The sequence below is a fragment of the Cryptomeria japonica genome, chromosome 9 (assembly GCF_030272615.1).
Source record: "Cryptomeria japonica chromosome 9, Sugi_1.0, whole genome shotgun sequence".
Classification (NCBI taxonomy): Eukaryota; Viridiplantae; Streptophyta; class Pinopsida; order Cupressales; family Cupressaceae; genus Cryptomeria; species Cryptomeria japonica.
In genome coordinates this window covers 415,986,463-416,058,551 of record NC_081413.1, presented here as the reverse complement: position 1 = coordinate 416,058,551, position 72,089 = coordinate 415,986,463, and positions in this window count along the sequence as shown.

Below are 72,089 nucleotides of genomic sequence, written 5' to 3'. Positions count from 1 at the left end.
CATGTCTCATCTTCCAGAAGATAGTTGCCATCTTGTGGGGTTAAGGTGAGGTTTTAAGAGGTTACTTGACTCTGTAAGTGCCCTCTTTGTCCTAGGCTGCAATGGACCTTCTAGGACAGTGTAATGTCTTGTTGTGACCTTTTTCACACATCGCCCCATTGCAAATGGGGACCCTCTCCTTTCTTGCTTTCTAGGGTTTTTGTTAGTGCCCGTGACCTTCCGCAAGTTCTGCTCGGTTCTGTCAAGTTATGAACGGTTTGAGTCCTAAGGATTGAAAGTCAGTTTTTGCAAGCCAGGTGATAATAGAGTTCGGATATCGTCAAAGTGCCTAGAAAGGCCAAAGGACGAAGAACGCAATTGATTTGAACAAATTTGAACAACTTTTTATTTTTAGAAAGTTTGCTTTCTTGCTTTTTCTTATTTTTTAGGAAGTTTCGTTTTTGGCATTTTTAGCCCAATCCTCGATATGGCTATTTTTAGAAAGTTTTCCATATTTTTTAGGGATGCCTGCTTTTTGCTTTTTCAGAGTGGCGACCTAGGGTTTGCACTGATACCACTAACCTGCTTCGATCGTGATCAAGAATTTCCAAGTTTTGACCTAAAAAGCTAAGTTCCTACATTTTAGGGGTCATGACACTTCAGATGGTTTGCATGAGTATGGATTTCAAATTTCAAGTTAATCTGGTTAAAATTGAGGAAATTGTGGAATTTTGAAGTTTTTTTTCCAAATATTTTCTAAGTCTGGCTAATGATTGATGGTGAGTGTTATGGCAGGTGATAAAGTCCGCCCTCATGGAGGTGTCTTCAAAAGTCTGCCCCACCCAAGCATGATTATAGAGGTATCTTCAAAGTCCGCCCTGTGGAGAGAGCATGAGAAACTCCGCCCTATGCAGAGAGTTAAAGTCCGCCTTGGAGGTAGATCAAAAGTCCGCCTTGGAGGTAGATCAAAAGTCCGCCCTCTTGGTAGTCTCTCAAAACTCCGCCTTAGAGGTAGTCTAAAAGTCCGCCCTTGGTGAAGTCATCAAAGTCTGCCTTGGATGTAGATCACTCAATTGTCCGCCCCCTTGGAGGTAGTTTTAAAGTCCGCCTTGAAACATGTGTTTGAAACTCTGCCATGGTGGTAATCTCTTCAAAGTCCGCCATGAAGTAGGAAGCACAAAAGTCCGCCCTCCAAGCAAGTTGCCAAGCCTACAAAAGTCCGCCCTATGGATGAAGTGAAAAGGTGTTCAAGGCTAAAAAGTCCGCCTTAGGGTGGGGAGATAAATAGTGGAGCCTAAGACTCAAAAGTCCGCCCAAGTGATGGTCTTCCAAAGTCCGCCCTGCTTGGTGAAGTCAGAAAAGTTCGCCCTCATGGAGATGTCTTCAAAGTCCGCCCTCTTGGTAGTCTTTCAAAACTCCGCCTTGGATGTAGATCAAAAGTCCGCCCTCTTGAAGTCTTCCAAAAGTCTGCCTTGGTGAAGTCATAAAGGTCCTACCCATGCATGATGATGAAGATGCCAAAAGTCCGCCCTCTTGGTGATCACCCAAAAGTCCGCCCTCCTTGGTGAAGTCTTCAAAGTCCGCCTTGGAGGTAGACTAAAAGTCCGCCCTACTTGAGGATGCCTACAAAGTCCGCCTTGATAGTCATAGAAAAGTCTGCCCTCATAGAGATGCTTCAAAAGTCTGCCCAAGCAACAAGAAGGATGTAGATCACTCAAAAGTCCGCCTAAGTCAAAGGTGAAGCCAATACTTGCTAAGTATTGAGAATAGGGAATATTCCTTGGTGATGTCATCCAATTCTTCATGGAATTTGAACTGAATCCCAAAATTAGAAAGTTTCTAGGAGGATATTTGAAAGATCAAGTTCGGATGTATAGACTAAAATCAATTTAGAAACTTGCATGTTGTAAGCCAAGAAGAAAATTTTCGAACTTAAAGAGATAACAAGCCAACTGAAGTATAAAATGGAAACTTTCTTTGTGGATACAATGGACTGAGGATGAATTAGAAACATGAATTGGAAAAGATCTGCATGTTTCTAATTGCAGATTCAAACTTCATTACAAATACATTCTTCACTTCTTCATTCTCACACAAAAGTTCGAACTTTCTGAGCAAGTTGAGAGGAATATTGAGAGTTATTTTGCAGATTGGGGGTTATTTCGAAGAAGATTTTGTAGATTGGAGGTGTTGCAAGGTGATCTCTTGCAGGTTGAGTGAACTTTTTGAGGAATTTTAATTTGTCAACCTCATTCTTATCAAGTATCTGCAGATTTTTGGAGTTGAACCAGCTGGTAGAAGGCAGATTCATCAAAACTTCTGAGTTTTCTTGAAATTTCTTCTATCTTCTTGTCTTATTCTCATTCATTCGAAGGTGAAGTTGGTTTTAAATGCAGATTTATTACATTTTATGAGTTTTCCAGATTAATTGGAGGTGATTTTTGTGTAAGAAAGATCATGTTGGACTTAATGGGATGAGGGTTTTCAAAGTTATAAAACCTGGTTTTTGGATTACAATCATAAATATCCCTAGAGTGTGGAGTTTACATGTGAAAATTCCATTTTCATGACTAAGTATGAAAACGAAGTAAACGCCCCAAACACTTAGTCATTCGCAACCTCGAATTTTTTAATCTAAGTTCTGATTTTTAACTTAAGCTTCATGTTAATTTGCAGATTTCAGGCACGATGAAGTTCCAAGTAGACAAGGATGCTCCTCCAGAATCGAGAATGAACTCAAAATGGAAGAATATCAGCAATACCAACCTCGGGAATATCAATCTGAGGGAGTTCAAGAAGTGGATGTTCGGCTTAGATAACCTTGTGCCTACCATGATCGCGTGAAAAATGATGAAGAGTGGTATCGTGCATGCTGCTGGCTTTCTCCCTACTATGCAGTGCACAGAGTTGGTAGCTAAGTGCGCTAGGCACTAGAACCTTGTCAGTAGGGATATTTTCGCACCAAATGGAAGAGTGTTGGCCAGCGATGAGGCCATAAGGGAAGCTTTCAAAATTCCAGAATATCATAATGGTATATATGTGACCAAGGATGAGGCTGATCAAATGTATTAAGATCATTTGGAGGAGTACAACACCATCGTCAATCATTCCTGGCTGGACAAGCCAAGAAAGCCCTCCAAACTACAGAGGAAGAGCTTGGTAAGGGCATATTTCAAAGAGGATATTGGAGATATGATTGTCATGTTGAACAGGATAATGGGTAATCCCCAAGGTGCTCCATTTGAGCCTTGGATGTATTATTTCATAAACGAAATAATGAGCGGAGTCAAGATGATAGACTGGGCTCGGATGATAAGCGATAACTTGGACATCCAGTTGAGGAATCTGGAGGCGGATAAGACCTTTTACATGAGCTCATACTTGTTCTATTCCCTGGCTTGAACCTACATATACATAGGCCTCACTTGTAGAGGGGAAGTGGAGAATAAAGAGAATCAATTTCCTGTCTATGATTGTTATCCCCAGTTACACATGAAGAAAGTTTCATTTCAAGAGGGTAAATGATACATTTTTGATGCACATCACACAAACACTGCAAGGTGGATTACATCAGAGACTCTCTCAAGAGTCTATGGACTTCACAAGCAAATTCGGGTATTGGTACATTCAATACCCGAAGTTCACCTATATCAGAATTCAGGGATTTTCCAGATCTCCCTATAAGATCCCAGCCTACCCTACCAACCGAGTTGTGCTACTGAAAGTTGTGAGGCAACTAGAGGGCTATATGACAGTTCAAAGAGATAAGTAGAAGAAGGAAGGAACATCCTCTCTCATGATTGGAAATGGACTAAAGACGTGCTCATCATCACAAGCCGCTGCCAATGCAGAGAAAGAGTTGGCTTGGTACCCTTTCTACTAGTACAAAGCAAGAAAGAACTTTGATCCATTCCATAAGATGAAAAGGGTAGAAGGGATGACATTCGAGCACAAAGCTGATTTGGAAGATTATTGGGCTAATGCAGTTGATAGTTTTGAAATCAGGAGGAGATTTTGGTCAAGGATTCCCTTGAGCATGGTGAGAACAACGAAAGTATTCAGAGTTGCTGATCAAATAGAAGACAGTCTTGAGCTTCAGTAGTCGGGCTTTGAGAAGATGAGGAATGAGCCACTGGCCTTGGTTGATTGGTCAGAAGGAGAGAAGTTAGATTTGGCAGACCTCATAAGATCAGTGGTCGAATACTCCAAGTGGTGGACATCTGAGAAGACGAAACAACTGAAGTCCAAAGGTGTTGCCCTGACTTATGATTTAATGGGAATAGATGACTCTCTGTCCTCCAACCCTTGTATCTTTGTAGGCAATGCTCGAAATCCAGAAAGTGTTGGGTCCCGGAAAAGAAAAGAACTGGTTGGAAGCTCTGGAAAGGCCAGGGGAAAGAAAGTTGTTGGGGAGAGACGTGAGTCCAACGAAGGTCATTCCATTTTGAGTGCCGCATCTGCTGTGCCTGACTAGAATGCAGTTGAAGAGCAAGAGATGGACACAAATATGGGGAATAATGAAGTGAGAGTGCCTTCTCCTTCGATCAAAGAAATAATGAGAGAAGTTGTCCAAAGCTCGGACAAGGAACAAGTTTTTAATGCATCCACAAAAGTTGAAAAGCCTGAGCCCCTAGTAGTTTTCCTTGATGGTATAGTTACTGGACCAGGAGGGACAAATGATGGATTTGATCAAAATACTGTGGAGCAATCAACCATTCTTGATTGGTTGAGAGAAAGGATAAGGGCTAAGGTTCCTAATGAAACCCATTCTGAAGAGAATACAACAACATTTCTGGCAAAGGTGAACGAACCTGTTGTAGTTAAGCCACCTAAGCCAACTCGAAAATTCTCTTTGGTTCAGAGGGATAGTGCAGGATTTAGGACAATTCAGATAGCTGTGCCAAAAGAAGGAAAAACTCGGGACAATATTGCCTCGAAGGATTATAAGATTACTACTGTAGAGTTGGGTAAGCCTACTCAGGACCAAGAAGTCCAGTATTTTGACGGCTTTTGCAACGCCCTCAAGGCAAGGCTAGCCAAGGAGAAGGAGAAAAGAAAGAAGGTTGAGGAAGAGAATCAACAGTGGAGGAAATATATTCTCCATCTAACCAGGCCACTCAACCATGAGATACCAGTCACCCCTCCGCAGCCTCTTCAGCAAGAGTCAATGAAAGATTACGAGGACATGAAGGGCACATTCACGCAGGCTAAGGAATGGATCTCAGATGCTTCGACACGTGCTGACATACTTGTAGAAAATGTGGTATCAGCACATGAGTTAGCTTCTTCATTGGTCAACCGAATTTAGGACTTAGCTGCAAATTGGGAAGATGTTGAAGAAATCCAAGATGAAATACTTCCACAATTAAGGGTTATCCAAGGTTTGTCAAAACGAAGCTTGGTAGATGCAGGTGTCAAACAGGCTGGGGATAGGTATGACTTTAACAGTTGGTATTATGCTTTGGCCACCAGGATTGAAGTCCTGAAGAAATCCGAAACTAAGTGTTTTGAGACGGAAGAGTGTCAGAGAAATTTTGAGTAAGGTGTTTCGTGTAGCATCAGAGATATGGAAGAAAAGGGTATACGAGAAAAACACCTGTAGACAGAGAACTTGAGAGCCAAAATTCAGTCGAGCTTTTTCAAAGACTCGGGATGATTGATAAGGGTGATCTCTCAAGGATTGCAAGTTTTCGCCTCATTTACGAGAACTTTCGTGTCCAGGCAATTGAGTGGGAAGGCATCCTCGCCACGTGTACTAATGATGTGGACATCGTCGACTTCCAGATTAGTAACCTGCCAAGTGTCACTATGGAAGAGGTTAGGCTCATCGTGTCCAGATACATTGAATCTGCAAAAGGGGAAACTGGACACTCACCTTAGTGACAATAGCAGTTGTGCCACTTGCCATGTTCTCATTCTTTCAAATTGATAAAGTCTTGGGAAACCCTAATTAGGGTTTATAACTTTCAATCTGAGCCCTTGATCACTGTTTGATCTCGGTCGTTCATTTATTTTCTGAAAACTATATAAGGCTACCTCCTCTCATTTGGAGAGTGTGAGGTTTTTGATATATTGTTGTGTGAAGGTCATATTTTCAAATAATATATTGCATGTGTGCTTTCTCTCAAGGCTTTGTAATCTCTAATCTCTGTTGTTTGAGTGATTAGCATGGTTTCAATTTCCTCAACACATTAGTTAAAGTTAATTTAGATTTGCTTTCATGTTGTTAAAATTGAATGAAAGATTTGATAAGTGTTAATTGATGGTGTATCTCTCCTCATACTTTTGGTGAATGGATGATTTCCATTTCATTGTGCAAAGTTAGTCTGAGCCTATCTTCTGTGCATGCCGACATTTCGATCATAAGCACAACCCGTTGAGGATTGCATCTGCTTTGTGTAGTTGTCCTCAGTGTGGCGAAGCAAAGTGTGGTTCCCCGAGAGCACCTAGTTAATACCGTCTCCAGAATTCATAAGATTAGATCAGCTTTCTTAACCCTATCCCTTTTTCCCTTTTTGAAAGTCTAAATCTCGAAAATCCAAAAAAAGAAAGAGGCCAAAATTGATAAATCTATCTAAGTCCAGAAGCTCGAAAAGACATTCATAAATGTAAGTCCCCCTTGAGATTTTCAGCAAACACTACCCGAGTAGCTATCCCGCTAAAGTCGCTTGTTTGCACATTTAGACCTTGGAATTAGCAGTGATTTTTAAGGAGAGGATATAATACCTTTGGGTATCTTATTCTAATGTTTGGTAGATGATAAAACAAACACCAACACGTTCCTACTTTGAAATAGAATTTAATAATAAATAATAGTAAAATTAAAATATTAAAATAAAATTATAATATAAAGAATATAATTAATTAAAATTTAATTAGGTTAATGAATGATTAAAAAGCATGGAAGGAAAAGTTGTGACTCCCTCAACAATGAGATATAAAAGGGAGAAGAGAACCTCATTTGAGAGAGGGATAATTTGGAAATTAGAAGTGCAGATCTGATTATGAAAGGTTGTGTCCCTTTCAAAGGGCAGAAATAATGAAGAGTTGCACTCTTTCAAAGGGTGCTGATGGTGAAAGGGTGTGTCTCTTGCCAAAGGGCATACATGATGAAGAGGTGTGACCTCTCCCTCACATTGAGATATTTAAAGGAAAGGAATCAAAAGCATCCAGTAACATCACCATGTATCAGATCAGATCAAAATTGTTATTAAGTTACAGACAGTAACATCTTTGTTCTTGGTGGTATGCATGGGAATGTGTTTAATAAGTATGCTTAATATATGAAGCCCAATGATGTTCTTATGCAGAATTAATAGTAATATTAATATGGACTGCAATATGTATGACAATCATACTTAATTTCATATATATTCATAATACATAAGAAATTAGTATACCTACAGTCTTAATCATGTTATTACTGTCAGTATTTAAGAAGATGGGAATGAGATGTTCCAAAGAGGGGCAGTCTAAATCCAAGCAATAGGTAAGTCCCAAGATAGGGTGGGGATCAGCGACCCATAAACCTTGAGGGTATAGACTCAAGATAGGTACGGGCTTGGATCTGTAAACTTTGAGGAAACCTATTGTATTTGGTCTTTAAGCGCTTTGGTAACATACACAGACCCTTCTCCCTTGAAACTGAAGTAGTAGAAGGGTCTGATATCTATATTAAGAACTATGAATAATGAAATTAATCATCTGATGAGGAAAATAAATCAGCAGAATATCAATGACTGGCTTCATGATTAGTCTCTCAATCAATTTTAGTAAATTAAAATAGATTTATTTTTTAGTCAGGTAGGGGACATTACAGACAGCCTACTTATGAGCCCGCTTGCCACCCTTCTCTTACATGTCAGGCCCTTCCTCTCGCAATGTGGATTTCAGACTGTACGTGTAACTATTTACTACAATAGAGCCATACAGTTAAGCAATAATCTTACTAAGCATCATCAGCATACAAACATATATATATGGATTGACAAATATATGTGAGTATTATTTATACCTTCATATCTTATTGAGGAGACATATCTCTTTGGAAAGAGATATACATTCAAACGGGTCATGTCTCCTTATTGCTGTCTTATGATTCAAATCAGAATTGCACTTCTGATTTATCCATTACAATGCTTATTTTCTATTCCCCATGTTGATCTCCCATGGATGTATTCCTCAAATGAAATCTTCTCCCCTTTATATCTTCCCATATGAGGGAGGGTAACACCTCTTCATCATATCTGCCCTTTGCAAGTGTCACAACCTTTAATGATTATCACCCTTTGAAAGAGTTGCAACCCTTCATCATTTCTGCCCATTCCTTTCTACTTTCATTAATCCCTCTTTGTTTCACATGCTCCCTTCTTTCTTCTTCCTCTCCCATCATCTTTTCAAATGAGGTTCTCTTCTCCCTTCTACATCTTATGTTTGAGGGAGTCGCAACTTTTCATTTCATAAATTTTAATTAAATATTAATTGAATTTTTTTTTTATTCGTTTATATTTTAATTTTAATCTTATTTTATTCTTTTATATTTTTAATTATTATTATTATTTATAATTAAATTCTATTCAATGAGGGGGACATTACACCTATCAACAACCAAATGTAATATAGTCACTTTTTTCAAGCGTCATAAGTTACCTGGAACCAAAATCAATATCATTACATATAAGAAAGAGCATTAAGCTTTTGGTTGGAGATAAACGTTCAGCTTTGTTTCTTTGCCACTTGATTTTACTGTGTGAATATGCTCCCTGCTCTTATAAAGAAGACTCACATTGAAGCGTTCTTATATCAACACTCAATATTTATTAGTAATCATTCTTTGGTCTTGGTCATATTTAATAAAAATGCCACTTGATGCTAATTTGGTCTATAATAGCGAATGCTCTAAATGTACATTTACTGGATGTGAAAATATAATTCTTTATTGATTTAGCATCCATCTATAAATGCTTTCTAAAATTTTGGAACAATAGATTTTCCTTCCCCTTCTCTTTGCCAATGCCATTTTTTATTTTTGATTGTGCATTACTTTGAATTTTATTACTTGTGGACATTGTTCAACTGTTTCCCTATCCTCCAGTTGCATTGAACCAAGTTAAATATGTTGTAGGTCACTACAAGTTTTATTGATGTATCAATTTCTACGAAATTTTGCAGGTTATTGATGGTATTCCACATTTAGTGCCAACTTCTGGGCAATTACTTAGTACACAAGATTCATCAGAAAATAGATCTTCATCTGAAGTAAATAACATTGAGAAAGGCGTAAGCAGTACGGAAGTTGCATGGCATAAAAAAGACTAAACAACTTGCATCATTTTAAGGGCTTTATATTTAAGTAGCATAATAAAGCTTATAGTTACTCTAGTTTTACAAGAAAGTTTGGAAGTGGCAGTGAAGGCACAATTTAGTATCTGTGGCGAAGGCAAGGTCTCGATGTTCAGTAGAACTTGTATGGAAATTAAATGGTTATGTCTCTCACATTTTTCTCAGTTCTAATCTAGGGTAAATAAATATTGCGTGTTCTCCAATTAACAATTCTGAAGCAAAAAGTAAGTTGGATGTCCCCAAATGACATGCTTAATGACATTTAACAATTATTTTAGCGATTTCTTGTAAATTGATTAAGATAATTATCGAGGATCGTTTGCAAACAAGTATATTGATGTTCTTGATTAACGAATAGTATTGTCTTTTAGTGTTTCAATGTTAGTTCATCAATATAATTATAATGATTTGTTTTCAAACAATCGCCACTGAATATCCTTAATTCTATATTTGAATACTCCAATTAAAGATATCGTCCATGGATTTGTCCAATGTAAGTTAACAACTTTTACCCAAACAGTTTGATAGCTCCAAGTTAACCTTCTGCACGTTGGATTCGTTTTGTGGAATAGAGTGTGAGATGAAGTGATAGTAAATTTTTTGTGATGTGTTATTCAATATGCAATACTTGACTATTAGTCGAAGTGTGAAAACAAATGATAATGTGAAGCAACGTAAGATCGCTATGTAAAGGAAAATAAACTTTCCCTAAACTTAATCTGGGCTAATCCAGTGAGATACATACACATAAGCCTAAATTAACCTAGATTAATAAATGACAGTTGTGGGAATAGACAATTCGGAATTAAATACTAAAGCTGAGAAATTAGATGCGATGCACAGATGTACTTAGCTCAGACTTGAAGAAGGATGAAATTCATGTGTCATCGGATTCTAATATATTGGGGATTGGAAATGGATCCTCTATGTCTCTCTGTTGCCTTGGATTTTGTGCAAGATCTATGTCCTTTTGGAGGAAAGGGTCTTGGGTTTGTGTCAATTTTCATAGACACGGATCTGATTTGTGGGGCACAAATCTCCAACTTGTGTGTCTACTTCTAGGTTAGTTTAATTCTCTGATGTCTATTCTATTATGAGGATTGACACTATTTAAAAAATCTTTTAGAGGGCTACTAGGTCGCTGGAGTACACATCCTCCAAAGCAAAGCGCCCAAAAAACTAGCTTTACGATTATGCAAAGGATGCGAGGTAGCAGGCAATGGCGTAGATGTCCTAGATGATGATATTTAAGCAGATGTTGTAGTTTTTAGTGCACAAATCAAAATGTTCTTTTTGCTCCTCAAGGCTCAAATGATCAAGGATGGGAGAATATTCTTGGGTGTGAAATGGATAAATTGAATGCCTTTAAATACAAGGACATAGTAATAAATTGCACAAATATTATTTGTCAGCTCACAATGACTAGCAAAATGGGCAAGCATAAGCCAAATTTGAATTAGAATTTTGAAAATTTAAGTATTAAATCCATGGATGTGGGATTAGTCCCACACTGACAACCACATGAATGACCAAGACAATGGATTGGCAAGATCTAGATAGGGAATGCATGTTAGATCATGGAGGGTGTAATAAGTGTATAGAAATGGATAAGGTGCTAAATGCATGGTAGCGTGTGTAAATGGTGATAGGTGAAGGTTGGGGCAATGAGTGTGACTTCTCATTAGGTTCTGCCATTTGTTGATATGTAATTGCATTAAGATGTTCTCTCAAAATTGACACAAAGTGGGAATTTGGGGTGGGTATGCAAATTTCACTGTTATAGTTCATCCCTCCTCTAAGTTGCATGTGAACCCTATATTAATCATATCTCTCAAAGTATTGGAAGTAAGCACTCACAAACATGTAGGTATAAAGCAATGAACCTTGTTGAATGTTATCACGTGTGTTTGTCCTTTTGGCATGCATGCTCCATGGAAATCTACAAACCATAGAAGTGTTTAGCTTTTTCTCACAAGGGAAAACTAGGCAAATTGAAAATCATGGAAATGAGTAGGGTTAGGAAATTTTGCTTGTTGAAAATGATATGATGTGTTGCCATGTGGCATATAAAAATGTCACACCATGTGATAAATCTCCATTTGAATATGGTGATGAGTTCGTGTAGAATCTATCATACCTAAAACCTTGACATAGGAATGTTAGTGACGATATATACCCTACCTATAATTGGTTGCCACTATAAGATGCAAGGAATTCGAGGAAAAGGAAAAAACAATATATGGAATGTAAATGTACATGTAAGCATACAACTCATTATATAGTAATTGTATCAACTACATAATGTGATGAGCATGTAGAATGTCTAGAGTGATAAGATGTAGAAACTATATGGGGTGGAGATAAGTCTTATGGTATAAGGTTCTCTCCAACATGGCAAATAGAAAATGGTATTGTAGCACTTATGGCCAAAAACACAATCGTAGGTAACATAAAACACTAGGATGGGGATATGTCCCCATTGTGTTGTGCTAGAGCATCGACATATAATGTTCGAGGTGAACCAATTGTTCCTTTGTAGTAATATGGGTCTAAGATGCTAATGAAAAACCTAGTACTTATACCTCTCATAGAGTATCTAATGCGAATGAAAAAAGAGCTAATACTCTTATCAATGATTTGTCTAATGGAGAGCAAGCATTGAAGAGCAACATGGGACCATCTTCTTCTCATACACACCCTAGTGCAAGGGGGACAAGATCAATTTAGATCCCCCTCATTCTCATAGATCCTATCTTAGTCAGCAAAACATTTGTAGAGAAGATGATGTTATGCATTTCATTCATGATCTATCTCCCCACATAACATTAAGTAAAGATGAGGCCTTAGATGATAAGGATATTCTCAAGGTCATGGTGGTGGACGCATGATTCTTCCCACTATTAAATGCATAAGCAATAATGTCATAGAGCGAGATGTTCCCACTCAAAAGAGGTAGCTCTACAAGTGAACTATAATTGTGTGGGTACAAATGATATTGGGGAATCCATGATGTTCCCAATGTAATAATATAACAATAGGAGCTCAAACTAGAAATGGCATGATGTGTTCAATGTAAAGATATGGCAACGAAAGCGCAAATGTAGAATGGGGAAGACACAATGCCTCTAATATGAAGATATGGCAAGAGAAGCTCATGTGTGGAATAGGGAAAGCATGATGCACTAGATATAAAGGTAACTTTAAGGGCGTGATATAGCAATGTAGGCCCAATATGTGATCTCTACAAGCATAATTTGGAAATATAGAATTATAAAAAGTAATCAATGATCATAAGATAAAGGACATGCGATCTAGGTAGGGTAAACCTCATGAGCATAGGCATGGTAAAATATGTGGATAAACATGAGGATCACAAGCAAAGCATCATAGTATGCATAAGCATAAATAACAAACATAGGTAGTAGCAAGGCAACAAAACAAATCAAAGTGGTGAGGTAAGAACATAAAAACATAAGAGTTAATAAGCATAAAGGTCAAATAAGCGTAGAAATGGATATGATGAAGAAGGAAAACAACTAAATATTCAAGTTGCATATAAAATATAAAGAAAAGACAAGAAAAAAATTAACAATGTAATAATAAACATGATGGCAACAAGATATAAGCAAGCAAACTAACTTTGACCAAAATAACATCAACTTCAAATACTGCCGCGATGCCGTTTGCCGCCCTAAGGCCGTCTGTGTCTGCCGCTGCCGCCGCCGCTGCCCTAAGGACGTCCGCTGCTGCGAAGCCGTCTACCCTTAGTTCGGTTGGTGATGCCGTCCAGTCCCCTGTTTCCCTTGGTGCGGCTGGTGAGACTTTGCCTGGTGCTATGAATGGGAGCTTTGCGGGGGTTTCAGATGGTGATACGGTGCATCCAGCGCCCTCTGCTGCTGATCGGGGTATCCGTGGCTGTTTCTGTTTGCAAACCTTTGGCTTTCAAGGTGTCTGCTGATACTGATATGGAGATCATCCACACTTGCTCTGTGTTTGAAGCTCATGGTTTGATCTGCAGGTTTCAGGGTTTTTGGCCAAGCCTTCCTCAGTTGCACACTTGGATTTCCCAAAGCTGGGAACCGATCATAAAAGGTTCAGTTAACATTTTTCCCTCGGCCAAGGGATTTTTCATTGCTAAATTTGAATATGCAGAGGATAGATCGAAAATCTTAAGGATTAATCCTTTCAGCTGGGAGGACAAATATGTTTTGATGGTTAAACCTTGGTTCTCAGGCTTTAATCCATCTACTGATTCATTTAATGAGATTCCTATTTGGGTTAGGCTCCCCAACCTTCCCCTTCATCTATGGACGGACTCTCTGCTAGAGGAAGTGGGGGAGGCTTTAGGCGAATTCCTAATGATTGATAAGGAATCTTACCAAATTTATCATTCTACTTATGCTCATATTTTGGTTAACATTGATGTCTCTAAAGGGCTTCTTGCTGAGTTAGAGATTGAATCTTCCTTGGGATCTTGGGTCCAACCACTCGACTTTGAAGGTATCCCCTTTAGATGTCGAAAGTGCTTCCAGATTAGACATGTTGTTGCAGGGTGTGAAACAGATAAAAAGAAAAAAGATCTGCTTCTTGGTGGAAAGGTGCATCCTCTGAACACTATTTTGTTAAAAAGAAAAGCTTCTCCCAGGTGGTGGCATAGGTTCCTCAGATTGAGGGTACGCCTCGTCTCTGGTGTTGCCTTGCCTCAGGAATGTGTGGATGCCTGCGGTGGCATCCCGAGTGATCGTTTGAAAAATGTTGGATCTTCCTCTTCGATGGATGACCCTCCCGCATCTCAGATTGCTGTTGGATCTTCTGCTGTCTCTGCCTCTCTAGATGCTAGCTCTGTTCCTCCTGATGATGGGAGGTCCTCTATTTTGGACCCATCCTCTTGGCAAAAGGCTGTTGCTAGGGTTGAGGAGGGATGGATAACTATTAAAAGTAAAAAATCTAAATTGTCCCAGTCCTCTTTTGATATGACCCTTCGATCCCATAAGGGTAGGTCAAATTCTTGATCCTTCCTGGTTGGGTTAGGGCTGCTGGTTTTTTGCAGCCTGTTGGTTTTTGGTGGGGGTTAATGTTGTTCCCCTTCTTTTGATTGGTTGGGCCAATTCTCTTTTGTGTTCTGTTTCTTTTGAGTGGTCTTTCACGTTTATCTTTCGGTTCGGGTTGCAGGTCCTTCTAAAACCTGTCTTGTATAGGGTTTCTGGTCCCTTAAAAACTTGTTTTTCCTTAATAAAAAACAAGATATAAGCAAAAAAAGTGAGTAAGGAAAATGAAAAAGCAAATATACTCTAAGCACGTAAGCATAAAAAGAAATGTAGATAGTTAAGATGAGTATAAATTGTTCAAGAAACAAGGCACAATCAACATGTCAAAATATGAAAACAATAAAGAAGGCAAAAGATAGTTGAAATCTAAGCTATAGGTATCCAAATATATATGCTATTGTAAAGCGGAAAAATCGAACCCTAGTTGTTCCCCCCACTCCACTCCAAGGAGAGAGAAAGGAGGGTCACTAGGGTTGACGGTTTTCACTTAGGAGAGATTTTACATTCAAAAGAGGGGTTGAAATCCACAAGATCCAATCTCACACAATGCAAGACTGGATTCTAAATGAGTTTCAAGGGTTAAGACATCAAGGATACCCTCTTTTGTAAAGAATGTAGATAGAATGATTGAACTAGGAATGCATGTAAAGTAAGAAAGATTCACTTATAAACGGAGATAGGGACACAGGATGAAGCTACGGACCTGAAATTAGCAGTAAAATGTCGAGACGATGTTGTTTTGCAAATTTGAGCGAAAGTTGACGGGACGATGGCGCCCGGAGTGCACACGGTCCTCTGAAAAATCCGCGAAACGAAGGGGGATCTGTTCGTCTCTGCACAAGGATTCTAGATCTTCAATTACAGCCGCGTACCTGCAACCTACACACAGAAAAGAGAGGACGATTGGGGGGTTAGGGATTAGGGGTTTGCCTTTAGGTCAAACCCCGGTTTTGGAATTAACCAAGAAATGAGAATGTTGTAAATGTAAATGTTTGTAATGTAAACAAGTACTGATACCTTGTTGTAAGAATGTTTGTATTCTTACATGCGAAGGTGTAATGAATGTTGTATTTTGTATGTTGTAAGTGATCTCCTCTTCAATGGTTGAATCCTTGTCTTTGAATGCAACACTTAGCCTTGAATGGAGACTTAGAATACTCAATTGCTTGAAGGAATGATTGAATGCTTGAATGTTTGAATGTTTGAATATTGCTTTTGCCCCTTGCTCTTGCTTATTTTCTTCCTCCCTTTCTAGGAGAGGAAAAGTAGTTTATATACTTGTCAATTAGGGTTGAGAGACTGATTTTTCCGACCTTAGGCCGACCTAGAAGTATTGTTTTCCGAATTGCAAACTTAAAGACCCGATGCCGAACAAGAGACCGGGCCCAAAATAGGGCCAGGGACCAGGGCGCTGGGTGCCATGGTCCCACCTCCCGGGACAGCAGGATGCAAGGAAGGATCAGGCCAAGGTGTAGAAATATGCAGTTTTTGATGTCGCAAGCCGGTTTCGGGGTCTCCATTCAGGTTCAACGTTGCGCCGCCATCGTGAAGACCCAAATGCAGTCGAAATTGCAAGTGTCGCAATTTTAGGACGCTACAGCTATATTGGTACTTATTTATCATTGAATGAACTTTGAAGCTTAATGTTTTCCTCCAAATGATCATGATTATCCTCATCCAACAAATCTTCATTATCCTAGCAAAAGATCAAATTTATTTTTGTGGATTCATCGTGCTTCTTTTTTGCTTTCTTTTTCTATGACATCTATCTCTTAATTGTATTTTTTCGTGCTAGACATAAACACAATCTATTTGTGTTACATTAGGAAGCTCCCTTATTATCTAGATTTCTTGTTTCTATACGTGTGTTTGTGGTTGAATGATATGCATTTGACGCACAACTCTTGATTTGGTCCAAGCAATTTTTGTTACTTGAAACTTGGGTATTTGAATTAATTTTGCTTATGTCTCATTTTGGCACATGGTTTCTATTTTAGGCTCTTTTGCTTTTAGAGGATAAGCTTGTTTCATTTTCTTATGAATTTATTCTATTTCATCCAAATGTATTATATAAATTATGTATGATATTCTTCGTGTCATAAGGCACATCATTTGGATTCTTCACAAACATGTTTTAATGTAAAGTTATTTGTAATACCCTAAAAATGGTCACCTAAATCATGGGCAATGTTTTCAACTAAAGAAAATCAAACAAATTCTTATCGCTAGGGGCATCTCAGCTTCATCGCTTCATTATTTACATTAGATATTGGTTTGGAACCCTTTCAATCTTTAAGACTTTTCCTTTTGTGTACAAATTGAACACATTGATGTAAGAAAAAAGATATTTTCCACTATTCAATAAAAGGTTGCTCAATAAAAACTTTAAAATGATTGGATTATGGTATAATGTTATATAAAACTAGTAGTTCTTTAGGTCCATTCTTAACACCAAGATAATACATTCACTGTGTTGATCAACATTTTATTTGATACACTTTCAGCTTTCTAGTTCTTCTCTATGACTTAAAAAGTTGCTTAGCTTGCAAAACAGAACATGAACTAGTTGGATCTGGAATAGGAACCCCCTTTGATATCCTAGAGTAGCAAAACAAGAGTCAATATTAGCCACATTGTTTCCCACTAACTTGTGAAGGCAAGATGGTTGGTTGTAAGAAAATGAACTGCCATCAAGTATTGGTGGTGACAGTCTAGGCTCACTATGCTCACCTTGGCCTTGTATAGGCAATATACTAGCTTTTGGTGGCTTGTCTGATGCATATTCAAAACCTTCATCATTATATTGAAAGCATCAATTCCATCATGTTTTGTTGAACTTTGCAAGCTACAAATATTATTTTCTTGATTGCTAGTAAGGCCCTAAGCATAAGCTATAGATGGGAAGGCCAAAATTTCCTTACTGAGATGAAATGATGTGGTTTGGGGATGCTTCTTTCATTACTATGATAAAAATTTGGTGGGCTAACGCTCCTTTCATTCCAGGATCAAGAATGTCATACTTGGGTAACAAACTCAAATTTCAGAAAGGGAAGATCATCGAATGGAACTCTCAACATTTCAAGAACATTTTCTTTGAAAAGACAAGGATGGAGAAGCAATTGAAAATTTAGAATGAAAAGATCATAGAAGGTGTGAATTTACAAGCATTTGAAACAAAAAAATCTCTTAAAATTTCTTATGAGGAAATAATTTGTAGGGAAGAAATCTACTAGAGACAAAAGTCTAGGGAGAGATGGCTAAAAGATGGAGACAAAAACACAGTCCTTTTTTGTTTCCACAAAAACAAAAAGAAATTTTAAATGCATCTCTCATATAGACTCATAAAGGATACCACTCTCCGAAAAAGCTAAAATTGAAACATAAGCAATCTGTTTCTTTTTATCCTTACTAACAAACCAACGTAACTAAATGAAATTCTCTTCACTCTCATTTCTTGATCGTATTCCCTCTCTCATCCGTTCAGAACAAAATGAAATGCTTATGGATGCAATGTCATTACAAGAAATGAAAAAAGCAGTATTTGCAATGCCTTTGAATAAAGCACAAGGACCAGATAGTTATAGAAACGTCTTCTTTCAAAATGTTGGGATATTGTGGGAGGAGACGTTTTGTTGGCTTTGGAAGAATCCAAGAAAAACCAATGTATGCTTAAGCAAATGAACACAACCTTTATAGCTCTCATCCCCAAAACTCCTACCCCTAAATCTTTTGCACTTTTGTACCCATATCCTTATGTAGCACAATTTAAAAGATATTCACTAAGACTATTGTTTCTCGATTGGCTCTAATCATTCCATCAATTATACTTGAGACGCAAGATGACTTTGTGCCAGGGAGAGAGACTACTGACGGTGCCATGGTTGCCCACAAAATTCTCCACTCAATTCGACAAGTAAAAAATTACAACTATGGTCCTTAAATTGGATATGCTAAAAGCATAGTATAGAGTACTGTCGGAATTCCTCATGAAAGTCTTGAAGAGGCTTGGATTCTCAAAATAATGGTGCAAATGCATTTTTTCATGCCTGTTATGGGCTAAGTTTTCAATCCTCTTAAATAGTTCTCCATGTGGCTTTTTCTCTTAAACTAGGGGTCTTAGATTGGGTGACCCATTATCCCCTTCCCTCTTCATCATCACGGAAAAGGCATTAAGATAGGCTATAACTGTTGCAAGAATGAGAGGGTTCTAGAAAGGAGTTACTATTAGTCATTGTACAAACTCATTTAGCCTTTCTTTGTTTGTAGATGATACCCTCCTGTTTAGAAAAGCAACCATGGATGAATCCACAATAATGAAATCTATCATCACAACCTATTGTAATTTATTTGGGCAAGCCACTAATAAAACAAAATCTAAAATCTTCTTCTTAAACGTCCCTCTAAAAACAAGAATTAGAATCTCCTCTTTTTGGGATTTTTGGGTTGATTTTGTTACATTCAAATACCTTGAAATTCCTCTTTTTGAGGTAGCAATAGACCAAAACTCTAGGAGAAAATATCCATTTCAATCAGTATCATAATCAACTCTTCGAAAATAAAATGGTCGACTTTGTCCGGTAACATTCTTCCCATCAAATGTCGTACTCGTATACATGATTTTAGTTTTAAACATCCCTAAGGGAGTTCAATCTCAGTTGAGGAACTTTTTGTGGTTTGATAACTTACACAACAAGAAGAGGCTTCCTTTGTTAGCCTGTGATAAAGTTTGACCTACAAAGCAACAGGGTGGAGAAAGAATTAGAAATATCGAGTTGTAGAACAAGGCTCTTGCAGCCAAATTAATCTGGAAGATCTATTACAATCCAAATCGTAAATGGTGTAAAATCATGAGACAAAATTACTTGGATAGTATAGATAGAGAAAGGATATTCATCTTGAGAAATTTATAGAAGGGCTCTTAAATGTGTAATTTTATTAACTCTTGTAGGAATGTTCTTTCTCATCTCACATGATTATAAACAATGGTGAGAAAGCCCTCTTTTGGGAGGATGCCTAGAATGGCCACAAGCCATTAAGAAATTTATTAGATTGGGGACAAATGAGACATGTCTTAAAACAAGTATGTGGTTCAAAAGTTAAGGATTACTTCTGCATAAATAACTCAATTTTTCTTTAGATCATTTGGAAAAATTCGAAGGCTCTTCCCTTGCCTCAAGACCTAAAAAACATCTTAACTAATGAACTAAACAAAAGGCTTATCTTCTATTCAAACAAGGTTGATGAAATAATGTGTTGAATCAATGAGGTAAATATATGGTCAGAGATGGTTACTCTAGTTTAGCAATTACCCTTGCTAATTTTTCTTGTCCAATGAGGCTTTGGGTCTCTTTCATGTCTCCCCAAAGCTAGAATGTTCAATTTTTAAATAATTGAATAAAAAACTACATGTTATGTATGAGAAGAGTAACATCAAAACAAGAGATGAACATGAAGATGACTGTACAAAAGAACTACTTGTCCCTTTTGAAGGCCCATCTGATGAAGAAGCAATGGATGATATTTTTGACTATGATTTAGAACTTGAGGAGATTATTCCTAATGGTGATGATACAAAATTATCTCTATGTGAAGAAATATAATTGTCTGTCAGGGAACAAATTGTTGATTCATCCATACCTGAAAACCATGAGGATATTTTGACAGGAACAAAAACTTGTATCAGTAACAAAGAGGAAGAAGAATGTTTGCTCAATAGTGAGCAGATTTCAGATCTTTTGTATAGAGAGTATCATAGAAGTGCAATGAAGACGGAAGAGGTGCATCATGGACAACAAACAGAAGGTACATGTGGACTTGGAAATAGGCTCAATTTTTTTTCAGATCAATGGTGTGAAGACATGACAAAAGAAGGTTGCATTTCGGAAAAGGCTTCACATGATGAGTTCCCCTACAAAGACAACATATATGATGACGTACAGGTCAAAGGGACTTATAGATGTGAAGATAATTTTAAAATTTATACAAATTCTCTCTATGATGATACAAATAGCAATGATGAGATGATATATTGCCATAGTGTACTTGATGGAGACTTCTATATATTCCCAAATCCACTATATGAAGAAGAAGGATGTTCTGACAGTATGTACAATACCACAGAGGAAAAGGAATTTCAAGAAGAAGGTAAATCAGATAAAGGTGTTCTACGTGATCATCACATAGAAATAACCCCACCCAAGGGTAATTCCCGAAATGTTCATGGTGACAACAAAGCACATTATGGATCAGGACTGAAGGAGGAAAGCAGTTGTTTTTTGAGGCCTGATGGTGATATTGTTAAGACAATTTCACTTGAGGATAAAATAAAGGGGGAAGAACAATGCCAGCTAGATAGTATGAGACACCCCTATAAAATAGGGATAGAACATAAATGCTATAATTATTATTCAAGAAGAGCCCTTGAGTCTACAGTGAAATATGAGGCAAGCAACAGGGGAAGTCACCACATTGCACCAAATGCATGTAGAGACAATATATCACCTTATAACAAAAAATTTCAGAATAGACTTAATTTCAAAATATGGAGTGTTGATAGTGTAATGAACAAGAATCATGCACTACATACAAGTGGTGTTTTCGGAATTGATATATTGTCACATGATGAAAATCAACTGTTTGATCCAGGAGTAAATTAGTACTCACTTATGGGGGCCTTGGGGCCACCAGATGCAGTTTTAACATAATCTACAGAAGGGAGGTGATTGGCAATGGTCTACTCTACCAGAGAAAATTGGATTCTCGCTATGCCCACAGGGGGCATACATCCCCAGACAGAGCCACTGTTGGGGCTTCCAATTTCCAAATAATTTCAAGCACCCTACTATTAAAAATGGTGGTCACTTCATGGAAATGACACATAATGGATGATTAATGATTTGAACAACTAGAGTAGAGGAGGATATGAATAAATTAATTCCAATGGACCCCATGAAAGACTAGTTTTTTGATATGTAAAAAAGATGATATGAACAGAGAATTAAAATGAAGGAAAAATGAAAATATAAGAAATGCCCATTTCAAAAAATCAAGTTTCCAAGCTCCAGTAAAAATATTAGATCTATACAATGTGTTTTTAGCTGTAGACCATACAAAAGACCGTAAGAAGGCTAAAAAGCCTGTTATTTCGACCTGCATGAAAGAAGATGTTGACATGGAATGAAAATGTAAGCAAATGTCAAATCTGATGAAGACCCATTTTATAAGTGGATGTTTCCTACCACCACAAAAAAATTCAGATTCATATCTGAAGTTTAAGGCTGACGACCAAACGAAAACCCGAAGGATAGCTTAAAGCAAGGTTATTGACAGGGGCCTAGTGAGGCAAGTTGGGCTTTCCCATCCATAGCTTATGCTTCGGAAATTACTAGCAATGAAAACCATATATTTTGTAGCTTACACAATTCAACAAAACATGATGGAACCAATGCTTTCAATATAACAATGAAAGTTCCTTTTGTTTGAAACACAAGACAAGAATATGCAACATACAAGCCACTAGAAGCTAGTATATTGTTTATACAAGGCGAAGGCAAGCCTAATGAACCTAGAATATCACCACCATTACTTGATGGAATTTAATTTCCTTACAACCAACCATCTTTTCTTGACATGTTAGTGGGAAACAACATGGATAACATTGGCTCTTGTTCTACTAGTTCAGGATCATCAAAGGTGGTTCCTGTTCCAAATCCATGTAGTTCATGTTTTGTCTTTCAAGCCAAGTAGTCTTTTAAATCATAGAAAAGAACTAGAAAGATGAAAGTCTATCCTCAAGAAATGAAAAGGTTTCTAGTGTAGTGTCATTCTAACGGGCATTGGTTCAATCTTTATTACTCTTTGGTTTCTTGGATTCAGGTACACGCTAAGAGGCTTTGCCATCTATTTTAGTTATATAATGTAATATTTTCAAGTTCGATAAATATAATAAGGGGTTTAATCATCTTTATCCAAAAAGATAAACCATGTTTAATCTTCTTTATCCAAAAAGATAAACCATGTTATTAGTCATTTTCAATGAGATCCTAGAATGTGTGCACTGTTGATGTCTAATATGGACAATAAATAAAAACTCCTTAATACATGCATTATATTTACATGTAGGGTCAATGAGAAATTGATTGGTGATTTATACATTAAGCTACTTGATATTTAAAATAAACTACAATAATTGTTTTGTGGGATCTCAATAAAAAAATGCAATTAGTGAAAAACTAAGAGGAGAGGATGACTCACAAAAGCATGATCATGTTGCATGCTTTTAACATTATCATCATTTGTTATTATTCGTATTGTGTACCTCAATCATATTTGTATGACGTGGAGAGGGATTTATCTGTATGTCCAATCTACTATTCATAGGTGCCACTAAAGGACTTCCATTATCTATCATTGATAACTTCAAATTTGATCATACTATTGTCAATAAGGTAATGTATTTTTCATTTAAGGGCCATGTATGATTGAGTGCAATGATCCTTCACTCAATGAAAATTGCAAAACACTTGGTCATTATATGCCCTAGGAAGTGGTAAGTTGGGATCCAATGAACAAATGAGAGGGAGTAGAATCAAGTTGGCACTTAACAAGCTTTCAAGAATATAATACATGGATTCTTGAAGTTTGGTGAACATATTAGGTGCATTTGTTCTAAATTAAGGAAAGGTAGTAGTAGCAACTTGATACACAATTTATTCATATGAGTAACTTCCATAGAATTATTCGACTTTTGAAACTTTGAAGGGTAGGATGGTTGAGATAATTAACCATATTCTAATGTCTTAAATTTAAAAAGTTTTACCTTGAGATTCTTCAAATGTGTGTACATGTCTCCTTTTGGAAGGATACCCAGGCGTACATTATTCATTATGACTAGAAGTAATCATTAAAGAAACATAATTTGTAATTCATCGCCATTGAATTTTCCACACAAAGGATGAAATTGAATTCCACAATCATTGATAAGTTAATTGATTATTTGTGTGCATAAGGTCATTCACATTACTCTTTAATTCCATGTTTACATGAAAATATTGTATCAAGATCATCAAAGCATTTTTTGCAACCCAGTGCTCTTGAATAAGACAATTGAACATTGTACATAGTCATTTAGATTTCACAAAAACAGCTTAGCTAAGATCTTATCATTATTATAAAAGTCAATGCATGTAACTACAAAGGATTTTATCTGGATTTGACAGGTGGATATATGAGAGAATTAAGTATCTGGAAAAAATTGATAAGCAACAGGAGGAGAAGGGAAAGAATGTGGAAAGTAACCAGGAACAATGGCAAAAGGTATGGAGGAAAAAGTGGAGAAGATGGAAGCTTAGATTAGCAATTTGGAGGAAGGAAAAAATGCAATGAAAAACCTTTTGGGTATGATTCCGGATATCCTTTCCTCCGTGACTAAGGATTTAGAGGAAATTGCCAAGTTTATTGAAGGTTCCAACACTTCAAAACCTGTTGTGGATCTCGACATCGATGAGGACGCTACTGAGGCAAGAACGGTGGAAAGTGCTCCTGGTGGTGCGGCAAAAAGAACCAGGGAGAGCATGAAAAAAGTAGCTTTGGCATCTTCTAAGGATATCCCCAAGCTAAGGGATAATATTAAAGACTTGTAAGGGATTAACGAAAATTTGACTAACGCCCTTAAAAACATTAAGTAATCTGTCTTTTGCTTTCTTTATGTTTTAGCTGGATGTTGTTGGTTTTGCTAGTTTTGTTGGGCTTTTTTGTTGGTTATTGCCCAGAACTTTGCTAGTATTTTGCAGTATGTTTTTTCTTGCTTCTTAATGCTTTTATCTATTAAGTATCTTTTGTAATAGGGTTTCGGGATCCCTTCAAAACCCGTTTTTCCCGTAATAAAAAACTACAAAGGATTTTATGTAGATGATTTGGTCCTCTTTTCCATTGCATGATTTGATTATATGAGCTAAAAAGTCGATAGGCAACAAAGATGTAATAACCTCAAAAGATAAAGTTGTGCATTGTGGAGGGTTGAATGAAATGAAATTCCTTTGGCTATCCTTGATTTCCTTATTAGATTTGCCAATTCTTGTACTACCTCCTCTAGTGTGATGATGAAGACAATATTGGTATTATGAGCATGCGAAATAGTGTAGATATATTTGAGTTCTGAAGTAAGAGTTAAAGACACAACTAGTTTTGGATTGGTCACATTATGAGAAGAAATGGCCATAGGCTAAGATGGAAGAATAGTAAGGGCTATATGAGTTGGGGGTGTAATTGTAGTAGCCATGTAGGTGGAAGGATTAGATGTGGATGAAATGGTAGAAGGAATTGTCGGTAATTGATCAGGGTATTTGACTTCCACAAATGAATTAATTAAGGCTTTTCTAGCAAGTTTAGTATCTTATTTGGTCATGTGTGCATCATCATCATAGCCTTCTTAATCACCCAAATTAATCTCCACTTGACCACCATTAAATATATCATTTTTATTGAATTGTGTGACTATATTAGGGTTTAAGTGAGCACACCTTAATGAAAGACTAAGATCATGAGTAGTTTGTGGCATAAACAATAATATAACAAAGGGTCATTAATCTTACTTTGGAAACTCAAGAAATCAAAAGTGTATTAGATCTAAAAACAAGTATAACATGTAAACCCTAAATCCAACACGAAGGTGATCAAGGTGAGTAAAATACATGACAATTAAAAAAAATACACCAGTACATGTATAGTAAGAATGTATTTATAAATCAAAAAATGAAAATTTGGAATAACCATCACATTCCACAACATTTTACACACTAATTATTCTTCTAAATTAATTAGATAATTTTATTTATTAATTAAGTTAACATTATTCTTCCATTTCAAATTCGAAACTCAAATTTCTCTTCATTGCATTTTTTTTTGATAGATACATACTACTAGTATGGTGGTAGCTCCTTGTAATAAGGTGATTTGGGAATTAGGGTTTCATCTGTTAAGATAATAAAACGACTATTCTCATCAAATCAACCATACATTAAAAGGGGGAGGAAATTCAATAGATCTAGCCACAATTCGATTAAGGAATAGGGGTTGAGATATCAATTGAATTTACCTATAGGTTGTCTCTCCTTTTAGAGTTGAAATTTGATGTTAATTGTAAGGTTTAGGGTGAAATAATAGATTAATGAAGCATATCAAAAGTAACATAGATCTACAAACATCAGACAAAGCCACATGCAGGGATCTAAGCAAAAGAAGAGGATCATAACCCATTGTTAGAAATTCTTGCTAAGTGACCATGGTGGTAGGTAATCATGATCTTGTAACTCTTAGATATGCAAGTGGGAAATTTTATGGACCAGAGATATGCACAAGATCCACTATCAGAAGTTCGGGCAAAATTATTAGGACCATGGTGGTAGGTTCCCTTGGTCCTATACTTTTCGCTCCTCTAAAATATGAACCTTTTTGTGATCATCAACTCTATCAGAATATTTAATCACAACTCCCAAATCAATTTCTTGTAGAGAGAGAGAAGAGGTTGGCGATAGGGGTTTGCCATAGGTCAAAACCTGGTTTAGGAATTAACCTTGAATTGAAGTAGATGCTATAAGATATACCTCAGATTTACAATGGTAGATAGAATATTCATGATGCAATTCTCTTGAGATGTGATAACAAATGTTGAATGCAATAACATGACAAACACATGAACATGGATGACCTAATCAAACATACAGGTTTGCATGAAGATTGATATGACTTTTCTCCATGATTTTTGAAGGGTGAAATGCTGCTTTGAATGCTTGAGAATGATTGATGACAAATTATTGATGGATGTATGAATGATGGAGTATATGAGTGATCAGTTGCTTCTAGATGAAAATGAATTGATAAGATGTCCTGTTATAGGGTTCATATTGGATATTGCTACTGCTAGGATATGTTGTTGTCATTGATGTCAACATATTCCTATATTCTGGTGTTGTTGAGAGTTGTTTTGATGATCTAGTGATTGCAGTGAGTTGATCTAGTTGGTTTATCTATTTGATATGCTAAATCAATTAGAGATACTTCATTTATTGTTGGTTTCATGATTCTAAGTGGTGATTTGAGCGAGTTGTATATTTCAAAATGAAGATTGGTTTTTCAGTGTTCAGTGTTGCAGTGTTCTGGTATTTGATCTATTGTGCTCCATAATGTTTATATCTTGAGTTGCAGATTTGGAAGAATGTTTGGGATGTTCGTGTGTATCTTCAATTCAGATGGTTCATGATTTGATGCTCTGAAAGTTATCTTTCTAGTCCCAGCTGCTGCTATTGAGTGTTCTTGAGTGTTAGCATGTTGATCGATGAAGATTTGATTAAGTGGTGTTGGTGCAGCTATTGCAGATGATTCTAACATTCTTGTTGGTGTTGAACCCAATCATGTCCTATTTGTTTTGGTGGTCTACATTGATCATTGTGCATGTTATTGAAGATCTTATGGGTTTGGTGATATTCTTCGTGTTATGCGACATTTTTGGTGGTGTAGCATGTTGCAGTTGATCTTGGCGAAATTTCTTGTGGTGTTTCTTGTTTGGTGGAGTTGATTTGGGTCCATGCTATGTTATCATGAAATTGTATTGGTCTAGTGGTTGATTTATGTATTGTGTAATGCAATTTTGTAATTAGGTGTTAAGGGTTGAGCGGACCTTGTAGTCAAGGTTGATGATTTGTATAAATAGGTGTTATATTCATGTAGTTGTTGGATGGGTGTTGTTTTTGCATTACCAGAGAGTGGTATGTGTATGAACAAGCTATTGATGGTGTTTTGATGCACTATTGAACACATAATAAAATACCAATGGTACTTTGTTGTCTCTTGATCAAAATACTCTCAAATGCTGAAGATCCATGAAGGATCACTTGAGATGACTTCAAGGTACTTTTATGTTAGGTCTTAACTTGTCGGATAGCTTCAATGGTGTATGATGTGATTTGTTGTACCTACGAGGGGACTTACGTTGAACACTTGATTGCTCGAATGATTGTTGGAACATGGGATTTTACTTGATGTTTTAAAAAAAGGAAAATAGATAAGGGGTTGAGAGAGATGTAGTCTAACTCTAAGAATGTAGGAGTAATGGATGATCTTTGATGAAATTCTAATTGTCTTGTTTTGACATGCAATGAGCTTCTAAGGATAGCTTTAGGATTTTTCAAATCATCACTACAAGAATAGACACCATTAGTTTGATGCATATAAATGAAGAAGCGATAATCGAAGTTAAGCTTAAGATGAATGACTCCAATTGACTACACAACGCACATTACCATCAGAAAGGTATTAGTAGTATGGATATACAAATTTCACCATTGATCATACAAATTTCTTCCATTTATCTCAATAACTTGAAATTAAATTGAGAAGTATAGACCATGCAATTTGTTGAATCAACACATAGAATTCACCATTTCTTCAATGAAGTTTACATGTTTTTTGCAACAATCTTTGCCTTCTCTTTCTATTCTACTCTAAAATACTATCTATCTGATCATTTACTAACTATTAACTATTTATTAACTTTAAAAATGAAGAATTGAGGGCTTTTATAGTGCTCTCATTACATTTCAATGGCTTAGATTGATTTGAGATAATTGGATAAGATCGAAAGATAGAAACCCTAATTAGGGTTTGTTGAACCCTTTACAAAACATTTAATACTTGTCCACATGATTACATTTGAGAGGACACATGTCCTTCTATTAAATTTCAACCAATAGATGATGAGGGTAGGTACATTGAACTTTGTGCCCCTGTAGTAGTCATTTGGATGAGCTAGGTTCATCGAATGTGGATGCCTTCCCTTGAAATAATGTGATTGGTTGTAATGATGACTAGAAGCCACCTTAGCTTGCTCTTTGTAACTCATCACAAGTGTGTAAATGACTAAGGCATATCTCTTGATACTCAAAATGTGCGAGTGCTTGATGTGATGACAACTCCACTCTTCTGAAATAATCGCATATCTTGATCACCTGCATTTGCGAGCTTTCACTTGGTTCTACTGGCAAATATTCTTGGATTTCCGAAGGAAATTCAAGATTGTAAAGATTCTTCTTGAATGCATGACGCTTGACGCTTATCTTTTTCCTTGATGTTGATGGTTGTTTGTCACACTGATTGCTTGCATTAGATCCTATCGTTGCCTATACATGATCCTTATCGTGCCTTGAAGTGTATCGATCCTACTTCTCTTTGCATGATCTCGCAATTTGACGATCAATTTCTTTGACAATCTATATCTCTTAGCCAAATAAGTATAATTAATGTTTCTTCTTCAACCTGTATCTCTTTCATCCGTTGCTCTTATCGGGGAGGAGATGTCACATCTTGCTCATCGTCGTCTTCAACGTATACATATGTGTCGCTGCCTACTGTGTCATTGACTGGTTTGGGTGACGCTACTTTTTCTTGTGCAACCTGTCGTTTCCGCTTATCTGCGATGACTCAATTTGTCTCCATTAGGTATGATATCGGGATCGTAGTGTCTCACTCTTTCAATGGTGAGCTCATTGCATTGAGCTCATTGCACTATGTACTAAAGGGATGCCGACTGCCTTGATGATGCCACTTTCCATCTGCAAGTCCTATTGGCTTGGTGATGTAGAGCATGCCTTGAAATTTCTTCATGCTGACGTGTTTGAGATTCGTGTCATGTACATTTCCCTAGCATGACATGATCTTTGACTCCACAATGGAGTCATCCTTGATAAGCATTTATCCTACTCCTGGGAGATTTGACTAAATTAGTGTCACGCAACGGTATTCACTTGTAAATTGATTAACTAGACATGAAAACTTATTAAAAATCTCGTAATTCTAAGTCACCCTTCAACCATTGATTGAACATAATCATCCTTAGTTAACCATAACTTATTTAAAATGCCATAAAGAGGATGTCACAATCAAGATCATCTAAGAATCCTCAAATAAATCGGCGCAAGACATAATCGGATAATCAAACAAAAAGAAACAACGATCTTATATGATAGAAATGAAAATTTGATCACCCACTCCAAATATTTTGGTCAAACACAGTGATCAAAATAGGCACAGTTCGCTGCCAAAATCACCATCTCAAATAGAAATCGCTATCAAACTACTGGTTTATCTTCAAAATGGCTGTCTATACATGGCTTGAACTATAAACAAAATCGGTAGCACTAAAGTCGCATTGCTGTCCAAGGTGATTAGTTTTGATGCCTCTAGCGATTTTGCCTGTGTAAACAAAATGAAAATCGCTGCCCTGGCTGGTCGCATTAACTCGCAATTCCAATCACAACTATATATGAAAGAGTTCGCTGTATTTCTGGAAGCTAAAATCGCAAGTTTGTGAGAGTAAAATCACAAATCAAATTCAGTGTTGATCAAATGCAATGATCAACACTTGAGTTATATCGTTCACCCAAGTTTGATACTCCATCTTAAGTATTCAACATGTTTGATTTAGTTCGAGTGCAAGGGAATGGATTCATGGATCACATCTCTCTTAATACCATCGTTCTGACCAGTTAAATCAAGGCATCCTTTAGAAAATAATAGCACCTGATTAGCTTAGAATTACGCCTCTTGATTGCTTTGATGAGTGATCACCATTAAACGTAACCAATAATACCTTCACACGGGCATCGAATTTTGTTATAGAATCAGTTGCAACTATCGAACCATCTCATCATTGCATCTCCCAATTTGCATAAGACGGCCTGAGTCATCGAACTTGATAGTCATCGATACTAAATGCTTGCATCGGGCGACCACCTTTAATGAACGTCTTCCATTTATCACTCGACTTATTTCATTGAAGTCTATATTCCTCATTGGTCATGGTGTAGATGTTGCCTCGCGCAAAAATTAAGGTGATACCATTAAATGTTTAAACTGGACTTTATCAAAGTTGTTACCATCTCTTTGTTGATTCCTCGGATTGGGCGACTTTCATTATGTGGAGTTTGAAACTCGACAACCTTTATTCAATGCCTTTGATCTCCATTTGGGTCATTGGTTATACTCGTACTGATCATGCGACACAACTTAGTTTGGGTACATATTGCATCATGGAAAGCCCTCTTGGTGAAGTTCGATATGCCAAATACAATATTTTCCACCTCCATTAAATAGAGAATAGTGAGTTGGCCACTTCAATGATTTTGAATCATTGCGGTGAATGTGACATGAAAGATATGTTGTGTAATGAAAGGGTGGCGGTGATGTTCATAAATGTTGGGAAAATGGTGTTTCAATCTTGCATTTACATATTTATTTTAGCACGAAATGGTGTGAAATTCTTCCCGAATCTTTTGGCTTGCTAGATACGTATGCCGGTAAACTTACGTTGCAAGATCACATCTATTTCTGCAGATATTAAATTTTTTGTTTTAAAGGGGTCTAATGAAAGGTTAAATTTCAATTTTGAGGACTTTTAGAGGCCCTAAAACATCCTAAAATGTGGGCATAAATGGCGTAGTGGTTTATGAGGCAATAGAGCACTTCACGAGCTTTCCGACGCTTCAAACGGTTTGTCAATCAGACACACGGCTCTCAAGTTATGACCTCTGAAAGTTTGTACCCCTGAAATAGGAAATATAAAATACATTAGACACATAAATGAGCTATAAAAAGGGATGGACATGTCATAGGGCATCTAGAAGGGAGATAAGGTTGGCTACACCTTATTGGGTGGTTTTAGCCCATGGTTTTGTAATACCGTTTGACAGTTTGTATTGTATCTCCTATATATGAGGTGCGTGAGATAAAGGTTGTGTGTAAGAATTTTATAGCTATTGAGTTACCCCTGAATCTTTGATTAGTGGCACTCTTGCAAAGAGTTTGCTTTGCAAGTATATTATAATCTGGTTTGATTGCGGAATAATAAATTTGGCGGCTTTTGGAAGGTGGTATTTTTCTCCTGAAAGGGTTTTCCCCACGTAAATCACTGTGTTATGGTTTGAATGTTATTAAATCTATTTCTGTTTTCTGTAACTGTTGTGACGATCTGTAAAAGTTTTTGTCTTACTCTCCTCTCAAGGTTAGTGTAGAAAGTTGTTCTGCTACTTAACTTCCTTACAGTAAAGAACTTGTGATGTGTTGATATGCTAACCTTATTGCGTGATGTACCTTCATTGTTTCTCATTTGTTGTAGGACCTCTTCATTTGTTAATTTTTTAATGCGTGACGTGCGCGAGGCGCGATGAGCGCAACGATATTGCGTAAGTGCAAAGGCTTTGTATGGCGTACATGTAAAAATCAATGATAAGCGCGAGAGCAATGCACGATGAGTGCATGACAACGATGCACAAAGTAATGCGTATTAAGTGCAATGCAATGCATGATAGCGATGTGTGATGGCAACGTTAAAGTGAAGTGCAACAACAACACGACATCACTGTGCGACAACAATGCAAAAGTGAAGTGCAACAACAACACGACATCGCTGTGCGACAACAATGCACAACGCATGCGAGAGCAATGCACGAAGGTAGCACACAATGACAATGATTGATGTATGTAAAAGCAAAGCACGACGTATGTAAAAGAAAAGTGTGACATATGACTATGCCTTTAGTCAAAATTTTCAAATTTTCAATTTTTTTTAATTTCTTAATTTTTTGGATTTTTTAATTTTTTGTATTTTTAGAAATTTTTTGTATTTTTTAATTTTTTAAATTTTTTTGGTTTTTCGATTTTAAAAGATGCTAACTTTAAACTATACCAAACTAGGACACCTATATTTACAACTATGCTTTAAAAAAGTGGGGGGTCTCCATTTGCAATGGGGAGATGTGTGATTTGGCCACAACACAAGCAAATTTATCTTTCGGTGCGAAGTGTAGAGCAGAGTGTGTTGCAGGGAAGACAATTATCTTTAACCAAAACAATCATCAGGCATTTGAAGATGCTATTCTTTTAGTTCATCCAAACTGAATTGGAGTTCAAATATTATTGTAAGGTAGTGAACCTTCCCTAAGGGTTGTAGCCTTTTAGGTCATTATATTTTGAGCAGTGAGCTCTAGGCAGTGTGCCTGAATGCATGTGAATTCCCCATTGTAATGTTTTCACATACTATTGCAGAGTATCATCTTATTGTGGGTAGGTTCCCACCATGGTTTTTCCGTTGACCGGGTTTTCCACATCAAAAATCTTGGTTATGTGTGTTGTTGTTAGTGTGTTTATCTTTATTCTTGCTACAATTGATCAAATTTGAAGTTGTGCTTAAATTATTTAATTTGATAAAAAATGATTCACCCCCCCCCTTTAGTTTTCCTTCATTGTTGTTGCCAACAGTTCCATAGATAAGTTACTAATTAGGCTAACCTCCAACAATCAAATGAAACCATTGGGACCAAAATCCATCAAGAAGGGGGAGCACTTACCCAAATTTGAGCTGGGTCCTTTTTAAGGGGGACTAGGGCGATGAGGCACCCTGCTTCAGACCAAGGTGCCACCACACCTTGGTCCTCGAAAAATAGGATTGACAAATCAACAAATGGAGAAGAAAACTTCAAGATGGGGCTCACTCGACAGTGCAAACAAGTGACATCAGATTCAGAGTAAGAAAGGGAAAAGACAGGCCTAGGGGGAATGAAAATAAGACACGCTGAAGTAGGAGCACAAATATGAGGTGTGAATTGTACAAATTAAAATTTATGACACTATACTTCCTAGCATGAAAACATAATAGTAAGTACACATGATTAGGAAACAATGATATATATATCCTATTCCCAAGCCAATTCTCATTAGCCTATTCACTACCTCTTGAGATAAGAGGGCTTCAATCTCATTCAGAAAGCCACAAATTAATTCAGATTATATTTCTTTTCCACACCTTTTATGAACAATTTTCACGCCTTGTTCATTTTAGTCTTCTTATCTTCTCCATTTAGATCAAAGTGTAGCATTGTAAATTGTCACCAGTGCAATTTAGAACTCATGTTTGTGCCCCTACTTTTGCATGTTCTATCCTCATCACCTTTCTAGGTCCATTTGTGTCTATTCTTTAGCTTTGAGGTTATGAACAACCTTTTGTGGGTCCTACCATGGGATACCTACCCCATTTTAGCATTATTTTGGTCCTGACTATAGTGGGACCAGGCTGTTCTAGACCATGGCACCCTAAAACACCATGGTTCGCCTAATCCAACCCCAATTTGAAATAGGGTGTGGGCTATATCTCATCGATAATATTTGGTTCTCATGGCTTTACATGACTGTTGGAGGTCAGCCTAATCGATAATTTACCTAGAAGTGCATATATAAAGATATTTTATCAACTTATTTTTATCTAAGAAATTGAAGTCTCCATCTACATTTGACCTAAAATATTCACGCATCCGTGAAGCATTTATCAAGAATTTTCAGAGATCTTTAAGGCTACATATTCATCCTTGAACCATCATGGAGAAAAATTACATCAATCTTATGCAAGCATGTGTGTCTAATTAGGGTTTTGAGTTTGTCATTCCATTTCATACAACATTTGGGATTTCATTCAAAGAGAAAAGTATCATGATCAACAATTGCAGATCTGAAGTATATCTATTCAACATTTATTTCAATATTTTCATTATTTCATTCAAGGTTAATTCCTAAACCAAGCTTTGACTTAAGAAAATCCCTATTCCTAATTATTTACCTCTTCTTTTTGTGTGTAGGGAATAGGTACAAAGCTATGTTTGGGAGGATTGACATAATTCACAGAGAGGAATAGGTTCAACTTTTGACTGCAAGAAATTCAGAGGACCATGGCAAATTTATACTATGTGGTCCCAAAAAATCAGGCCTAACTTTTGGGAACAAATCTGTGACATCTTATTTTGCTAAGATCCAGGTTGGTGTCTTCATAGGATAATTGTAGTTCACTGTTTTTACCCGACCACTTCAATAATCACCTATTATGCCTTAATCTTCAACAAACCAAATCAATTCAATTTAAGGAGGACAAAGTCCTATCAAAAGAGCTTGAAATCTAATCAAAATCTTGGATTATCAATGCTAGATCTAGTAGATTCTTCCCCTCCTTAATGCACTGGTGAATTAGGTCATTTAGTGGTTTTATTATCTTAATTTAACCTTAACCCTATTTTTCCATCATTACACAAAGAAAACCAACATTATCTTCGATTTTAGCACGACTTTCATATTATCAATAGCCATGCTCACCTTTTCAAGATAGTTTTATTAAACAATTCTTTGAGCTATACAGAGGCACTAGAGGGAGTATCCCATCACCTAAATGACATCTGAGAAGAGCCTTTCAAAGACTAATCCATCATGCACATGCCCCCCACTCCAAAATTCGTGCCACAACACTTTGATCTCAACCACTTGTTCTTCCTCAGAGCCTTGCCTAAAGAGATAAGTAATTTGTTCTTTAGTCGATTCCATAGCACATCTATATTTAATACTAAAACATTTTTCCATTTTTAAGAGAGACAACTAGACCAGAGTGACATTATCTTTCCTTATACCTCATTAAATAGCCAGTTCTTGCTTTCAAAATGTTACATTCTCTTCAAGTTGGTCTCATGATATTTTGAAATTCAATGGTGTACATTTCATTTAGGAAACAAATCTTACGATTGGATTTCCTTTTCCTACCATTCTTATTGTTTCTCCCATATTTTTGTTTTGGCATTTAAAATTATCAATCAATAATAGGCATTAATTAGCAATAATGCACTCTTATCGGAAGCCTTAAATCTATGATCCAAGTTACTTTGCTAGATGTACTGTATGTTTCAAGGTGTGTGCCCTTGGTCTCCTTGTGCTGTGCAATGCAGCGCTCAGGTTTGTGACATGAATTACCAATCTCTTGTGGATTATATAAGTCTATTGGTTGTATTAGGAATTACTAGGTCAATCTTTTGGGTGCAACGACAACTACACTTGTAACAAGTGGTATCAGAGCTTGGTCACAGGTTCAAACCCCTCACTTGCAGTGGAGGGATTGTTGCAACGTGTGTACCCTTGGTCTCCTTCTAATATGTAGCGCAATGCTCGGGTTTGTGACATGGCTTAACCACCTCCTATGGATTCTATAAGTCTAGTGGTTGTATCATGCATTGATAGGCTAATCATTTTATGCAATGACAACCACACTTGTAACACTATATGTATTATCATTTTAGTCATTATTATGTACATTTTTCAATGTCATAAACCCTCTAGATTTTTTTATTTGTATCCTACTTCAAATTCAAGGGGATTTATTTTTGACATACATTGGATATTCCATCCGATTTATCCACATAGGAAATCGAAGATTACCATCTCATCTATTAATCATAATCGAGGTATATAGACCTTTGTTCCCCCTCGTGTCTCAATATTGCCTTGTGTCTACAATTTTCTACTCATAAGGAAATATTTTTTATTGCCTTTGTCCTTAAGGGGAAATGTACAAGCTTTCCTTTTCTGTTAGGAGTATTTCTTTCAATCTAGGCCACCCAAAGGGATTTGAGCCCACCACTTCAAGCTTATCCTGGGAAACACCATGATTCACTAGGTTAATGACCATCTAAATTGCCTTCCAATATACATGAGAGGTTGAAAATTATCCTACACTTCGATAAGCCCCCACGTTGTTTCCAACATTCCCTTAAGCTTCTAGTTAGGTGTAGATTTTCTCGTTAGTGCATGAATCCATATTTGTGAATTGCCCTCTATATCTATGTTTTTCAAATCCTTTAATTGATATAGACTCAATCTGAGAATTAATGCTTCCATCTCCACATCATTATTGGTAGTGACTCCAAGATTTTTTGAGTTAGCTCATACATAATACTATTTCTATCTTTGATGATTCACTCAGAACCAACTTTACCTAGATTTCCCTTAGTTGCACCATCAAAATAAAGTTTCCATCTTTCCCACTTTGGTGCTATCCATTTAGAATTATTCCTTCTTTGTGACTTATAGTTTGAAACAATTTGTGACCTTTTGAGTTTTAACCATTTTTTATGTCCCTTTATCTCATCTTGAGAATTTAATGTTTGATTTAAATTAAAATTTTACATTGGCTACTTCAATGGTAGTGCCTTTGATTATCTTGATGAGAACTTCAACCTACATTCAGGATTCCTTAAAGATTCTTTGCTTTCATTATTTTCATATCTTCCATAACAATAAGGATGGTGCTATCATTCACAAGTTTGACCATAGTGCCTGCCATTTGACTCTTAGCGAACTTGTTATGACCTCCCCAATATCCTCTTGGAAAGGGCTATACCATTGTGAGGCACTCTGTAGCCAATCCCAACATCTTCTTGCAAAGGGACATGTTAGGAGTAAATGATTTATGTTCTCTTTGTTGGATCTACATAATGGGCATCTAGATGGGTCGTAGTGGCTAATAGTGTGTAGCTTCTTGAGTGTTAATGTCTATTTATGCAAGGTCATTCAGAAAAAAATTCCTGCTTTGGAAAGAATTAGATTGGCACAACCAAGATTACAAATTTGATCATTATGATTGTCCCTGCCAGGGATACTTACTTACTCTTCCATTTTGTAATTTGCTACTTCATTTCTCTAATACCTCCTTCCAATATTTTGATTCACACATCCCCTAAAAAAATGGGGCTCCCAAATGTTTGGTTGGGAATGATGCTATTGGGAATCCAAGTACATTTACAATTTTTTTTTGCATGACTATAGATGGAAAATCTGCCATTAGTAAATAAATAATATTTTGGTTATATGGTTGTTAGTACTCGAAAGTGTAACTAATTGTTCCCAAAAGGTTGTATTAGTTACTGATGTTTGGTAGTCTTAACCAATCGCTGGGCACTATATATGTTGGTGTATTGTATGGGGAAATGATGGAGGAATAATGTATACACACTTACACTTGATAATAAAGGAATATCATTCTACCATATGCTGAATATTGATTGCTATCATTTTTTTTTATGTTTATGCATTTCTCTTACTTTGTCTAAACTAGAACTATCTCATCCTATAGTAAACATTTTGGTGCCATTGTCAGTTTCAACCTAGAGATTCGAGACTACCCAAGAGTGGCGACAAACATGGAAAAGTAATGGGTTGATTGTTTGACCAAGTACTAGTAACTGAAAGTGATAATGAGGAGGAAACAGTGACAGATTAATTGATACAAGACTTGGTGAACTTGCGAGAATTTTTGGTCAATCAATACGTGTAGAGAGAAGCTTCAGAGAGAGTGATCTCTAAGAGCATGATACATGATGAACTCTCACTAAACCACATAGTCTTTGATCTTCTTGACAAAATTCCAATGTTGTTGGCACAAAATTTAATTATACTACATGACCAATAGGAGGAAAGTAACTGAGAGCAACATTGGCAAAAAATAATGCAATGATACATAGAAAGGACTCGTAGGGATGAAGAAGAGTGGGATACTAGAAGATTTCACATCCTCAACAATTAATGCTCCTACAACCAAATAAGGACCCAAGGGGAAAAAAACAAAAGGGTCACAAAGGGGTATGAAGAAGCGAGGAAAAAGAAAAAATTGTAACATGAATAAAATTAAAAGGAAGAACTATTATGGAGTTGTGAAAAAGAGAAAATTTAAGGGGAAATAAATGACAAAGAAAGAAAGGATGGAAGTAAGTTTGAGTCGTTCAAAAGTAAAAAATTAGAAGGTATATTTTTTATGAAGTATTGAAGGTCAAAAAGTTAAAAATGAAAAAGACAAGGGAAATAATTTTTTTGAAAAAATTAACAAATTGATGGAAAAGGAAGTGAAAATAATAAAGTGGGAAGAAAATATAAAGGAGAGTTAAGAAATAAAAAGGGGCCAACAAGGCAAAATAAATAAAGTGAAAAGAAAGTTATTTTTTATAAATTAATAATGTTTTCTCTTGTAACCCTAATGCTAGAACGAACTCATATATACTCCTATTATATGTACATTTTGTTTCAAAAAGGAGGGAAGGCAGTTGGAAGGAGGGAAGATCCTTGCAAGCAAGAAGGATAAATCTGTACATAGTACAAAATTTAAAGGCATGGAATCCACATGCAAACATGTATGACGGGTAGAAGGGAAGTCTCCTACATAAATTGTACATAAACTACATGTAGAGACTTGTATGAACAAGTTGTACAATGAAACCACTTTGCATGGTAACATTGTCTCGTACAAAAAAGAGAGGAATTCATACATATGACAACCAAAGAATCTGTATGTCATACAGATATGTGCAGGTTCATGCGGAATCATCATGTTGTGCAATGGAAGCAAATACCTGTACAAGGAAAATTCATATGATGTATGATGAAGTGGAGTGAAAAAAATGTATGAATTGCAACCAGAGAATCCATACACCAACTTGTACGATATACGACTGGAAGAAATCATCATGCATGAGGGAGGCCTGTTCAAAAGGAACCCATAATAGGGTCGTATGGGAGGAAACACACTATATGGTATAGGAAGGACGCAGAGTCTAAGAAGAAGAAACTTGAACAAAGGAAGCTGAGTTCGATTGTATGGCAAAACAAAGAATTATTGTGAGGTATGTCAAGGAAAGATTGCTCTCTTGCGAGGATTTTGAATCAGATGACATGTTTAATTTAATATTCAAATTTGAAGGTGATTTAGGTTGAACATAACCAAAGTGTGGGTGAAATACTAATTCCACTTTTGATGATGATCCTTATTGGACATATCCCTGAATTGATTGAGGTTTACTGGCAAATTTGTTAATGATGTTGGTAGTGTTAGGACAACCGTTGGACAAATGAGAGGGGTGGTGAATCAGTTGTCAATAGATTATGAAACTTTAAGCACACAAAACCTTTTACCATAATACATAAATCAAATACCGGAACAGATATATTAGTTAAGCACAGACATAAATCATAGAACAATTACCATCCATCCACAACACATAACACAAAGATTTGTACATGGAAAACACAGTAAAGGGAAATACCATGGTGGGAATCCTACCCATAGTCAGATAATACTTCTGCAGTAAGTATGTGAATACAATAAGAGGGGACTGGACAGGCAAGAAGGCACATTGCTGATCACAAAAGAGCCTCACTGACTACAAAATAAATCCAGACTACAATCCGGAAAGAAGAGTGAAATGCAAGAATAACATCTCCTATGATTGAGTACAATTTTGGTTAGGCTCAATACCAAAGGTCTTAAACCTCTTATACAAACCCAATTCGATCACCTATGATCGATAAAAACCTTTGCATATGATTACAACATTATTTGCACACATATAATCCCATTACCATCCGTAATCATGATCTACAAAGAGATCTTACATCATATATATATATCAACCAAGGACTTAAACAATTAGGTCGGCCACCTAAAAGATGATACGGTAAATTCATTATGTAAACCCGCAAACCAATGATAATCTAGGTCGGCCTAAGACCGAAACAACATGAATCAAATCAATAAATCCAACCGGTAACGTATTGGGGGCATCAACCAACACATTATGCAAACCGGTCCATAACCTAGATAGCATCGAACCCAAAATAGGTCGCCATAAACCAAATCCAACACCACCGATCAAAAAGAACATGAACAAGATAACCAACAACATCCTAATAACTATCTAGAAGTCGCACCAACACCACTTATCAAGTGCATCAAAAGATCTTCGACAAAGCTCTACTGGTAGAACCCTTACCGATAATAAAAAGGCTTACTAGAACAAGTAATAGCTTCAGAATCATCAAGTCCCAAACCAAAAGATTGTAAAACGTTTCAGGAACACATGAATCACCGATCCAAACCAATTTCACAAACCGAAGCATACCGAAGAAGAGTCTCCAGATTAACATCATAATCCAACCACTCTACTGGAAGTTGGTAGACAACAAAACAACTAGTGTTGACATTAATGACAAACATCAATGCAACACATAATCGATTCCTCCAAATTACCAACAATCTCTTGCTTTGGAATTGATGGCAATAGTAGATGTGAAAAACATCCAAGTGTCAAGAAATGCCAAGGAAGTCTCCCCCAAAGGAAGACATCCAACAATCTCCCCAAAATTATATAACAATGAAGTTCTGAACCAACCGAACAAGCTCCCCCTATGAAATATATCTTTGTTAAGCTTTGATCTGTCCCCTTTAACTGATATTCTTGTTAAGCTTTGTTTTTTACATATATATCTCTTCCTCTTTTCATCAATACCAGAAATATGACATAAACATCAAAGAAAAATCATAAATCCTCTTAACCACACAACTGACTACTCCCCCTGAGTAGTAGCGCCATCACATCAATCTAGAATCAGTACTAGCTTTGATAATGCATACCAGACTGATGCCAATCGACATCACTCAAGTCTCCACCAGAGGGGCAAAAACCCCCATTCTGTCTCTGAAGTACTCAAATGATTCATTAGGAAAAGCTTTAGTGAATATATCTGCAATCTACTCTTTAGTGTTCACATAAATATGTTTGAATTCATTTGCTTCCACCTTCTCCTTCAGAAAATTATACTTGAATGATATGCATTTTATCTTAGAATGAAATACTAGATTCTTTGATTTGTCAATAGCAACAAAGTTATCATAGTGAATAACTACTGGTTCATTTCAATCTACCCTTATATCCTTCACAATTTTCTTCATCCATAGAACTTGTGTACAATTAATTAGTAGCAACAACAACATACTCAACTTCAACAGTAGATAAAGAAGTACTTGATTATTTCTTGCTGATCCATGAAACAAGTTTCTTTCCAAGAAAGAAAGCTCCACTGGATGTACTCTTCCCGTCATCAACATCTCCAGCCCAATCTGCATCTGTATATGCACATAGTGTAAAGTCATCATTTTTGGGATACCACAAACTATACTCAATTGTTCTTTGCAAATACCTGAAAATCCTTTTCACTGCACTCTCATGATTCTCTCCAGGGCCACTCTGATATCTTGATACAATACACACTGCATTGATTATATCCGGTCTAGTCTGAGTCAAATATAACAAACCTCCAATCATAGATTTATACCTTGTAGGATTTACCGGAGCTGATACATCTTTCTTTGTCAATTTCTCACTTGTAACTATAGGAGTACCAACCGGTTTATAATTTTTCATACCAAATTTCTTCAACAACTCTCTAGCATACTTAGTTTGACAGATGAAAACACCTTTATCAGTCTGATTAATCTACAAACCTAAGAAAAATTTCATTTACCCAATCATAGACATCTCAAATTCATTCTTCATATTATCAGAGAATTCCATACATAACTTATCCTCACCTTTGAAAATGACATCATCAACAAAGACCTCAATAATCAATATATCATTATAAATGATTTTATAATACAAGTTACTACCATCATTACCTTTGATGAAGCCAAGCTTCAAAAGATATTTGTCCAATCTATCATACCAAGCTCTAGGGGCTTGTTTCAATCCATATAAAGCTTTCCTTAACCTGCAAACCATATTTTTGTCATCTGAAAGTGAAAATCCATCAAGCTGCTCAATATAAACTTCATCTTCAAGATCTCCATTCAAGAATGCATACGTGAAATCCATATGATAAACCTTGTAATTCTTATGTGCAACATAAGCAAGAAATAATCTCACAACTTCAATCCTAGCTATCGGAGCAAAAGTCTCATCATAATCAATTCCTTCCTTTTGAGAATATCCTTTACATACCAATCTAGCCTTATTCCTCACAACTTTATTCCTCACAACTTGTCCATCCTCATTCAATTTATCCCTAAAAACCCATTTAGTCCCAATAATATTCTTATTTTTAGGTCGGGGAACTAAAGTCCATGTGTTATTCTTTTGTATTTGATCTAATTCCTAGGAATTGAGCTTTCATCCAATATTCATCTTTACATGCTTCAATTACTGATGCCGGTTCAACTTGAGAAATTAAACATTCCTCATCAGCTACCAACCTTCTTCTTGTCATTAATCCTTTACTCTTGTCTCCAATGATATGATCTTCTGAATGATTTAACCTTACATACCTAGGAGTCTTTTGACTTTATGTGTCCTTGCTCTAATCTTTAGTTATTGTTGAATTTTGTGATATTGTCGAGGTAACTAGTTTAACATTATATTCCAGTACAGGTGCTACTGGTTCAATTATGATCATCTCTACTTCCAATTATCTCTCATCAGTTCTGATTGGACCTTTGTACTGCTCATCTACCTTGACATTAACACTCTCCACAATTCTCTGTAATATTTTGTTATAACATCTATATGATTTTCTTTCATTAGAATAACCAAGAAATATTCCTTCATCACATCTGGGATCAAACTTTCTAATGAAATCATCTCTTTTGATATAGCATTTACTACCAAAGATTCTGAAATACTTAATTGTAGGTGTATGACAAAACCATAACTCATAAGGTGTCTTACTAGTGTCTCATTTGATATGAACTCTATTGAATGTGTATATCGTCATACTAACAACTTCTCTCCAATAAATATGAGGCAGATTAGCTTCCATGATCATATTTCTAGCTGCATCCAACATAGTTCTGTTCTTTCTTTCCACAACACCATTCTACAGAGGTGTCTGGGGTGCAGACAATTGTCTCCTTATCCCATTCTTCTCACAATAGCTGTTAAATTCACCGGATGTGAATTCACCACCCTGATATGACCTTAAGCATTTAATCTTAAATCCCGTCTTTGTCTCAACTTTAGATTTAAAGATTTTAAACTTTTTAAATGCTTCAGATTTCTCCCTTAGAAAAGTGACCCACATCATTCTAGAATAGTCATCAATGATTAGCATGAAATATCTATCTCCCTGAAAAGTTTTTATTCTAGCAGGACCACATAAATTAGTATGAATAAGATCAAGAATATCATTAGATTTGTCTTGTATACTCTTAAAATTTTTTTTGACCTGCTTTCCCATTTGACATTCCTTGCATACCAGATTCTAAGGCTTCACAATATTAGGTATATCTATAACAACCTGAAGATTGTGAAAAGGAGAGTGAGGTGGATTAGTTAGAAAACATACAAATCAAACATGGAAACATATGAAATTAAAGACATAATTCAAAAACATGAAAACATGAATGACATGCATATACCTCACAATATTTTTATCTCTCCCTCGGATTGAACTTGACGAAGTGAAGGCGCCCCTTGATGATGCTCCACTTGGTTGCTTGATGTGGATGGCTCTCCAAATATTGTGCACAAATGGATTAAGATGGATTTTGAGGAATGATATGGATGAGATGATTAAGTATGGATGAGAGATGATTTTGGCATGGTAAGGATGCTATGATGGCTTTTCTAGGCTCAAACTAGCAACATAAGATTACTAAACTTGGAGATGATGAATGAAGGGATGGAGTCCTCAATTTATAAGAAGAGGAGAGGAAGAATGGATGGCTAGGATGGATCCAAGATGAAGGGCTAGGATTTCTTGTGAGCTCACACAAGGCCCAAGAGAGGGTGTGGAGACCAAGAGATATGCCTTAAAGGCATTTCTTGTCTCCACAGTCCTCAAGGTGCATTGGGAAGACTTCCCAATGTGCCTTGAGAAGAGCAAGGGATGGGACATTCATTGAAGAATGGGGAGGAAGAATTTAAAATTCTCCAAAAAGGGATGATCATGGGGATTGGAGGAATAAGAAGGAATTAAAAATTCCTTGGGAGAGGAGATGCCTAGAGGAATGTGAGATTTTGAAAATCTCACATTCACCTAGGAAAAGAGCATTTAAAGATAGTGGTCGGATGGAAGGGACAAGGAGTTGACTTTGTGGATAATCATGATGATTAGCCACTAGCAACTCATTAGGAGGGGGAGGGATTAGAGAAAAGATTAGGTGGTATAGGATTTGTAGGAGAGAGAATGTGTGGAGGGAATTAAAAATTAGAAGAATAAGGTTAAGTGAGTTTAGGGAATTTATAGAAGAATTTATTATGTTAATGATGGATTAGGAAGATGATTTGTAGGAATCATGTGGATTAACTAATTAATTGAAATTAATTAGCTAAGGGAAGGATTTGAGAAGATTTAATTTTTAGAAGAATAAATAGAGGAGTTGATTTATTAAATAAACCAATCACTTACTATAGTGACAATATTAATTATAATTAATTAATATTGAGGAGAATTAGAATTTGCAACTATAGTGACAATATTAATTATAATTAATTAATATTGAGGAGAATTAGAATTTGCATAATTAATTAAAATTAATTATGTGAGAGATTAAAAATAATTAAAATAATTATTTTGAAGTGTCTACATTTTGCCCCTCTTTTACACAGCGGCAAATTTAGCGATGTGTAGAAGATAGAAGAAGAAAAAGATGCCCCAGCATAAAGCATGGGAGGTGTATGCTCCCTCGAGAATTTTTTCGTAAAAAAGGCGAAAAATTCTCGAAAATAAAGGAAGAAGAATTTGGGTGGAAGAGGTAAGTGAGGAAGAAATATGAAGCAGCTGTGGAAAAATTTGGAAGGAAGAAATGAAGATGCGAGACCGCAGAGGAAATGGGCCCTCACGGGGGCTCATATATGCCACAACGGGCCCAATGAGGAGTCATTGTTACACACAAGCCTTGGAGCCACTTAGAGCGAAGAAGAAAAGAAGGAGAGATGGACTGCATTCCAGTTCGTGATCATCGCACCGAGAGGATTTGACGATTCGACCGATGGACTAGCTATGGACCACCGGTGAGTAGGACTATCCCTCTTTTGAAAATTTTAATTTTGGTTAAAATTAGGGCTAGAAAAGGGGGTCTAAGTTAGGTGAGGCGCATGCACTGATCTTTGTTTCAGTGCGCGTGCCCCTAGATCAGCGCGAGCGCTGGCGACTAGCGCAGGCGCTCGCAAAGGGGTCGGGTAAAATAGGGAATTTAGGAGAATGGGGGGGGGGTTCAAATTCGCGCTTTGGTGCAGGCACTCATGTTTCAGTGCGAGCGCCCAAGGGATTACGTGGGCACTCGTGCTGAAGCGCAGGCGCTCGCGTTGACGGGTTTGGGAGGGGGTCAAATAAGGGTAGAGTTCTTCTGTTGGCGCGAGCGCCTGCCAAATGGCGTGTGCATCACGGTTTCGACGCGAGCACTGGGTAAACTAGCACATGCGCTTGGAAAGGTGAGAAATGCAATTTTGGCTTAGAATTTTGGAATAAGGGGAAGGGTATGGTTGGTTCGGGAGGTCAGGGGAGAATTTTCGGGCATGAAAGTAATGATTTGGTCTAATGGATGCAGGTGGAGAGGGGACCACTGGCTTCGAGAGAGCATTGGCCTGCTACGATGAGTCTATATCATGAGTTACCTTGTGATGAGATGGAGGTGCTAGCTGCGTTAGGATTACATTATGTAGGTAGGTGGCCGAGGATATGAGCGCATACTGCCATGATGACAATGCTGTAGAGAGGTGGGATAGTCGGTATAACACCTTCCGTTTGCCGACTGGAGAGGCCACAATGACTTTGTTAGATGTTTGGAGGATCTTGAAGATCCCTGTTCGTGGCGTTATCTCTAAGTATTAGTTAGATGCGGTTGATTTTTATCTGCAGGAGGTGTGTGAGTATGAGATGCCACCTATGTTAGAAAGGAGAAGGATGCACTTGGGTCAGGCGATGAGTGTTCGGTAGATTCTTCGATTGGTTTTGTTGATTTGTGGATTTTTGAGTGGGCGGATCATTCCAGATTTGGGCAGACATGGATTCCCTCTTGGATGGAGTAGATGTTTATACTTCATGTTGCATGATGGTCAGCAGTATGCGTGGGGTGCAGTGATGCTAGCCCAACTATATCATGATATGCATCTGGTGGTGTACATAGAGTATGCCAGTTTATCTGCAGGGGTCAGACTCTTAAACATCTGGGCGTGGGAGCATGTTGCAGTGACTCAACCACTGGGGGTACAAGATAGGCAGCCACAACAGCCTTTTGTGGACAGATATAGGGGACTGCCGCACTATACACAGACAACATCCGTTTGGTTTTGGAGGAAGATTCTGGATGAGTTGGTGCAGTTCACATGGAGACCTTTTTTGGGATGTGAGAGGTGGGGGGATGACTGGCAGCTGCACTAGACAAGAGTGGAGATGTGGATGTTTGGGAGATTCGTATATGTGATGTAGTACTATGCTCCATTCAGGGTGGCCCGACAACTTGGGCAGGTATAGGATATAGTGGGGGATATTCCACTGTATCCCCAGATTACATGGGAGGTGAGGTATTGGGGCCCTACAACGAGTCCCTTGGAGGGTCAGACTAGCTTCCAGACAACATTTCACTTGGTCTAGGATGAGCGGATGGGGGCAGGGGAGGATCTGGGCATGACAAGTGGATACAAGAGCTGGTGGGAGGGGCACTTGCCAGTGTGGCTTACCATTCCTGGGGTTTTGGATGATGAGGAGTTGTAGCCAAGAGTTGATTAGGTGGTGCGTGTGGAGGATGATGGGCTAGGAGAGAGAGTTGTGGTCCGCACAGGGTGTGATGTGGGCAGACAATAGAGGAGAGTCTGGGTTGTGTGGAGGAGGGATCCAGAGGAGGGAGAGGGAGATAGAGAGGATGCCCCAATGGGAGAGGCTGCAGAGGCCGCAGTTGGCAAGAGAGAGGAGGCTACAATTGGTGAGGGAGGGGAGGTTGTTCCTATAGATATCCCTGAGACACAGGCGGAGGAGAGGGGAGGATTGACATAGGCTAATTTTGACCATTTACAGTAGGAGCGAGATAGTTATCGGGTGAGGCTTCATTCCATGGAGGATGAGCTATAGGTAGAGAGGGCTCAGAGGGAGAGCATGGAGGCGGAGGTGGGGTGGCTGATACAGGAGATAACTGATTTGACAGAGAGTTTCCATACTGCCAGGATAGAGGTGGATGCCTTGAGGGAGGAGAGACAGGAGTTAGAGAGGATGCTAGAGGAGGCCCAGACAGGGACAACCATAAGAGGACTACAGGATGCCCTTCGTCGACAGGATGCCAAGTTAGAGGGGTTACAAGACAGAGTGCAGAGGGTGGAGGCAGATGCAGCCCACCAGGCATTGGTTCCTACAGGATTGGCGCAAATATTTTCTGATAGTATGCAACAACGGGAGAGGGCGGAGAGGTCAGCTCAAGAGACATAGTATTATAGGGGTCTATATCATGGAGCAGTGCCTATAGTACAACGAGAAGTCTCATACACTGAGTGTGCGGTCTCACAGGACCCAGAGTCAGCGGCCGACTCAGAGTTAGCAGACAGGGGGATCAGTGGGTTTTCAACCACCAGCAAGGGGGGTGTAGGAGGATCAGGTGGGGGAGGTACAACAGAGGGGGGTGGAGAGACAGGAGGGGAGAGCTAGCTCCTTGTTTTTCTTGTGAATCATATTTTGACCCTTCGAGGCGATCATTGTATTATGATAGACACATTTACCTCTTTATATATATATATATATGATTTGATGATTATAGATGATGTGTACTTTTTTATTATGATGGACTCTTTGTTTTTGTTGTGATGCAATAAATGGATGAAATTATGGATATGTTGTGCTGACCTATTTGTGATGCAGAGTGGATGCTTATACATATATGTTTATGATCTATTGATGACATGTTTTTGGATGCAGGATGAGTGACTTATGCTTTTTGATGTGCGTATATGCAAATGTGTGATGGATTTATGATACAATCTAAATGTAATGTTACATGGATGAACAAGTATCTTTTATTTATGTGATGCAATCTAAGTGTAACCTTAAAATGTTTTGTGGAAAATGTCTATCTAAATGAAATGAGTAATGCAATCTGTATGATGTGGATAAATAATAAAGAGGGAATATGCCAATAATAACACAATGATTTTATATAGAAAAAAAAAGAAGAATATGGAATAAACGGGAAATGGAGGAAATTGAGGACTCCATGGGATTAGTGAGTTTAGGATTTTATGGAATGATGGTGAAATTTTGTGCACAAAAAAAATGTGGAGAGCCAACCTAATTTGATATTGCCTTGGGTGACTTGCATCACTGATTATAGAAATTAGGATGCCATGAGAAACCCAAGGCATGGACTGACTCTCAGACAAACGGGAATTCCTTACACACAGCTATGCAAGTTTTGAGAAACACTAATACAAGGTTGTGGGTATGTGCAAGGAAACCCTCAAACAGACCAATACCTCTTGTACACGAGAAGGTAAGTGTTGATAAACACTAGTGCCGGGTCACCGGTTTATACAAGAGAGATCCAAAACATGCCATGCTATGAAAATATGCCCCAATATGCAGCTATCGTAACATACCTGGATATGGCAAATCCAGGCAGTTGTAAATAGTTGCAGTCGTAGGGCAAAAAAATGCGAGTCTAAATGAAAAATCCAATAAGTCAAACAAGTCACTCATTCATCACCAACTTGATACCTCTTGCCAAGAGTAGGATTAGGATGGATGATTAGGTTGCCAAGCGAGGGAAGGATTCATCCCTAGGCCAAAGTGGATTTTTGGATTAGGCAAGTGATCCTATGGTTTTGAAGATTGACTTGCGGACTTAGGACTATTCTCAAGACTTCTTGAAGCTCAAATAGAGGCACATAAGCTCAGTTTGATGGGACATTCCTTATTCATGACTCAGGTGAAGACTCATCATCATACGCAGGTTTTATTGGGAGGCGGAAGGGAAGGAATGCTGCGAATGGGTGGGGTGGATGGAGGGTGCTTGCAGTATCAACCTTATAGACAATGGATCCGGTTTATTTACCTTGGCGCTTGCATGGAGGTTTTCACCAAGGTACTTGTCCATAGCACCACAAAGTGGTTTTCACTAATGGACGAATTGTTTTCTTTGTTTTTCTGGGTTTTTTTTTGTATTTTTCTTGATTTTTTGATTTTTTTGATTTTTTTGACAATTTAAGACTTTCTGAGGACTAGGCATAAAATATTTTGAGGTGCATGATATTCATTGGATCATCCAAAGGATCTCCTTCAGGAGTAGCCAACTAATAAGCTCCTGATCCATATTTTGCTGTGATTACATATGGTCCAAGCCAATTAGGCTCGAACTTGCCTTTTTTTCTCTTTCTTGTAGATTTTTTAGATTCTCCATGAGGACAAGATCACCAATTTGGAACTCCCAGGTTTTGACTTTTTTGTGATAACTCATGCACATACGGTTTTGATATACCCGGAGATGATTCAAGGCCTTGAGGCGCCTTTCATCTAACAATTATAGCTCTTGTAAGCGGGCAATTCTGTATTCCTTGTTTGATAAGACATCTTGTAGCGATACCCTTAGAGAGGGGATCTCGATCTCAAGGGGAAGGATGGCTTCAGAGCCAAAGACCAGGGAATAAGGGGTGGTACCTGTGGGGGTGCGTATGGAGGTGTGGTAGGCCCACAAAGCGGGATGGAGTTGGAGGTGCTAATCACAGCCAACTTCATTGACTGTCTTTTTGAGGATTTTGATTAGGGTTTTATTAGAAGCCTCAGCTTGGCCATTGCCTTGGGGGTAATATGGGGTGAAAAAGCGATGTTGGATGTTGAATTTTTGGCAGAGTTCTTTGACATCCTAGTTTTTAAATTGTCTTTCACTATCTGTAATGATAACTTTTGGGATGCTTTATCGCCAGATTAGGTAGTTTAGGATGAATTTGGATATTTGCTTGCCAGTGGTAAAAGTAAGAAGGATAGCCTCTACCCACTTGGTGAAATAATCAGTGGCGGTGATAATGAATTTATGTCTATTGGAGGATGAAGGGTGAATTTTCCCAATGAGATTGAGCCCTCACTGTGAGAAGGGCCATGGCGTAATGAATGACTGCAATTCTTGTGACGGTGCATGAATCTTGTCGCCATGTTGCTAGCAAGGGATGCATTTATTCACATAGTTATATGCACCTACTTCCATTTTAGGCCAATAATATCCTATTCTCAGAAGTTTTTTACCCAGTGTGAGCCCGTTTGAGTGTGCCCCACAGATGCCCTCGTGTACTTTGCGTAATGCCCATTCCGCTTCTTGTTTATATAAACACCTTAGGAGGGAACCATCAAAATGCCTTCTGAATAGGGTGTCTCCAAGGTTGGTGTAACGAGCACATCGGTGAATGAATGTTTGTTGTTGGGTTTTGGTGAGATGTGGGGGAAGTGTGTTGTCTTTGAGGAAAGGAAAGGTTTCTTGGTATCAAGGGGACTCGAGACCAATGAGAACACACACCATTTCAAAATCTGGTAGGTCATATGCCGGTATAAACAATTGCTCAACCAAGAACTCACACTTCTGACTGTGTGCTAGCATCTGAAGGAGGGAGACAATGGTGGTCATTGCATCTGCAACCCTGTTGTTTGTTCATGGGATTTGATCAAATTTGATTGTGATGAAGTGTTACTTAAAATCTTCAACCATGGTACAGAAGGGAAGGAGTTTATTATCTTTTGTCTGGTACTCATCATTGACTTGTTTTATGATGAGTTGGGAATCACCATAGACTTGTAATTCCTTTATTTTCTAGTGAATAGCCAAGTGCAAACCTGTGATGAGTGCCTCGTATTCTGCAATGTTGTTGCTACATGTAAAGGCTATCTTGTATGATTTTGGGATGCCATCTCCTTGAGGTGTGATCAATAATATTCCTACCCTCGATCCATTTTGGGTGCAAGAACCATCTAAGTACAATCACCATGTGGAGGATGTGGTAACAGTCATAATGATTTCATTTGGTAATTCTGTGAGAAGAGGATGGTCACCTGGAAGTGGAGCTTTAGCCAACTGATTTGCAATGACTTGTCCCTTGATTGCCTTTCTATCCACATATTCAATGTCAAACTCGCTTAAGAGAATGACCCATTTAGTGGTTCTGCCAGTGAGAGCAGCTTTTGACAAGATATATTTAAGTGGATCAATCTTAGCAATTAGTTTTGTTTTGTTGTTTAGAATATAGTGTTGGAGCTTCTGTGTGCTAAACATCAATTCCAAGCATGCTCTTTCAATGGGGGTATAATTGAGTTCATACCCCACTAGTGTCACATATATACAAAATAAGGCATTTTCCAGGAGTAGGAGGCTTCAACACTTGAGGTGATGCTAGATATTCTTTTAGTTTCTCAAAGGCCTTTTGGCATAAGCAGTCCCATTTGAATTTTTTGTCCTTGCGCAAGAGGTGTGCAAATGGATGGCACTTATCTACTAGTTGTGAAATAAAGCGTCTAACAGATTGGAGTTTCCCCTGGAGACTGCACAGTTGTCTGAGAGTTTTTGGTGGAGGCATTTCCATGATAGCTTTTACCTTTGCAGGATCAACCTCGATGCCTCTACGGGAAACAATAAATCCTAATAGTTTTCTTGATGTGACTCCAAACACACACTTTTTGGGATTCAGGTGTAGTTTTTTTTTTTCTAACCTTTCAAAGATCTGCTTTATGATGGGGATGTGTTCTTGCCTTGTCTTAGATTTTCCTAGTAGATCATCCACATAGTCCTCCATAATTTTGTGCAAGAGGTCATGAAAAATTGTTGTCATGGCACGTTGATATGTAGCTCCCACATTTTTGAGGCCAAAAGGCATGACTCGGTAACAAAAGGTACCCCATGGTGTTGTGAATGTAGTTTTATGCTGATCCTCATCTGTAATCCTGATTTGGTTGTATCCGGAAAATCCATCCATAAGAGACAACATCTCATGTCTTGCTGTAAGGTCCACAATCATATCTATATTGGGGAGCGAGAAATCATTTTTAGGACAATCTTTATTTAGATCTCAGAAATCTGTGCAGATGCAGATGCCCCTGACAGGTTTGCTGACGGGTACAATATTGGAGACCCATTCAACATAGTCTATTGGTTTGATGAATTCTGCATCTAACATCTTTTGCAGTTCCACCTTGACCAGGAGAGCAATATGCGGGTGCATTTTGCCCAATTTTTGTTTGACAGGTTTTGCATCTGGACGAACAATGAGATTGTGAACCACCAAGGCAGGATCGAACCCTGACATATCGACAAAGGACTATGCAAAATTGATTTTACTTCTGTAAGGAAGTTGATGAAATCCTGTTTCTCTTTTTCCGTGAGGGACTTGGCAATGAGCACATTTTGTGGGATGGCTTCGGTGCCCATATTGATGCTATCTGTTTCTTCTATCAGCAAATTTGATCTGTCTTGTGGAAGGTAACTAATGGTAGGGAGGTCAAGTCCCTCCTTGTCAAGTGCCTTTTCCAGGTTTTCACTTTCAGGTACGCCCTTTATTTTTATTTTTTGCTCATCCAAAGGTGCCTCAGAGAGGTTTTCACCTAGGGAATCATGTTTTTTGCTTTGATTATCTTTTTTGCGGCTAAGGACATTGACCTGACTACCAAAGTATCCATTTTCATGAATTTGAATACCTTCTATTCTATTATAATCTTCCAGATTTCGCACCGTCAAGAGAGTAATGAGAGCATTATCATCGATGCAGATATCTAAAGTGGGTTTGTCTCATTGGCCCCATTCTATGAGTTCAGGATGGACGAGATGTAGCTCGTGTGAAGTGGAAGGGGGTATGGAGGTAATGGTATTGACGTGAGTGTCAAAGAAGATATCATTTTTGTATTCATAAGGCATTTCATGGAACTCCTCTTCGTCGATGCTTTCGATATCCAAAGGACTAGAAGGGGCACCAACGATAGTAATCTTAGGCATCGGGGTGTACCCCAAGCCTTTGTTGTATTTGTAGGAGATAGGATTTATGGGTGCTTTTCTTCCTTTCTCCTCTGGTCCCAGGACGTGTCCTTTGTAACCCATTTTTCCAACTACGGCTGATGCTTTTGGGTACATCTTTTTGGATATTTTTGCTGGATCTTCATCTTCTTCTCGGTAGAACCATGAAGAGACATCCGTTTCGAGGCTCTCCTCATCAAGTGGGCCCCATTGCTGGAAGGTAGTGTTTTGACATTGCATGATTGGTTTTGGGTCTTTCTTGAGCTCTTTTGGTTTGCCAAATGACTTAGGAGAGAGGGGGAGGTTTCCTATTAATAAGACGTCCTCCAATTTGTATTCTCCACAGCCATTGTCCAAGATTTTGATTTGAGTATCTAATTGGGATGAAGTGGAGGCAACATTTGATGTGTTAGATGGAGGCGTTGGCGAAGGTCTATTTAGTGGGAAATGATATGGATGCTTCCCCTCTAAGAGTTTGCAATATTGAAAAGGTTGGGGATCACCTTTGATAGTGATCTCTCTTCCATTAAATGAGAATTTGATGCATTGGTGATAGGTGGAGGGTACGACTTGTAAGGAGTGAATCCTTGGCCGACCAAGGAGAATGTTGTAGGGGAGATCAAGATCTAACACTTGGCAAGGGGTTTCAATTGTAATAGGGCCCACTTGAAGAGGTAAGGTGATCATGCCCTTCGAAATTCTTTCCGCATCATCATATGATTTTATTGTGATCCTTCCTGATGTGTATACCAGGTCATCAAAAAGTCCCAATTGTGTTATTAACTTGTATATACATAGATTAAGTCCGGATCCACCGTCTATCAAAATACGTTTGACTTTGTACTTTTGGATAAGGGCTTCAATGTGCAAAGGTTTGTTGTGATCTTCATCTGCAGGAGCATCTTTGGAGGTAAATACAAGGTGCTACTGGGCAGCAAGGTTTCAAATGAGAGCCTGGAATTAAGTAGCATTGATGTTATCAGGAACGCGAGACTCAAGGAGTGCTTGCTCCAAAATTTCCTTATGTACAGGGGAAGTCTTGAGAAGTTCTAGGATGGAAATTTGTGCGGGGGTCTTCCCAAGTTGGTCAAGGAGGTCAAATCAACGGGTGGAAGACATGGGTGGGGGGTTTGGTGGGGGAGGAACTCCTTGGATAGTGACTTTACCTCAACGCGTGGTTACATTGCAGTCATTTTGGGGATGGGAGGTGGAAGACATGGCGCCTTGAATGAATATTTTAGTTGGATTTGGTCTGCTTTGGGGAGGGGGAGGATTAACTCCTTGGATAGTTATGACATTAAGATGGTTGTTTGCGGGCTCGATGCGACCTACTAAAGAGTCAAAGACGGTTATGTGATTGGTGTAGTCATAACCCACTGTGTTAGATCATGAGCCTTTTCCATTATCATGCTTCAGGAAGGGTTCCTGGTGCATTTTAAGTTTGTCATTGTTATTACCAGGTTTTGCATTTGCTACTTCAATCTCATCCCTATCAATGAGATCTTGTATGTAGATTTTGAGCTTCATGCACTTTCCTGTGTCATGTCCCTTGATACGATGCTACTCACAATACTCATTCTCATTATACCATCTAGGTTTGGGTTGATTGGGGTCAAACGGGTGAGTGATCAGAAAAACCACTGCACCTGCTTAGATAAATTTTTGAAACACCATTTCAATAGGCTCAACAAGAGGAGTGAAATCTCTTGGAGTCCTATTATTTGATCGGGGTGGTCATCCCTGGACTGAGACATTGTTGTGAGGTTTTTGGGATTGATTTTGATTGTTTTTATTGTTGAATTGATGATTATTGGTGGTGGATTTTGGGGGAGCAGCCACGGTTCAGACCCGCTTTGCATCAGTTACACCATCATTGACTACATTTTTGTTTTTAGACTAGAATTTTGGCTTGTCGTTATGATAAGAGGAAGAACTTTATGTCAATTTTTGGTAATGTTTCAAGGTTCCTTCCTCCAACAAGACACGTTCAAGGGCAAGCCCCTTACCGGTCAATTTTTGGGAGGATTTGATACATTGAGATGCCAAAGGTCTTGAAAGTTTGGTTACCAAGTTCTTTTGAAATAATTCAATTTGGTGTTGTTCTGACATGTCCCACTGGAATTTTTTGATAAGATGTCACCATATTTGTAAGAAGTTGGCGAAAGTCTCTCTAGGCCTTTGTTTTGCGTTACATAGGTCCATCATGGAAATGTCATTAGCCATGTTGTAGGCATAGTGAGCTACAAATTTCTCTGCCAAGTCTGGAAAGGAGACAATGGAGCCTCATGGTAGAGATGAGTACCATGTGAGGGCGTCTCTTGTGAGACCCTTGGGAAAGAGTCTGTGAAGATATAAGTCACTATAGGAGACTTCTTGACATAAGATGTGAAATTCCCGGACATGGTTGCGGGTTCTCCTTTACCTTCATACTTGGTAAATTTAGGGATCTCAAATCCTGGAGGGTAAGGTGCAACTGATATATCTGGGTCATAAGGACAAGGACAAAATTCCTCAAACGAGTAAGGTTTCCTCTTATTAGTCCCTTCTTTCATGTCCTTGATGATATTTTTCATGTCTTGGATTTCTTTGATGAGGTCTTATTGTGGACTTTGATAATGATGAATTGTATTTGCCCCAAGAATTCGATGAGTCAAGGAAGGTGTACCACCACCAATGTCTTGATATGATGAGGAGGGGGGAATATGAGATGTGATGATCGAAGTCATGGGGATTTGAGTGATAGTTGGTTGTGGTCCACAAACTGTTGTGATAGGATTGAGTGCGGCCCGGATAAAGTTTGCAACATTGTTGACAGGAAGAGAAGTTTGTGGGATGGAGATGTGTGGTTGAATGGAAGGAGGTGGTATATAAGCGTGTTGGAGAATAGATGAGATCGGATTGGATAGTGGTATAGATGGTAAAGAGGAAGAAGGTGGGATGGAGACCACGGTGGGAGGTGCCACAGGTGGCATTGATTGAGTTTGGATGATTGATGGGGCTGCAATTGATTGAGTTTGAATAATAGGTGCAACATTTTGTGTGGGAGCAAGGTCTCCTTGTGGTGGTTGGCCAAGAGCGGATCTGTCAAATTCAGGTGGAAGTTGAGCTCCATTTTCAAGGAGAGTCTTTAGAAGTGCAGTAGGATTGTGTTGGATGAACTTTTCAATCATCTCTTGGTTATTAGAGTGCTAGGAAATGTTGCACTTCCGGAGAGAGTTCATCTTGGCTAACCATGTTAGGATTTTGGCTTTGATCTTGATTGTTAGGTTGCCCACTGTGTAGGATCTTTCGTGGGATATTCATATAGGACACTAATGTCTAGCATGCTATATTGTTGTTCTGCCATATTTTTCTTTTGGGATCGAGTTGTTACCATACACGAATAACCTTAGAAAAGTTTGGAGGAAGAAATCTTTGATGAAAGGACTTAGCAAGACTTTTGTGGAATTTTTGGATTTTGTCTTTGATGACAAGGGATTTTTCTGATTGGTGGGGTTCTTGGATTAGAGCCCAGATTTGATTAGGATTGACACCTTAGTCCTTGGATGAGGATTTTAGGTGGTGGATGAAACCACAATCAAGATAATGACCAAGTTGGGTAGAATTTAGACCTTGGAATGATGATTAAAAAGCCTCTTTTTCACCAAGGGTTGACTAATGACCCTAAGCAAAGTAAATTCACAAGTTAAGAGCCTTGATTGACTCAAAAGGATAAGGAAAAAGATACTCAGAGAGGATTCTTCTTCAAGCGCAAGAGCCAATTGATTAATGATGAGGTATAAAGGGAACTTCACAAGATATGCAACCTTAATGTGAGGTTAAATTGGATTAAAGGATGATTGGATTTGGATTTTGATAATTGATTTGATAGTGGAGGGAGATTGATTTGATGTGCTAAGTCCTTAGGAGATTGAGGGTGATTGATTGAGGAGGTATGATAGTGATGACTAGAAGAAACTTGGTGACTAGGTTATTCTTGGCATGAACATGACTCAATAGATGATTGGTTTGGATGGCAAGTTGTATGAAGGGACACGACCACCCTGATTTTGATGATAGTTGGTGTTAAAGGACAAGCCTGAACCTTGATGGAGAGCATGGACTCTTAGTTCATCACTAGCATCAAACTCATTGCTATGACCAATCGTGGTAATGATGCAAGAATGTCCTATGTTTGAGCACAAGTTTACGGTTGGTATACCAAAATTTCTGATGCCTAAGGAGTTGTGCTTGTGTGAGCTTTTTGTTCTTGATAGGTCGGCGAATTGACTTCTTAGGATGTTTATACAACTTGGGCTTATGAAACATGAGATAGACAGAGTTTTGACACAATTTTGGACTTTATGTAGGTAATGACTTGGATAATTGTTTGTGTTTGGACAAGTGTTTTTGCAAAGTGTTTGAGGATAATGATGTGTTCTCTAGTTTACTCTTTGCAAGTATGTATCAAACAAAGCAAACACAATGATCAAATGTTTTTTAACTCAAAGACACTCATGCTCATATACAACACTCTTAAGGCTAGCAAGGACAATAGTCATCAGATCCCAATTGGTTTCCCAACTACGCTTACCCATAGTGAACACTTAGATGCTTGACCCCACTGGCTCCCCTCCACGACACTCACTTCTCTAGGGCAGACAAGCATCAATTCCCATGAAAACTCCTCACGGCAAACTTTGTGTCTCTACTAAGGGTCGTAAAAATATGGGCGGCTTCAGAGGTCCGACCTCCTGCACCAATGACTAGAAGTTTTTTGGCCACTATGAACAAGGTGTTTAGTAAGTCTTCCCGTTAGGAGCTACCCTTCACAGTTGCACAAGAGCAATTGAGGCCTATAGCCCAATGAAGCACCAAGAACTTAGTAGTCATGCAAGCGTGATTGAGATCTCTAGGATCTTACTAAGCACCCAATGTGAGAGTGAAATCTCATATAGCCCCAACCATTGACCCTTTCGTAGTTAATGGCCTATTTATTATAATGAGTTGGGAACCCCAGGTCCGGGTGTACTCACTTGGGTCGTTCCCCTCTTACCTTCTCAAAGAGCAAGTTGGGAGGGCAGGCCCGCTAAGTGTAAACATGCAATCAAACAAGAAAAGGTTGGAGGGTTTGGATTTCTGATCATCTAGCTAGATGAGATCATACTCTCCTACCTTTATGCTTTTCTTAAAACACATAAAACAATGATTCATTCACCCTTTAATTATCATCTAGGTGCCTAGTTAAAAAAAAGCACTGTTTGGTTGGGTCTCCTAGGCAACCTGAAAAAAGTGGATTAGTAGTTTTTATTTTTTATTTTTTAGGTCTTGGACAGTCGATTTAAATTGCAAAAACTAAAAAAAAGTAATTAGTACCTATTGTACTGCACGTACAGCACACGCGCTGAAGCGCCTGCGTACGCGCTAAAGTAGATAAGTAAAACAAAAGGATAGTCAATCACAGAATAGAGAAGGGTTTTATACCTGTCTGTCATGTTGATGTGAATCGCCCGCGCTAAAATGCCTCCGCCCATGCCGAAATGCATGCGCCCGCGCTAAAACGCATTCGCTCGCGGTGAAACCCTGAAAACAAACACCTGGCGGGTTAGCGGGTAAGATTTTTAAAATTCAAATTCAAATAACAGAGCGGGAATTTTATAAAAGCGGTCGTGCTAATTTAAATCTCTTGTGCCGAAACATTTGCGCATGTGGTAAACAGATAGACATAGAGTAATTTTTTTTTAAAAATTTGAAGGATAATGGGAAAAATTAAAATGTTATTGGGCGGTCGCATTGATGCGCTAGCGCTCGCGCTGATGCACCTGCACATGCGCGGTAATAGGATTTCTATTGTGTTGAACCCGAGTCGCTTGCACTGGTTTATAGTCTCTCGTGCTGTTCTGGAACCTGCGTCTCACAACTCACAAAAACTCACAAAAATATTAGTTTTTAGGGACGTGCGTCCCATCAGGCATGTGAAAATAAGGGTGAGGTGGATTAGTTAGAAAACATACAAATAAAACATGGAAAGATATGAAATTAAAGACATAACTCAAAAACATGAAAACATGAATGACATGCATATACCTCACAATCTTTTTACCTCTCCCTTGGATTGAGCTTGACGAAGTGAAGGTGCCCATTGATGATGCTCCACTTTATGTTCTCCTTTGGTTGCTTGATGTTGATGACTCTCTAAATATTATGCACAAATGGATTAAGATGGATTTTGAGGAATGATATGGATGAGATGATTAAGTGTGGATGAGAGATGATTTTGGCATGGTAAGGATGCTATGATGGTTTTTCTAGGCTCAAACTAGTAGCATCAGATTACTAAACTTGGAGATGATGAATGAAGGGATGGCGTCCTCAATTTATAGGAAGAGGAGAGGAAGAATGGATGGCTAGGATAGATCCAAGATGAAGGGCTAGGATTTCTTGTGAGCTCACACAAGGCCCAAGAGAGGGTGTGGAGACCAAGAGATATGTCTTAAAGGCATTTCTTGTCTCCACACTCCTCAAGGTGCATTGGGAAGACTTCCCAATGTGCCTTGAGAAGAGTAAGTGATGAGACATTCCTTGAAGAAAGGGGAGGAGGAATTTAAAATTCTCCAAAAAGGGATGATCATGGGGATTGGAGGAATAAGAAGGAATTAAAATTCCTTGGGAGAGGAGATGCCTAGAGGAATGTGAGATTTCACCTAGGAAAAAAACATTTAAAGATAATGGTTGGATGGAAGGGACAAGGAGTTGACTTTGTGGCTAATCATGATGATTAGCCACTAGCAATTCATTAAGAGGGGGATTAGAGAAAAGATTAGGTGGTATAGGATTTGTAGGAGAGAGAATGAGTGGAGGGAACTAAAAATTAGAAGAATAAGGTTAAGTGAGTTTAGGGAATTTCTAGAAGAATTTATTAGGTTAATGATGGATTAGGAAGATGATTTGTAGAAATCATCTGGGTTAACTAATTAATTGAAATTAATTAGCTAAGGGAAGGATTTGAGAAGATTTAATTTTTAGAAGAATAAATAGAGGAGTTGATTTATTAAATAAACCAATCATATACTATAGTGACAATATTAATTATAATTAATTAATATCAAGGAGAATTATAATTTGCAACTATAGTGACAATATTAATTATAATTAATTAATATTGAGGAGAATCAGAATTTGCATAATTAATTAAAATTAATTATGTGAGAGATTAAAAATAATCAAAATAATTATTTTTAAGTGTCTACGCAACCTTAATTGAATTGATCTTTACAATGCAATCAAAATTAACATGACACAACCTCTTATGTCATATCCAACTCTCATCAATTTTGCAATCAAACATGTCTTTTCACTGGAGTTCAAATGAAAGATGTTACCTTTAGTCTGAGTACCAGTTGCAATCTCCAATCCAAATCTGTTAACAATCTTGCATTTTCCATCGTTGAACTATATTTGAAATCCTTTATCCACCAACTAGCCTACACTCAAAAGATTATACCTTAATCCTTCAACATAATAAACATTATCACTGTTATTCTTACCATCCAATGATATAGTTCATCTTCCTTTGATCATGCATGCTTTGTCATATCTAAATCTAACCAAACTACCATCAAATTATTGCAAAGATAGAAACTTCATTTTATCTCTAGTCATATGATGTAAACATCCACTGTCTATCACCCATTCATCCTTGTATTCAACATTAGCAGTAAGAGCCTTCTCTTCATGTGTTGGAGAATCTTCCTTGATAGCTAAGAATACCCATTCCTTTCCATTGTTAGATCCACTAGCTGAATCTTATGCCAGTCCATCATCAGAATCAGTCACACCTTCCTCATCCGCATAGTAGCATGATTTGTCTTTGTTTCTCCTTTACTTATGCTTGTTCTGATAATCATGATTAGGCCTAAAATATCTTCTAATATTCTCCTCAAATATTGAATTCCTCTCAGGACATCTAGATGCAAAATGACCTATCTTATTACATGCAAAACATTTAAAAGTTGATTTTCCTTCATACTTATTTCTTGCCGGACCTTTAGGTACTCTTCTAGCAAATAAGGCTTCAAGTTTCTCAAACTCTTCATCTTCTTTCTTCATTTCCTCTAGTTCCTTTGCATATAAGGCTTTCCATTCACTCTTGCTGGTTGATGATGTAGATGCATGAAAAGCATATTCAGTCTTTGCAACTCGTTGAGGACCAAATTCTTCAAGCTCAAAGGCAAATAACTTTCCAACCAAAGTATCCCTAGTAACATATGTGTTAGACATTGCTCTTAGCTCATTAATTGCAGTAGACTTAATCTTATAAGATGGTGGCAAAGCTATCAATACTTTAGAAAAAATCTCATCTTCGCTCAGAGATCCACCACAACACTGAATTTCCATTACAATTTCACTCTTTCCATAAAAGCAGTAATCCTTTCATCTTCCTCCATTTTCCAGGTTCTCATACCTCACCTGGTAACCATCAGGTTTAGCAATTTTAACAGTAGGGTCACCTTCATCCAGAGTGTCCAACTTATCCCATATAGCCTTTGCAGATGATTTGTCAGTTAATCCCATTATTTGCTGATCAAAAAGTGCACACAAGAGGGCTTCTCTTTCTCTACAATCATTTTCAATGTTCTTATCCAAGTTTGTCAGAGCGGGATTGCCAGATGTTGGATCATAAGGAGTATAGCCTTTCTCAATGATCTCCTAAATCTCTTTTCCAATACATCTCAAATGAGTCTCCATCTGAATCTTCCATGCTCTATAATTTGTTGAATCAAGCTTAGGAGTTTCTCTCTGAAAAATAGTTGCAGATGAACTATTAGATACCATAGGATCTTCCTCAAGCAGTTAGGCTTCTGCAGAGAGGACCAGTATCTGATACCAATTGTTAGAATAATCGGTGGACAACTAAGAGGCGGGGGGGGGGGGGGGGGGTGAATCAGTTGTCAACAAATTATGAAAATTTAAGCATACAAAACCTTTTACCATAATGCATAAATCAAATACCAGAATAGATATATCAGTTAAGAACAAACATAAATCACATAAGAATTACCATCCATCCACAACACATAACACCAATATTTGTACATGGAAAACCCGATAAAGGGAAAAAATACGGTGGGAATCCTACCCACAGTCAAATAATACTTATGTAGTAAGTATGTGCATACAATAAGAGGGGCTTGCACTAGCAGGAAGGAACACTTCCTAGAGTGCACTTCTCATCACAAAAGAGCCTCACTGACTACAAAAGAAATCCAGACTATAATCTGGAAAGAGGAGTGAACTGAAAGAATAACATCTCCTATGCCTAAGTACAGTTTCAGTTTAGCTCAATACCAGAGGTCTTAAACCTCTTAAACAAACCCAATTCGATCACCTATGATAAACCAAAACCTCTTCATATGATTACAACCTTATTCACATATAAATAGTACCATTACCATTCGTAGCCATGATCTACAAAGAGATCTTACATCATATATATACCAACCTGAGACCTAAACAATTAGGTCAGCCACCTAACAGATGATATAATACATTCATTACATAAACTTGCAAACTAATGATAATCTAGGTTGGCCTAAGTATGAAACAACACGAATCAATAAATCCAACTGGTAACACATAGGGAGCATCAACCAACACTTTATGTAAACCGGTCCATATCCTAGCTAGCACCAGACCCAAAATAGGTCACCATAAACCAAATCCAACACCACCAATCAACAAGAACATGAACATGAACAAGATAACCAACAACAACTTGATAACCATCTAGAAGCCACACCAACACCACTTATCAAGTACATCAAAATATCTTCAACAAAGCTCTGCTGGTAGAACCCTTACTGGTAATAAAAAGGCTTACTATAATAAATAATAGCTTCAAAATCATCAAGTCTCGAACCAAAAGATTTTAAAATGCATTAGGAACACATGAATGACCAATCCAAACCAATTCCATAAACCAGAGCATACTGGAGAAGAGTCTCCAGATTAACATCATAATCTAACCACTGTATCGAAAGCCGGTAGACAGCAAAACAACTAGTGTTGACATCAATGACAAACATCAATGCAACACATAATCAATTCCTCCAAATTTCCAATAGGTAGAATGTTTCTATCTCCTGGTTTTACAAGTGTAGCATCCTAGATTTACTCCCTTACAATTTTGTCCATATTTGGGCCCCCACCTTGGAATTCATGCTCCGTGGTCTGACTAATACCTAATTATGCTCATACTATGCAATTTTTCCACCATTTTCACTTCACACTTCATCCTGCCCTTAATTTCTGGTCTTTGATTAGGTAGGACCAGGGCATGGCCCCTTGCTCCCCTCAAGACCAAAGCACCCAACACATTGGTCCTCCCAATTAGGACCCAACTTTGGGCCCCTTAATGGTTATGAGATATGAGCATGAATTCTATCTCTATGTTGTCTCATGTCAGAAAATTAAGTTGTTTTTGATGAGGAAGTATAAAAGGAGGTCTACACCTCTAATTTGATCATCCATCAATAATATTGATAAATAATTTCAAGAAATAAAACATTCAAGCTCAAGTGAGCATGCAATCGGTATTCTTTCAAGAATTGGAGCAAAGATAAGGTCAAGATTCAAGTATTGGAGTTGAAATTCATGTTCTATGTTATTAAAGACTTCATTAAATGCTATTCCACGTGGAGATAAACAAAACTTCACAAGGAGGTATAGAATTTGTGTTTCAGTCATTATTCAACATCTTTCTCAAAAGGAGAACATTTCCATTACTACAATTCAATCATATTTTATTTCTATTTCATGATTAATTCCAAAACCGAGGTTTGACCTAAGGAAAACCCCTATTCCCAACCTATTTCCCTTCTCTACTATGGGTAGGAGTAGGTATAAAGCTTTGATCTTTAGAATTATATTTATTTACAATGACGAATGAATCCCCTATTATAGGGTGGAAAAGTGTAGAGGACCAAAGTGACCATCATCTCGATCCCAACAAGTGAAGAGCTCCTTCTTGGAAGAAATTTGAATATATTTACATTTCTCATATTTAGGTTTGTGGCTTGATTTGACGACTGTAGCTTATTATTCATGCATTTTTTACATCAATTCCAACATATTTACCCTAGTTACAACATTTTCACAATTCAACTTAAAAGAGAGTAGTCCAATCAAATCTAGTAAGTCCAAAAGGATTCTTAGTCCTTATCCTTGCTGATTTGTGGCTAGATCCATCATGTTTATGTTGCAAGGTGTGAACCTTTGGTCTCCTTGTGTTGTGCAGTGCAACACTCAAATTTGTAATATGGCTTAACCACCTCCTATGGATTCTATAAGTCTAGTGGTTGTATCGAGCATTAACAAGTCGATCTTTTGGTGCAACGACAACAACACTTGTAACAAGTGGTATTAGAGCTTGGTCACAGGTTCAAACCCCTTGCATGCATTGGGGGGGATTTTTGCAAGGTGTGTACCCTTGGTCTCCTTGTGCCGTGCAACGCAACGATCGGGTTTGTGACATGGCTTAACCGTCTCCTGTGGATTCTATAAATCTCGTGGTTGTATCGGGCATTAACATGTCGATCTTTTGGTGCAATGGAAACTGCACTTTTAACAATTTACCTCCCTCTTTTAATGTAATGGTCCCTAAGCAAAATATTAGTGGTTTTACGACATCATTGGGTAAAACCCTAATATTTTCACCATTAAATTTTGGTGAACTCGACTCCTTACACCTTTAATTCTGATTTATGTTCTTAGATCTGAGTGTTTATGCAAATTCAAATTCAAATGTAACTAATTTTTCATTGAATTTTAAAAATTTAGAGGTCAAATTCACAAAACTATAATTTTTACTTCTAAAATTAAGCTTGTGGGTTGTCTAATTTGGATTTATCATTTTAGATTAGATTATTAATTTAATTTCAAATTCAAAATTTCCCTCCTAGATCTCATTTTCAAATTGAATTACATAAATTTAGTGGTTTAATTTATAAAAACCCTAATTTATAATCCTAAATTTATCATGTGGGTTGCATAATTTTTCAAATTAATTTTAGATATTATCTTTGTGAATGTTATGCTGTGATCTAGATGCATTTATCCTTAAAATTAACAAATCAAATTTCTTAATTAATTGGTTAATCAATCATTTTCACAAAATTTTGTAATTCTTAATCATAATTTTCAAATTCAAATTCAAAATTCCCTCTTTTGTGCATGAGTTTTATACCATTAGACCTACCTAGAATATTGTCATGAGAATAAGTTGTATAATTAAGGTATCCCAAGGTTTAATTACTAAAGATATGAATCCTAATTTGGATTATTTATTTAATGAGAATGTGGGTGGTTCTTCTATTCTAGCAATTGATTCTATTTATCCCCATTCTTTACATAATTTTGATGATGAGGGCGAATCACTAACTAGGGTTTTAGTTGACCAATTGGAGAAGATTGACAATGAATTTAAAAATATTCAATAATGGATGAGTCAACAATACCCAAAACGTGAGGCTATCCCATTGATTGAAGGATTAAACAGAATGGTTTAAAGTGATAAAGTTGGTGTTGATTTGTTGCTTGGCCTTGCTCATATTTTTGACACTAATATCATTCCTCTAAAAAGTTGTGCTGAAGTCCTTGATTATACTCAACCTCCTAGTCAAGTTGATCATTCTAATCCTATGACTAATTCTATGACTAGTGTGCCTACTTTCACATCCAATATGATGACTACTTCCACACAAAATATTATTCCTACACATGTTAGTCAAGGGGGCAACATTGTTAATCAAAATCCTTTTATCCCTCTATCTACAAGTCTTTCAATCATCACACAATCATCTCCTATACCTACCTATCATAGTGTCTCACCTCCTTATTCTCAAGCTCCTTCATTTAACAATGTTACTCCTACATCCCAATCCAACATGTCCAATTTCAGCCCATCCACTGAATCAACCATCAATAGCCTAGCTCAAATAGTTTCATTATTGCAACAATAAATTGCTTCCATGAACCAATCAAAGTTTAATGTGCTCACATTTGATGTAGAGAGCGCATTATCTAATGATATTGTATGTGTCATCCCTCCTAAACATGTAGAAGTCCCTCAATTGGAGCTTTATAATAGAAAAGGTGATCTTGTGACTAATGTGAAAACATTTCAAACTTTGTGTAGTGATTTTGCTTATGATCAAATAATTTTGACTAAATTATTTACTCGAACATTTAGGGATAAATCTTTGTAATGGTATTGTTCTTTGCTTCCTTATTCAATTACATCATTTCAACAATCGACTAATGCTTTCATTCAAAAATTTCACAATAATATTGGTTCCAAGATTACTTTGATTGATTTGATGCATTACAAGCAAGGTGTTAAAGAAAAAGTGACTAATTTTATTGGTAGATATAAGCATTTATATTCTCAAATTTCTTATCCTATTCCTAATCAATATGTTCAAAAAAGTTACATTTTTAATTTGCGAAAAGAAATTAGGGATAAGCTTCTCTTTTTTGAGTTTATTTCCATTACAATACTTCATAACTATAATATTCAAGTGATTCAATTTGAACAATCTCCTTCAATGGTTTTGGTTGATAATAATGAAAGTTCTCAACTACCTTTTGTGAAGTTTAAACTGAACAAGGGATTCATCAAGTTTAATGAAAACAATAATACCTAGGTAGAAGTTGCAACAATAGGTGTTCCTCCTTTATCCAAGTATTTTAGAAAAAAAATTACTCCTCTTTCTGAGTCTTTGCATAACATTATGACACAATCATTGAGCAAAATTTTGTTGAAACTTCCTCCCATCAAACCAATCAACACATCTATAACATCCCCACTATTCTACCCCTTTGATTTACCAAGTTTTTAATCCATAAGTGAAAGAAATATATTGCCAAAATAAAAGTAATAAATTTTTTCTATTTCCTTTCAAACAAGATACATAATTGGAATAAATCTCTTTTTATTTTTCTTCATCATGAAACATATACAATATCATATTCATAAACATATCATTTCATTTACATTATCCTTTCAAACTTCCATTTGCTTTAGGAGTATTTGAATACAAATAAATCTTCTACTGAGATTATAGAGTACATAAGTAATAAATAAAGGTCCAGATGTCCTTCCTGGCATACATCCTCTAATATCGGTTGTCAACTACATGAGGAAGAGCATCACTCAAGCACTTTTCCACCCAACCAAGACTTAATAGTCCCCCATGCATCCTCTAACTGAAGCGTTTTGAACCTTCGACGAAGAGTTTGGTTTGGTAACCTCATAATAATATAGCCTTCTAAGCATAGTGTTTTGTCCTACATAACTAGAGCTAACATACATAGGATACAACCTACATGTATGACATTCCCTTACTATCATGTAAACCGGGACCATAGTGAACTGACAGTGTAGTTAGTGGCAACCTACACTACTTTGGCCAAAGAATTTATCACCAAGTACTTCAAGTGGGAGTCATATGTCCACCCACTTCATTTATGTAATTGGCAAGCCGACCATCAATTCTATTCCCATACCTTTCCCATAAGGTCAAATAATATAATGATTATCTAGGGTTATTCCCATCCACTGATTATCCTTATCCCAAGAGTTACCAAATCAATCATTCCTACATACTAAATATACACATCATAGCATAGAATTATCATAGTAAACTGGCCATTTATCTTATTCCCATACCTTTCTCATAAGGTTAAATAATAGAATAAATATCTAGGTTATTCCCATCCAAGGATTATCCTAACCCTAGGATTAACCAAATCAATCATTCCTACATACTAAAGATACATATCATAGAATAGCTCTATCTTAGCTATTACAAAAATACATGCAAATCTAATCATAAGGATTACCGAGTTTCTATCAACTCAAGAATGCATATCCTATAAGTATCTCAATTCCAATCATTTCTTTAATAAAGCATAATTCTAACTTAACAATCACTTACATGAATCTATTCATAAGGTTATAGGTTTCTATCACTCAAGAATACATGTACTCCAAGTAACACAATTCCTATCATAGCTTCAATCAAGCCTATGCAACAACATAATCTATATATAGCATAACAATACAAAAGAAAGGTAGAATCCTCATGTAATATAGGCATGAGGATTATACCTAACATGCAATACTGATTCCTTCCTCCAATGATGCTAGCTTTACAACATATCCAATAATATAGTAATTACTAAGCCTTTGACACTAGCAACTATCATATTCCCTCACAATAGCTAAACTGTTTCCTTCTCTCCCAATGAAAAATAATGGAACAATGAACAATAAGCAAAGAGAGTTTATGGAGATGAAATGATGAGAAGAGAGTGAAATGTGAGAGATGCAAGATGGTATGATATGATTCTACAAGATGAGATATAATCCTTTATTTATACATAAATTCGAGAGACTTAATTCTACAATTAAGCTCTCTAATTTTCCACATCTATCTTACTTATTTCCACCACTAAGATTGTGTGACTACTCTCTAACTATATGATTGACACATAATAGTCCACCAAAATAATACCAAGTCACCCTTTACTAGGTCAAATATGATGACTAATCAATCTCAACACTTACGTAAACAAATAGAACTTTATCTCTAAATACCATATGCTTATCGACTAAGTCTTCCCTTAATAACTTAGTTGAATATCTTACCTTAATATTGTTCCCTTAATATAGGGTATCTTTAATACTTGATTTACTTCCCATTGAATAATATTGTTTCCTGTATTAACTAGGTCGATGCCTAGTTGACCCATCCTCATAAAATATGGGATCGAAACCTACACATAGGTCATAATAATACCTAAACATTTCCCATATATTAAGCGTTCCCTTTATTTTGATTAGTGCCTAGTTAATACCACTCTCCATGTGGCAGGGTGGCGGTATCAAATACAAACTCTACCATAATAATGGTGTGCACCACCTTTATTATGGTTGCCCCACTTATACTTGTTGACAACTGTAGTGCTAGCCAACAAACCGTAGGGAACTTACACTAACAATATAGAAATAGAGTAATTTTTTTTTGTTTAGTAATTAAGTTTCCAATATACATACTCTAGGCTATGTGATTATGAATTATTTCATTTAATTTTATCTTAGTGTTGAATCTTAAACATTGATTGTCTAATTATGTTCTTGACATAAGTGGAAACAAGATTACATAGTCACATATAGCTCCCTAGGGCATATTGGCACCACTACTCAAATTTTATACTAGCTTTACGATTCTTATTCCATGCATTAGATTTACAATCACCATGACAATGCATGAATGCACTTAATGATCTAGCTATCATAATGTCTGCACACAAGGGTATGCTACATAGGCTGCCCTCTAAACTAATAATGTATTCTACTATCCATAATTCTTAGTAATTACAAAACTAATTATGAAATAACCTCCTCTATACATTCGCTCCATCTAGGAACCCAAACCATACAATCCTATAATTCTACATGCCTTAGCTTACCTAATGCATTGATACTATAGATGGAGGAAATGAGAAACTAAATCATGGATTTAGCTTCTTCCAACATCCAACAATGAAGTTTTTCTTGCAAAACACACACACGCAAATTGAAATCTAAACTAGAAACACACATGCATGCTATCAAACTCTACTCCATTGTACTCCTATTCCTCAAGATTTAACTTTTAATATATTTTCTCTCAGAAGCACTTATGCAAAAATCTATGAAGAAATAGAGATTTGAGAATGCAAAGATAGCGAATAAGATGTCAAGATAATGGGATGCAAACTGACATAAGTTTGGTGCATAAAGATGAGATACCCAAATAAGAGAGGGAGCCTTGTTTAAATAGATTTTCTCTGGGCGAGTTCATGTTGTGGGATGAATATGGGATAATGAAAGATGAGTGGTAAATGGGAAATGGTAAGTGGTAGGAGGGAATATTAAAGGGTTTTATTAAATAAATAGAGAAATGTATATAAGGTGAATGCATGAAGGTGTATCAATGAATATGATATAATGCTTTATTTAATAAATTTAATAGATAAATGATGATAGATTAATAATAGTATAATGAAAGATGAAAATTACGAATAATGAATTATGGAGAAATAATAGTGTAATAATAAGGATTTGCTTGATGTTCAGAGAAATTTGAAATTAAATGAGCACAGATTAATAGAAATTTTTATGTGTCTACATTTTGCCCCTCTTTGAGACAATGCAACCTGTCGCGTTGTTTCAAAGAAAATGATCAACAAATATATGCCCCAGAGGTGTCCTGGTAACGGTGATTATTGATTGATTATGCCCTCTCGAGAGATTGATCGAACATAATGACGGAGATTGATCTCTCGATAGATCGCGAGAGAGAAGATTGGATGATTGATATTGCACAAGTGATTAGGTTGAGATGTACATTTGATGGAAATGCACAACTGATGAGGCGTAGCTGAACAATTGATGGAACTGAATAGTATAGACAGGTTGATAAGCTGATTAAGCTGATAGGGATTGATGTGAGTGCAAGATAAGGTGATCCAATGATTGATTGATTGATTGATTCCACGAGCATTGAGATTGCACGAAGTAAGTTGGTTGATAAAGAGATTAAAGATTCAAAGACACTGCATCAGTTAGATAAAGTGTTTGATTGATCTCACTGCAATAATAAGAATGAAGATGATGATGAAAGAAATGATGGAAAAGATAGATGAAAAGGAAGATGAGAAGAGAAAAGTGATGGAAAAAAATGAGTGATGAGAAAGAGGATATGAAGGGTGATGAAAATTCTTGTGCTTTTTAAGTGCTTGTATCATCATCGAGCTTATTAAAGCAAAAGGGAAAAAATTATTTATATATGAATTAAAACCAAATGAATTAGTCACACCAATTGCGAGAAAAAAACATATCAGACAATAAAGGAATGCCTCAGTGTGTATCAGACCAATATGTCCTCGATAATCTTAAGCGATCATGTCCTAGGACGTGTCATCATATTCCTAAGGAACATCCCACAAGCAGCAAACAAGTGAACATGCCCCATCCTTGCCTTTCTAGTCAAAGACATCTTGGAGATAAAATCTCTTGTCAAAGACATCCTAGAAAAGCTAAAAGACATGTCACCACAAAGGAAAATCAGAAACAATCAAAAGACATAGTCAAACAAACATACAATATGCTGCATGCTAAAGTGATTTTCATTTATAGACAATGTGTTTGGTTTTGATAATTCAATCATATGTTATTATGTTTGCTCAATCATAATCTCGTCATGTCATGAATTCGTTGAAGTGCAAAGTTGCATGTTTGTCTGAAGGGTTTGTGTCATCGCAATGTTTGTTACATGTTTTTGGATTTTTATGGTTTTATAAATTTTTCAAGACATTTTATGATTTTTATAATATTTTCAGGACATTTAATGATTTTTAGAATTTTTTCAAGACATTTTATGATTTTAAAGATTTTTTCAGGACTTTTTATGTTTTTTAGGGTTTTTTTCATGACATTTTTATGTTTTTTAGGGTTTTTTCAGGACATTTTATGGTTTTTATGATTTTTTCAGGATATTTTATGATTTTTTCAGACTGTTAATGATTTCTATAATTTTTTTAGGACTTTTATGATTTTTTTGGTACTTTTTATAATTTTTATGATTTGTTTTAGGACATTTTATGTTTTTAAAGATTTTTTTCAGGATATATTATGATTTTTAAGATTTTTCAGGACATTTTATGATTTTAAAGATTTTTTCAGGACATTTTATGATTTTAAAGATTTTTTAAGGACATTTTATGATTTTTAAGATTTGTTTAGGACATTTTATGATTTTAAAGATGTTTTGAATATTTGCCCCTAGTGTCTAGCAAGGCAAAAGGGATTTTGAGCAAAGAATGAATGAGCATGACACGAATGATGCCAGAGGCTTATGTGATGTTCAAGGACTATTTGACAATAGGATAACATGTTTAATCTAAGCACAGGGACCTGATACAACAATGTAAAGAAAGAATATAGTGTAACAAATGTCATTTGATCCAAAGGAATGGACATGTCAAGAGGTTTT